Below are 72,089 nucleotides of genomic sequence, written 5' to 3'. Positions count from 1 at the left end.
GCTGTTGTCGTCGGGTGGTAGATCAAACGTCCGGCAGATAATGCATGTAACACATGAAACACCTGTCAAATATTCATTGCCAAGGTTAAAATGAGTTTGGTGGAAACTGGATTTATTACTGTAATAATGGAAAAAGGGCAGATGATCACTGGATGTTTTTTTCTTTTGCCATGTAAACTGTAGATGTCTTGTGGAGAGACACACTACACCCAATATTTGGTTGCATGCAGGTCTTCTTTTATCGGTCAGCTTGTTTCTTACAGTAAGCTTTGACATAATTAAATGGAACCAGTACCTTATGATAAACATTAGGCAAGGGAGCTAAATGTTTATCTACAGTGGGGAGGTGCTCATTAGTATCAACTTCCTCAGGTAAGAAGTGTGAATGACAACCAGTGAAACAATGGATTAGAAAATATCTGATGGAAGAATGTTTATTGTTATTGTGGAACATTTTGCTGGCCATTCAAGTACAACTCAATTAATTTTCCATCTGTACAAACAGCGTAAATAGGTGTCAGGATTTTGATTTATACCCTCTCTCTGCTTGAGAACAGTAGACTAATGAAAGTAGTATCTCCAGACCTGAAGACTTATAAAATGAGGGCTAAAAACATTAAATGAATTATGAACCACAACTGGACAAAATTGCAGAAGGAAACCCATGTAAACATACAACATCTTGTATTTGTCTTAATTTGTTTTAGAATGCCTTTGGGAGGAATAAAACAAGCTGTCTTTATAAAGGCTTCCACAGCCACAATTATTGTATCATATCCATGATCTGGGAGCAGATCCACAATAAAGTGATCAGTAAATGTATGTTAAGGTTTTGTTGAATTCTGCAAGAGAAATAACCATCCCATTGGCTTAGTCTTGTCACTTTTTGCCCGTGCACAGATATCATTTGTCTGAAAGCAAGTTTGTTCATCTGGTTGTAATTCCTCTCATCAGCAATGTTTCTTGATCAAATCTTCAATCTTTGTCTCCCCTGGATGCCCTGCTGAATTGGAATCAAATGTCATCTGCAGCACCTGTAATATTAATTTGTGCTTTGGTAAATATAGAAGATTGTTGTACCACAGTAACTCTGGCTCATATGTTTGAGATGTTAAAATAGATACCCATGATTGTATCTTTGTCTGTTCAACGATATGAGGCATCAGCTCTACCATTGTATTTATCATGATGATAAGTAATGATACAATTATAATCTGCAACCAAGAGTGAGCAAAGTGCTCACTATTGCTTGCAGATTATAATTGTAAAGTACCTGTCTTCTGGATAATTCTTTTGCCAAGGAAGAAACATAAAATTCCTGTGGTCAGTGTACACATAACTGTATGTCTCATAGCTAGAAGATCGCGTCTCCTTTCCCTGAAGGCAGCCTTTACAGCTAATAGTTCATCTTCTGTAAGCTGTAGTTACTTCAGTTGAATTCAGTATGAGAATAAGGCCACAGGACGAAGTTGTCCGGCAGTAAGATGCTGCTGTGACAAAATAGCATGTATCATGGCATAGAAGCATCAACCTCAACATAGAAGGCCTGTGTGGTATCTGGAAGTCTCAATATAAGGGCTGTTGCAAAACACTCTTTTTTTTTTTAAAGGCCTCTTTTGTTTCATCTGTTTATGATTTCCTCTCCGTAGATCAATCTTAGAGGAAACTGAAGCATGTTTAACCTATTTTCACAAAACTGGAGTCAGCGGCAAGGGGTTATCTGTTTTTATAATAATATGGTACCAGGCTCTGCAGTAAATGCACATGCACAACTCACTACCCTTCTTGGGTACCAAACAAATTGGAGAGACTTTGGCGGGTTGAGATGGCTTGATGAATACATTGGCTAAAGAACTATCAAGATATTGATGTAAATGGTTAGCTTCTTGGTCAGTTAGAGCATAGATCTTGCAATCATATTTACGATGGGGAAGCTGAGACTCTGCTTGATTCTAGTTAAAAAACATCCAGAAGGTCATGATACTCCATTAGAATTATTTGCTGAAGCATTAATGGCTTCCCTTGCAAGGAATTTTCAGTCTTAACAGGCAAGAGAAGACAATAACTCATTGCAACTCTTCCTCCAGGATCTCCCATTTCAGATGAATAACAGACGGATTTCAATACAAGTGAAGATAACTCCACAGTTGCTAAATCCAAAGAAATTACTGGGTTCTGTTTTGCCAACCAGGGTGTACCTAGAATTAATGGAAATTGCGGGAGATCTTTTATATTCAGTCACTTTCTTTTGTCATTGAAAGCACACACTTTACATGGGCAGGGTGCAATGTTTTAAGGGCCTTTGTTGTGTCCCTATTGGTGTGGCCCAGGCTTGCTAGTGTGTCTGGTCGCCTTGGGTCTTCTTCAATGTGTGGACTTTTCACTGTCCTTCTGTTGAGGGCGGTCTATGGTGATTCCTTGGTCGGTTCTCCTCCTCCGTTGATGGTTCGGGTGTTCCTGGTGTGGGATGGCTGCTTTTTTGTTTACCTTGGTTGTCTCCTGTGTGTAATGAGGGATGCAGCCCTGTTGTTTGGTTGGGGGTGTTGAAGGCTGTGTGCTCCTACATGTGTATTTTCTGTGGTTCTACCATTGCTTCACTTGGAATGCTGCTTTCGGTGTGGTGTCCTGGGTGTTCTTGGGAGTTTGGAAGGCTGCGTTTCTGGCTTTGACATGCTCCACAAGTAAGGAATAAGACGGTGACTGGAGGGACTTGGGGGTTATGCCCTATTACTAATAATCTTAATTACTCCAAGTCCCGTTGTCTTCATCCCATTCCTTAGGCCCCTCTCTCCCTCCCGGATAGCAACCTTCCTTTGGTGGCTTGGTAGCTCAGACGTAATTCTGGGTAGGGACTGGTTATTTTCTCCCAGTGGGAGGGGGTCCCAGCATTCCCCTGTACTTTTTTCTGTCAGAGAGAAGGTCATCACCACAAGTAAGGAATAGGACAAGGACAACGGGACCAGGACTAATGAGCATTACCTGTAAGTAATATCTGTTCCAAGCTGCTTTGAGTGGCTGCTTCAATTAGGAATAGTTGTATGAAGCTAAATTTAGAGAAAACAGAAATTCTGTTGTTCGGACGTTCATCATCGGTATGGTCCAGCACTTGGTGGCTGAATGCATTAGGAGAATCACCCTCTCCTGTGGATAGAGAGAGGAACCTAGAAGTTTAATTTGTTTGGGATCTCTCCTGTCTGCAAGTGGTGATGGTGACTAACGCGTGTTTTTCGCTATTGAGGTCTTTAAGAAAAATCCTTAAAATCTGGCCAATACACCTACAAGACCAGTATCCATTGACTAATCACAGCAAGTCTGGATTATGCTAAAGCCCTATATCTGGGTCTGCCTCACTACCTGGTTCAGAGGCTTACGTTGTATAAAATGCTACCGCCCACATCTGAAGAAGTTACACTGGCTTCCAGCACAAAAGTGGATCCACTTTAAATGCTTGATGTTGATTTTTAAAGTATTCTAGGGGAAATTCCCTCAGCATGTGATGGACAAACTCAGCCACCATCACCCCAACAGACTACTTAGGTCCTCCCATTTACGCCTATTACAAATTTTGAAGTTCCAAAGGTGCACACTCCTTTTCAGGCCCTTGAACTGTGGAATGAGCTTATCCCTCTCCTCATGTCACCCCTTCCAGACTGTGGTTTTAAAAACAATTGAAAACGTGTCTATTTCACATTATCCGATATTGCAGTCCTTTGCACCTGGATGCCCTGGTGGGCATGTTTAGTGTTATATACACTTTCATTCTTTCTTTCTTTCTTTCTTTCTTTCTTTCTTTCTTTCTTTCTTTCTTTCTTTCTTTCTTTCTTTCTTTCTTTCTTTCTTTCTTTCTTTCTTTCTTTCTTTCTCTCTTTTCTTCTTTCTTTCTTTCTTTCTTTTTTCCTTTCTTTTTTCCTATATCATGCAGGCTACATACACTAATACACACAGCATGCAGTTGGGATGCTAGTGCTTGAGAATGAAATATAAAATGACTTTGGAGTTTCAATGGTGGATCTCTAAATTACACCTCTGCTATCACTTTTGACTAAATGCCTATCCACCTGTGCTGTTATGGTTTCTAATTTGGTGTTAAAAGGTCTACCCCTCATGGTATGGATCACCTGATGGTAGTCTGTTTTGTACCATTTTTGTTTCTTATGTAATACATAATTAGACATATGTTGCTACTGGTTTATAGCAGTGGTTAATTTGTAAAAAGGTAATTACCTGGGCTCTCATTAGGAGGCAATTTTCAGCAGCCCATTTCTCTTGTTGGCTGTGCCTAAAACAGAACCAACTACCAACTGTGAAAAAGGGGAGAGGATGTGGCATAATGGCCACAGCTGCTGACTTTGGAGGCGGGGTACCAGGTTTGAGTCTTTGTGTTTGCTCAACATCCTATGATTCTGGGCAAATCACTGTATGTCCCCGTGCCCATTATAAATGAAGGTGAATGGGTCCTTAACTGGTGTTCATGAAAGTGCAGTTGTTGATGACTAAGTTCAGGTGCCAGGCACCGGACACCACCAGCTCAAATTAAGCACTGCTTCATAGCAGAAACGTTTTTACTTAAAGGGTGCAAAAATTGAGAAACGTAAATATGAAACCATAGCTAAAACGTGTCGCTTATAAATTATGGTATTTGAGTTAAAGTGATTATTTTTCTTAAGAAAGCCTAATCCATAAAAACCCCATTAAAAATAAAGCAAACAGATATTGCCCTTTTTTAGGTTGAGCTTTCGAGACGTCTTGTATATACTTTAACATATACTTGTATGTGTGTATGTACTTTGTAGGCTCTGGAGTCCAGCCCTAGGACTTGTCTGCTTCTGCTTAGGGACTTTATTTTCTGTTCAACTGCCTCTAACTGTCTTGATAGAAATCAACCAGTAGAGGTCAGTAAAATACCAGAATTGCTTTCTGCTTTTTCAACTGCCTTTATTTAATTGTCTTGATAAAAAAAAGACCAGTAGAGGTCAGTAAAACACTTTAACATATACTTGTATGTGTGTATATACTTTGTAGGCTCTGGAGTCCAGCCCTAGGACTTGTCTGCTTCTGCTTAGGGACTTTATTTTCTGTTCAACTCCCTCTAACTGTCTTGATAGAAAACAACCAGTAGAGGTCAGTAAAATACCAGAATTGCTTTCTGCTTTTTCAACTGCCTTTATTTAATTGTCTTGATAAAAAACGACCAGTAGAGGTCAGTAAGACACCAGAATTGCTTTCTGCTGAGGGACTTTATTTTTTTATGTTTCAGGCAACGGCCTCTACTTTCTTGATAGAAAATGACCAGCAGAGGTCAGTAAAATGTCATAATCACTTTAACATTCTCTAGATTCCAGTCCATAGAAATTGCCTTCCACGAGCACTCGTAGACAATAATATTTTTTTCAAATCTTGTATTTTCAGTGATATGATCACCGAAGGCCCTAATGTTATATTAAAAAAGAGATTTGGACTATAGCATTTTCAGCTGAAAGGCAATATTTCTCTCCATGTGTACCCATACCTGGCGTGTTACGCAGTTTGGTGCTAACTTTCCCTTCATGTTAAAGAATAGTAGATGTTTCAGCACCCAGGCTAATGTGCTGAATAGCTAAATACATATAAGGTCCCAAAGGCAAGACTGAATGCTTTGCAAATGCATGTTTTATTATGTCATGCAAAACAAAAACAGATAATTTTGACTATAACATTAGATTCATGTTTCAAGGTTAAAATGAATATTCACTTCATTTTTGGCAAAGCAAAAAGTAAAAATGTGTTTTAATCACTTTTTCTCTTTAAAGCAAATTTTGATCTGGTGCAAGAACTATTTGCTTTATTCCGTATTACACAAACAGCAACAATTGTGCAGAAGAACATGCAGAGTTTTGCACCTTTGATATGGCCAATGCATAATAACTTCATAGAGCTCGTGTTTTTCCTATATAGTATAAATGTGTTGATCTATAATGAAAACATGTCTTCTGAGTAAGATTGAAAACAAGTTCGAAAAACACCTCCATAGCTAAAATCCTCGCAAAATGTCTGTTATCTGCGGTGATCTTGGGAAATAACAAATGGTGACATTTGCGACTTTATGGACAAAGACATCAAAGATATTTCATGTTTTGGTGGCTAATAAATCTGTTCAATATTGTCATTCATTTTATGGGAAGTGCATGGCCGCAGCAGGGGCTGTGGGATGTTTATAACAACAATCACTTTGCCACCATGTGTCTGTGAAAGCTTGTACTTACTCAGAGCTGAAGGGCAGACTGGCAGCGCACACACCCGCCTCAATGTCAGAGGACGAGAAAGACATCTCGGTGAGTGATACCTTCGGCATAAATATTAACACGCTATTTAAGGTAATCATTCTCTTCGACCCGCTACCAGAGCACACATTATTTTTTACTGAAATACAGAATCCAATGCTAAATGAGAGTTATATTATCGAATGAACTCATCAAAATCCCCTTGGAGATAAGGTCATTTAATTAAACAAAGTTCAAAAACATCATCGGTTTCGCAATTACTGCAGAAGGCTAAATTTGACAGCCTGGAAATGTAAGTTTTTGCAAGGATCCTGCGGCTTTCATTAAGGACCTGTTAAAGAGGGAGCAAGGAATATTCAGGGCGTTCCTCGCTGCCTACCTCTAATGGCAGCATAGACATGTTACTGAAACGAAGGTGACATCACATACCCTTTAAATAACTATTGCATCACTGATACTGAGATAACACTATCTTTGACCCGGAAGTCTAGCTATTTCACAGTATTTAGACATTAAAATCCTGAGGGAACTGCATGATAGTGCTAGAGGGCTAAGCTCCCTGTCCCATTTTCTCTGCAACTGACCTTTCTAGGTGCCTGAGGGATAAAAGGGAGTTAACATCATCCACAAATTCAATTTACAGTGTAACCAATTAGGCCACACAATGAGGAACCGAAGTCAGTAAATGAGATTAAGTATGTGTTTATTACAAATGTAAACCAGACTGATGTATACAGGTCTCAAAAATATATTGTAAAAGTACAGAATTACTACTCGCAGGCCAAATGATCTAACAAAATTCAGTCTTAATAACATAAAAAACACAAGGAATTTGGTGATAGCAATGAAGAAAATCAAAAATAAAATATGATGATTGGTGTAGAATCTGTGGTTCTCTTGCCTATTATGCATGAGGAATTCTAAATCTCCTAAACTAAGCCTGGACTAAAAGAACAGATTGGCGTAACCCTAATCAGATCCTGTAAAGGTAGAAGGTGTCAGCATAGTGGAAATCTATAGATGTTCTCCAATATAAAGTGCATTGTATAGGATAAAGCCACACAACAGAGATATCTCAAATAGGTCAATACCCCTCTGAGTCCTAAAGGAAGCTGAAATGTGATCACCAATTAAACAGCACAAAAGAATATTCCAAAAACGCACATCTTGTGTCTCATTACTTTCCACCTTCACGTGGTAAGACTTGGCATCTATACATGGAACAACTTTATTTTGGTCTGCACATCAGAATGTCCTTGGATTCCTCCCATCTCCCAAATCCGCACCAACAGTATTCCTCCCTTTGTTCATTAAGGCTTCTCGTCCTTGCCAAAAGTGCTCCTCTCGAACCTCACTAGCTCTCACACACAATGTGCCTTTCTCTGTTCTTTAGATCATGCAACTGCACCTGCAGATGAGAGTAAAACATTGCAAACCGAGCAAACTTCTTGTTGAAGGTTAAACAATAAGATATCCAAATGCTTAGGGCCTTTGGTCAAGTTAATGTGGCAAACATTTCAGTACATGTTTAAATGCATGATTATGGAAATATATACAGTTACAATATAGATACATAGCACTATTCAGATGAATACATCATTATATGAGTTAACAACATTATTCAAATGACACAAATGCAGATTTAAGCAGTAACTGCAATTTGATGCTACAGAAAGGGAAATATTAGTATGCACATTTGTAGAAATGTTGAGATTATACAGTAAATGAACTTTCTGTTGCTGTTCAGTGCACCACATCACGTTAATGATATTAAGGCACACAAATATATGAGGCCATGTGCAAATATATATGTGGTCTGGTCAATCAAAAAAGATTGGAACCAAAATTATGCTGTGTAATAGTAAACACTTGATAATAACAGGCACAAATGACAAGCACTTAAAATGGGCGAGAGCTAAAGGTCTGCTTACTTTTAAAGAATCAGTCAAATGAATTGAGTTACAAGGACATCAAAACTCCCCACACCAGTCACAAGCAGCAGCTTCTGAATTATAAGTACTGATCCAGAGTTTCTGGGCCCAAGGATTTGCCTCCTTTACTGGATCATAAACTCTTACTTACTTTCTAACTTGGTCCTCCGATGAACCTTTGTAAGTCGCACTCAGGGCAGAGAGAGGTAACTTAATCAATTGATTGATCAATTCAAATTTAAAAATAATAGTGCAACCAATGTGGCTACAAAATGAGGACCAGGAATCGGTAGCCAGGGGTGTTCAATATAAGTTAGCAATTAAGTTCAATTAAATCTCTCTTAAGATCATACTATATTGGTATAAGATAGCAACAGGAAGGGAAAGCCTGTTGAAGAAATTCAGGTGAACAAGTATTAAATAAACAAGCAGCTCCGTTGCTGCAATGCAGAACAATAGCATGAGTATTTGGTGCTCAGAAAATAATCTCATTTGGCCCATTCTATGCATTAGCAATCTAAGTCTTCCATGCACAGACCAAGGCACAGAAATGCTCACAGTTCAGAAATCAAATAACACTATAGTATATTAATAAAGATAAGGCACAAGAGTATGGGTAACACTAGCAGTAGCATTTTGGAAACTCGGTCAAGAGTCTTCAATGAGTCGAAAATAAGGGTCAGTCTAAACCCCACTTAGGGAATGTAAGATAGGGGAATGTCTTTAAGAGTCCATTCAAGGAGCAATAGGGTTTAAAAAATGGTTCAGGTTTTAGTCCAAGGATGGTTCTGCATAGCATCTGCAGAAAGGGGTCAGGAAAGGTCGTTCAGCACAGAGTCTGCAAGAAAGTTCGGAGTCATGTACCCACATCAGATAGTGCATACAATAAGATATAATTGCTAGAGTTCGTTGGCAACACCCTTTTTGGTTGCATCATCAATAGAAGTCCATTGTATATGTTTCAATTTCTCTATTGATTCATATAGTACACACTGCAACATTAGAGAAAAATCTCACACTGGAAATGGGAACACAGTCTTGGTCACACATTCAGGCTAGAGCATAATAGTCCAGTATTGTTCCAGAAGTTTCTCATGTGCTCGTAGTCAAATTTCTTTCTTAGGCATGTATCTATTGCTGTTACAAGAAATGATTCAATTATCAACTAGTAATGTATGAAAACACCTGTAATAAAAGCAAGTCAGCAAAATGCAGGAGCCAAGTGAATTATGAAATGAAATACAGGCCTCTAAAGTAAAAATGTTAACTTAAGACATCAAATAAGTGATGCAGATGTAATATGCGTGTGCACATTTAAACATATATGAATACAATATTTCTTTAATACTTTAAGTTCATGTTGCATAAATCATACAGTAATCAATAAAATGTCCCAATAGTGACTGGGAACTATGTTGAAAGTACATACATGAAGCATTAATGGATAAATTAAATACCTTTTGTCGCTTGACTTATGCTAAGACAGTACACATATAAGGATCATTTAGAACTAATATCCCTAACAGTTACAAAAACAATATTGGCCACGTTCAAAAAATGAGCAATGCTTCAACTGTGAAGTAAAGAGTATGGTTTTTTGAAACAATTACACATTACTAAATTTCATCTTTGCAAAGTAGCATGCGTTATACCTGTGAATCCTTTCAATTGCAATGAATCATATACATTTTATTATTACATGTCAGTCACTTTATTAATCAACATCTAAAGATTATTTCAAAATCAATTTAATTAAGTGCATCTCTATTTAGTGAAGACAGTTCCTAAGATAAACATCAAATGCATTTCTTTTGACATAAGTAAATATTAGATATGAGAGCTGCTCCTTCTACAGTAAGCATTCTTCCCCAGCAGTGTTGAATGCAACGTGTGCATGAAACATGATACGTAGGGCATGTTCAGCGTTTATTCTGTGTGTCAGGTATCATTTGTATGTGGGTTTTAGTGATGTGTAAAAATTTGGCAACTTTTCGCTGCACCAGGAGTAAAGAAATAACAGCATTAGCAGAAAACGGACAAAATTGCATTCGTAGTAAAAGTCCTCCTGGCCTGGTTCTAGTTAAGTATGTAATCCTGAAACCTACACTGCTGTTCCATAATTGAAAAGAATAATCAGTCAATGTTTATTCCGAAAATACAATTTGCATCAAATGTACACAAACACGAAATACATAAAAACATAATTCATAATTATTCATGAAACAAATACTAACCCTGTATATAACCAGGGGTGGGTGGCAAATTCTACTCCGCCATCAGAGTTCGCATAGTTTTGCCCACTCCGTGCTATGTGAGTATAATGGAGTTCTGGCAATATTCCGCCAAGTGCCATGTGGCAGAGTTTTTTCTCAAGTGCAGCTGTGTAATGTTAAGTTGGCAAGCGAGAATTTGCATCCGCTAGCATGATTTTCAGGCACTAGAACGCCTCCTGGAGAAATGTTCTCAACACAGGCAGTCGCAAGAGGTCGTGACCATTAACATTGAGAAAGCTGTCTCTCGAGTCAAAAATCTACTCAAGCGGCAGAAAGACGCAGCACCCTCTGGTACACTGTGTGATGCCATTCACGCTGATTTTATAGCACACACCAAGCTCCCAGGCAATAAAAATCAGCAGGAGCAGCAAAACATGCTGAATTTCGCCCAGTCACGGAACTCTGCGGAATCTCTCTGAATTTGTATGCAATTCAATTCAATTTCAAAGCTTTATTCGATTATTAAAAACAATCACAAAAGCATACAGTGGTAAATACAGAATAGGATACTAAACAGGAAACAGACAATTCAATAAATAAAACAGCTCATCCCATAACAGGGTTAAAACACCAGGCTTTTCCTATGTGAAACCGCTTTTAGTTAAAAAGTAGCGGTAAAAAAACAGATGTCCAAGGTATCTAGTGCAAATAACAATTTCAGTGCTTGGGCAGTAGTAAACACAGAATATTTCTTAAAAACAGGTTTGAGGTAGTACTGACGAAGATGCAAGTAAAAAGGGCAAATAAGCATAAAGTGCAGTGTGCTTTGCTTAGTTAGGCCATCACAGGGGCAGGGGGATTGGCTATGAATTTTCATCTGTGGAAATGCCACTAGATTATGTACAATACCAAGTCTCAACCTGGTGAGAACAAACTGATGGGATTGCTTGGTAATAACTTTTAAGTACATAGGCATGCCCCTGTCTTCCAACAAATTAGAATGGTAGAATACATGAGTCGACATGAGGCTGCGTTCGGCCCTGCGCAAGTTAGATTTTGTTCCTAGAAAAACATTATTAAGTTCCTTTTTTGGTACAGTAACGGCGCTATGGGGGTCATCAAAAATATCAAGATTAAAAATTTCACTATAAGAAGATGAAACATAATTTAACCAGGGGATCTTGCGGACATTGTCCAGCCGAAGACAATCTGAGATCATCTGCCTGGTAAAGTCAGTCTCATCCTTCGCCCAGATTGACCTCCAAACCATGAGAGGTCTCATTCCCATTAGGTCTGTAAGATGATTCAGGCCCACCTCTCTATGGCTCAGTTCATTGGATGCCGAGGAAGGTAAACAAAGGAGTCTTTTGAGGAACTGATTCTCTGTAACTTGCAGATCCCTGTGATTACAGTAGCCCCATATACCCGATCCATATAGAGCGATGGATGCACATCTATGCCTATAGATATTTAACATGTCCGGAATGTGGCGAGTACCTAATTTAGATGCAAAGCGAAATACTCCCGAGGAGCTTTTACCCATCTTAGCATTCACATTTAAAATCTCGGGTGCCCAAGTCCCTCTGTTATTAAAAGTTAAACCAAGATAACAGAATCTGTCCACTACCTCTATTCTGTGATTGTTAAAATGAAATGGCTTGGAGAGTTTCATCCGTTTCCCGCAGGCCATAATGTAGGTCTTGGAATTGTTAATTTTCAGTTTTCTCCCCTTAATAAAATCGTAGAAATAGTTCATAAGGTTTTGGAGTCCGTTCGGGGTGCGCGAGAGTAGAACCGTATCGTCAGCATATAGCAGGACCGGCACAGGATGACCACCAACCTGCGGGGAATCTGCCTGTACCCTCGTCAGTTCGGACTCCATAGAGTTTGTAAAAAGGGAGAAAAGCAAAGGGGCCAGCACGCAGTCTTGCCTTATGCCTGAGTTAACCCTAATTTTCCCAGTACATTCCCCTGCCTGACCAAAGCGAATCTGGGCTGATAGTTTATTGTAGAGTCTGGCCAGGAAGTGTATAATTGCTGAAGGGGCTCCCATTTCCAGTAAAGTGGACCATAACAAAGTATGATCCACTAAATCAAAGGCGCTCGAGAGATCAGCGAAACAGAGAAATAAAGAACCCTGTTTCGCTTTGGTGTATTTCCCGATGATAAGGTCGAGATTAATACACTGCTCAGTTGTCCCAAGGCCTTTGCGGAAGCCGTATTGAGAATTGGCTAGAATTTTGTTGTCCTCCGCCCATTCCTCTAGACGCATCAGTAGGACCCTGCTCATAATTTTGAGGGAGGAATCCGAAGGGAGATAGGGCGGTAGTTCTTCGCCTCTCCTCTGTCGCCCTTCTTGTAGATAGGTAAGATTATGGATTCACTCCAGGTAGGTGGTGTACTATCCTTAACTGAGGCATTAAACACCTGTGTTAGTAGTGGGCTCCAAAGTGTCAGGTTGGATTTTTACAGGTCAACCGGGACCCCATCCGGTCCCGGTGCATTCCCCCCTTTACTCTGACTGATGGCAGTTTCCACTTCTTGGAGAGTAATATCCAGGGATAACTTTAGTGCGTACAGGGGGGGGAGGAGCTAGCACAATCCTCCCTAGCCGGATCAAAGATTTCAGTAAAATGTGCAACCCAGTTCGCTTCGCTAACCTGAGCTGACAATATGGGGAAGTCTTCCTTTACAAGAAAAGGGCTGTTAACCGTATTCCAGAAGAGCTTGCTATCGTGCAATATTGCTGCTTTAGTCAAATCATCCCAGGCTTGCTCCCTTAGCTCTTGTTTTCTGCGTGTTAAGTGCTTTTTATAAGTCAGTCTGAGGGATATAATGGCCTCTCTATCTCTTGGTTGTTTTGTGAGTGCCCGCTTGAGTTCTCGGAGGGATTTGGTACACATACTATCAAACCAGCCAACATTTTCCTTCTTAATTAGGCCTTTGGTGATGGTAAGAGATCTTTTTATGATATTACCTAATTCCACAAAATCGGCTATAATGCACTCAGAGGATGCCACTGGATCCAAACATTTAAGTATTGCCACAGACCCCGCTTCTACAATTTTATGCTGCAGCTTCTTAGAGTTATCCATACACCATTTGATACGAATACCATTCTGCCTACAGGGGGTTACATCTTCAACTATCAAGCGCTGGGTGTTAACTGGGACCCCCCAGACGGAAATCAACATGGTGATAGCATTATGATCGCTACATCCAAGATCGGCAACAATGGGAACCGTACAAAATGGGACAAAATGTGCAGAAACTAAAAGGTGATCGATAACAGAGGCCGTATTCAATCCTACAAAAGTAGGTACAGGATTACCCTCATCGTCTGCGGCCGGGGGGTGTATCAAAAGGTCCATGTTTAACATGAAGGAGTTGAGGGAGTCGCTATAAGGTGAATGTATAAAATGTGCCCGATTTTCCCCATTATCCCCATCAAACCCGCAAATTCTGGTGAATGAGTGGGGGCAGGTACGAATATTAAAATCCCCTCCCCAGATGATATCGAAGCATTTATGAATACCTTTACAAATGTTACTCACGGCTAGACCCAACTCATCCACCACAGAGGTATTAGAAACATCAAGCAAATTGTTATAATGATTTATCAACATAGTTACATGGCCCCTTTTATGTTCCAGGATTAAAATTTGCGAATGGAAACCCACAGTCTGGTGCAATATCACACGAACAGGGAGATTCACAGAAAGTAAAATTACTAACCCCCCTTTGGCCCTGCCCATATTAGACCTTTGTGCCGGGTTGTTATGTGACACAAATCCATCGAGGTTGATATCAGTAGCTACCCAGGTCTCTTGTAGACATAAGACATCAAACTCGGAAAGGATTTTGCTCCAGCCCAAGGACGACATTTGCCCGCTCCAGCCAGCAATATTCCAACTGGCAAATTTAAAGCCGGGGATACAGGAAGCTGATTCAATAGCCTCAGGTACGTTAGAGAGTTGGGGCATAATGGCAACTAGAGAAACTGTGGAAACGGGAAAATGGGGAGGGACGAGGGGGTTGGCTCCCAGAGGAGGTGTGTGCACCAGAGTCGAGATGGAGGCTGTTACGGGTACTAGACATTGACCCGTAACTGCTACTAAACTGTTATCGACGATGTCAGTTCCCTGGGAAAGTAAGTGTACCGGGGTAGCGGTAGGGGGCATTACAAGTGCTGGAGTGAAAGATTGGTTATTACCCAGTGTGACAACTAGACCGTTACCAGTAGTAGGGGGGTAGGGACTGAGACAAGGGTTGGAGGCAGTCAATCGACTCCGTCCAGCCCGTTAAGACAGTTGAATCGATTAAAATCGCAGAAGGGGGTCTCCGGGGGCAAAAAAAACGGTCTTGCTTCATAACCACGAGGTCTACCCCTCCGCTCAACCCTCGTCCAATTACCTCAGCCTTGGTCATGGTGCATATGAATAGGGGGGAAGAAGAAGGACACTGGCAGTGTCTGAATGGTGGAATCGAGTGATCTATTAAACCCAGCACATATGTGCAAAACTGTCCTAGGGTCTCGAAAACTCACTGTGATACAATCCCCAGTTATAGACTTTCTGGTTTTACCCAGCCAGGGTACCCCTCTAACCAAGATAATTTCATTATTAAAGTGGGCCGGGAGGGGTCTATTCCAATTCAGCCATTTAATGACTTTACTTTTAAGTGATTGAAAATTCTCGCCTTCTCCAGCCTCTAGGGGGGGGGGACACCGGCCATAACCACCATGAAGCGATTAGCTTCAGGAGGCAGGTCGGGTCTACGTGGTCTAGGAACAAACTTTTCAGGGGGTGGGGAAGCTATATGGCCATTAGATGTGGCCCCATTAGTAGCAGTCGTCAAATGAACTGGACCTACAGGTAGCAAGGGTGGAATGTTAGAATTGCTACTTTGTGTTAGGGCTGAATTGCCCATAGGAAGTTGCAAGTTGGGGACAGCAGTAATCACTACAGGGGGTCCTAGATTAGTAGGGGGGATTTGAGTGTTAGAGGGATTAGAGGGGGAGTTAAACTCGGGAAGTCTGGCTAGAATAGCAGCTGAGGTTTTCTCAATGTTAGACAGACGAAGTTCAATGCGTTTCAGTTTAGACTCTAGGGCAGAGGTCTTCAAACTTTTGTAGGTTGAGCCCCCCCAGCTGAATTTTTTTAGATGCTGGGCCCCCCCACCACCTGACAAAAATTTGTGGAATCTGGGACACTACATAATCGACTTACACGCGCATATCACGAGTCATATCCGTCAAATAATGTTCTACACAACAAGAATGTTTAGTAAACTACAGGTTTGTGAGTGGGTGTGGTGAAATGACAGAGGCTTATTATACAGTTCAAAACACAATTTTCCAAGATAAAATGTGTGCAAATTGTTTTTACTAGGATGCTTTTTTCCACACATGACATAGATTAATAATAACACCACCAACATAAATGTGACGGGTGTGCATGTTTTATACCACAGACGGTCAATCTGTGGATGGATATTTGCTACTGCCATCCTCAGGTTGTGCTCCACATCAAGTCCTAAACGGTACTCAGTCCACTGCAGGCTCATGGTTGCCCCATACCTGTAACCTCCAATATTCCAAGCCTATGCACCACAGTGTCATTAACTGTCTAGCAAAGCCTCTTGCTAGGGTCAAAACTGCTAGCGCCGGTTTTCTCCACTGCATTTTACTGGCACCTCTGCTGGCACAGTGTCTTGGGCCACGTCATGGTGAAGTTACAAGACAAAGGGAAGACACACCAGAAGCAGGTGTGTGAGAGGTCAAACGTGCAGCACTGAGGTATGTTGGTATGGCCCAAAGCAAGGTGGCATCCTTTTCATTTAATGCTCAAAAGGCTTGGCAGTTCTGAGCAGTTCTGAGCTGCAGTGCCTGCATGCCCTCTGTTAGTAAGGACTGCAGTCACGCAGTCTGTCTCCGGCTAATAGTATATGGGTAAATCAAACGGTGAGGGGGGAAGAGGGTACGGGTGAGGGTGGTGAACGAATGGACCAGGCAGCCAACACAGCAATAATAACTGAACTAATGCCTGCCTTGAGGCTGGTCGCCTTGCAACTACCTTGTGCCCTGAGAAAGAGCCCCTTCCGGTGCTCCTGCCTTGCTATGGATGCCAGCAGCACTGAATTGAGAGAACCCGGAAAGCAGCACTGGAGCCATTCTTGCACATTCAGCGTTTCCCACTCACTGGTAAGGTTGCTAAATACTGCCATACTGGCCATTTGTTCGTGACAATTTAAGGCTTAAGCATGACAAAATTATCAAAAAAGATTGTCTTCATAAAGTCTATACATTTTACAATGGACTTTGCCTTTATTTACTTTTATTAAGAGACAGTTATCTTTAACTTCACAGCTTTCAGAACACTGCAAAGTATGCACCGATGAGGGGAAAAATCTCGGCTTTTTGTATGAACCCGGCGCGAGCCAAGAAAATACAATACAGATCTTGCCACTTAACACCAAGTACAATAATGTGGCCCATCCATAGCTGCTTCCTGTTGTGTATTTCATGTGAATTGTAACTCTGTGAAACGTGACTTGTTAATCCTAAACACTTTGCATACTGAGATTACTAGTTTTCTCTTTTCCTAGCAGAATGAATGCACATACAATTTCCACAGTACAAAATGCACCTAGTCATGAAAAGCAGATGTTTTTTGATCAATAGGAAGTGCTCTGCAGCAGTTTAAAGATCTTTTTCGAGTTTCTCACAGCTCAAAAGGTTATAATTCGTAATATTTATCCATTCCCATGGACTTCATTGCTTTGTTTTGCTCGCGAGGAATTGTCACTTACAGTGGTTGAAATGTCATTCATAACTGCAATGAAATAAAAAAAAAATGTCACACATAGCAATCTAAAACCTTGGCAGCTATGTCTTGAGCAGCACATGAAGAAAGGAAAGCCTGTGAGGTGGCGCAGACATGAGGCTTGATTGATCACAAATTTTGAACCGGGAAGGGCTTGAACTGAAATGCTTCAGCTGCGGTGGGAGGCAAGGAGTCTCCTCTGAAACCAAAGGCGAAGGAACAGAACTGTCTTCCTTTGCTTTCGGTTTAACAGAGGAGACATCCTGCCTCCCACCACAGCTCTAACAATTAACCCCCTCCTGGGACGGTGATTAACAGAGAAAAGCATGGGCTGGTCGGCCCGATGATTTCCCCTCCCTCCCCTCTACCGGAGTTCTCTAGTAAAAGACAAATGTAAGATTTTCGGGTGGAGTGCGCGCCCCCCCTGGGATGGTGTCGCGCCCCCCTGGGGGGGCGCGCCCCACAGTTTGAAGAACTCTGCTCTAGGGGGAAGAAAAAAGATTTTAAAAGGGCTCCCAAGGATTCTAAAGAAAAATCCGTACTAGGTATGGAGTGGGATGATCCAAGTGTGGGGTTAAGGGTTTCATGTCGGTGTTTGGCAGATTTTGATTTGCCTCCCGATTTTGAAATATATGGCATTTTACGTTTGGTTGCGGCCCCCTCATTAACCCCATTTGATATAGAATCGCAAATAACAACAGGATCTGGGGGAATGGGCATATTAGTGTCAAGAACCAAATCAATTTTAGGAAGAATTTCATTAACCAATATGTCCAGATCAGGTGACGCCGTGTTGGTCTCCACAGATGTTAGAGATGAGGTCGTCGTGGCATTATTACTAGTCTCTTTATGCCGGTCCGGGGTTTTGGCACTAGCCAGAGTACCAAGGGAGGATCTTTTGTTGGTTGATAGTTCCTTTGATAAACGCTTCTCAAGAGCGTTTATTTCGGTATCAATAAGTGTATTGGCTCTTACCAAAAATTTCTCCATACCTCCGGTAATAGCTGCTCCCACTAAAGATGACTTGCTCCTTGTTTCCCGGCAGGACATCTCCCCACACTAAGGATGTACAGCAAGAGCAGAAGCAAGGGAGGGGGCCCGGCCCGGTCACGATCTGTCACGAACGGGCACAAACGGGCCCGCCCTTTGCCCGGGCTTACCCCCGGGCTCAGTCCCGCGTGCGTCCCGCGATGCGCGAGGGACAGTCAGACTTATACTCAATAGGGGGCGTGTCACTGAGAGGGGGCGCGGCAGGGCTGGGAAGACGAACCAGCTGTAGGTCGTCTGCGGAATGCTGGTTTCTCGCAGTCCCGGTCTCCGCTCCTCTCTCCTCTGCAGGCACAGCACAGCAACAGCAACTAGGTCCCAAAGTACAGAGACCTCCAAACACTCCTCAGGCAGGGTAAGGTCCTCGCAGTCCCGAAGCAATCTCAAGCGGCACCCCGTATGCAACTCAGCAGAATTCCTTGAAGTAAAACTGTACGAGCTCAGCCCACCACTGCATATAAGTCTGAAATTCACCTCCGCTTTGAAATTAGTTACACTTACTGTTTGATTAAATTTAACCCAAACACCCCATCCTGGAGTAATCTTGAGGAATCAATCATATCTGTGCTTGTTTATATTACTTCAAACGTATATCAACAGTTTCTTTTTCTGAGGTCAACATGCCATAATGAGTGATGCAGTATTCAAATTTAATATGCTCTGGGTTTGCAAAGAGCTTATTTTCTAGTTCAGCTTCATATTCCAACAGTGGCTTAAATCAAAGTCTCATCAATGCTGAGTATGAAGGGCAGTAAAGGAGAACATGCATTTCATCTTCTGCATTAAAAGTGGCACAATGGCACAATTTAGAAGTGCCCTCTTGACATTTAGTTGTAATAGAAGCAAGAGAAAATGTGCATACATGGAAGCCATTACAATTATATATTTCCCATGACATAGTTAAGAAGTTGCTAAGGAACTGCAGAGGTTGAGGTAAAAGAGTTCTACCTTTTAAATTCCCTATTGATTGTTTGGCACATGCCCAATTCAACTTTAGTTTGTTTTACAAGGGGCAGCCAGTGAGCAGTATCGGCTGTATCCCGTTGCAGAAACACGTGTAAGGAGGTTTGATATACGGTGGCTGAGAGTTAGCCCATATCCTAACACATAGAAAAGTAGGGTTATTGGCTAGCTCCTGATACACTTATCACCACTAAATCCATCCCTAGAGTATTAATTGGAATTGTTTGGGGCACAATACATATCTTTCAAAAACATGTTACACCATTAATAAAATCATTAGGTCTAAGAGGCACCACAGTTCCCCATCATACAGAAACCATGCAGTAATCTTGTCAACATTAAGCCTGGGTGTAATTCGCTGAGTTTTGCTACGTGGTACTCCACAGAGTTACAAAAAAACTCTGTGAAGTTCCGCAAGTGGCGGAGTGTAGTGCAAACTGCTGTAGAAATTCTACCCGCGCGGTAGCTCGCGCTTGCCAACTTACTGTTCACGAGCAGGGAAAATACTCCGCTGCACTACGTGAAGCAGAGTTCTCTGCACTCCGCGAGCTCCATGGAGCACAGAGTGCAAAAAACTCAGCAAACTCCGAGAATGGAGCGTAGTTCAACACCCAGGCCTAGTCAACATGGGACACAGCAATCCTAGTTTATAACAATAAGCACAAAGGATAACGCCACCCTTATTAATTATGGTCACATTCTTCTCAATCTGACAATGCAATACCCCATCTATCAGACCCCATTTAGGGGGACACAGGTAACATAGGGACTACTGGATCTCACCTGGGACGTTGATGTTATTTGTCACTGATGTCCCTTGGGGAAAGTCCAACTTTTTCAGCACTTTACTCCCAGGGTAGTGAGGGATAGGCGTCTTCGGCAGGTAGTGTAAAGGCAGTCCAGATCAGATTTCATCAATCAACCAGCAGAGCCAATAAAATGACTACCCACCAAAGTATTTAACCTAGCAAAAAAGAAAAGTATGTTAATCACACAGTCATAATAAATACTAAACACTTCAAGACTCATGTAAGAGTCAGTGTCTCTAGATTCTGCACCTACCCCACTCCTTCTTTGTCACTCTATCAGGCTCCATCTCTTAGTTCTGCTTTACCCTTTGCTTTAGGAGTAATCCAGAGAAGAATGAATCAGGCTCATGTGTTGCTAAATCACCTCCATGTGCAATCAGTCTAGAGATTTAGCTCTTCATGGAATGGAAGAGTTTTTTCAAGGTCTTTCAAGGACCACCTTATTCTCTGACAGTGCTCTTGCACACTTGCAATAGCTGCAGTACACCGCCATTCTCCGGTGGGGCTGTGTGAAGGCTTCATTTTGTAATGTCCCTCCACACTCTTTCTTTCATGGTCATGGCGGCCTGCATGCAGTGGCTGCACCGTGACTGGTGCAGCTGTCAACTGATGATCAGCAGTCCCCATCTAGACTGTAGGAAAGTGCAGTCCTAATGAATTAATGTGTTCTGAAATCTATTGTTTTGTGAAGCTCTGTATTAACTGTGAAAAGACCTAAATCTGTCTAATTATTTTTCAGGTGGTATATATGTTCCTGGTGGTTATGGATTGTCAGTGCTACTATGCACTAATCAGCAACTTAATGCCTTGACAGAGCTGTTGTGCTGAATCTGGAATTTCTCCATCAGCAGTTAAGGGTCAGTAGATAAGGACTTTAGCTGAAAGTTTGCTCTTTATTGTTGACGAAAGTTGCAGTAATGTACTGTGTGTGGTTGGGGTTTAAATTCCACCTAGTTCTCAAGGTCTGACAAGATTTGTTCAAATATTATTTGTTATGCATCTGATGTGATGGAAACTAATCGGAGTAAATAACAAGGTACCATATTCTCAAGGCTTGTGAGAAACTAGCCCCACGCCACCTTACTTTAGTCACACTGCACTAAGAAAATCCAAGCACAGCCAAAGCAAGCAAAACACTTACTATGCGCCTATGCATTTTTTCTTGTTTTTCCTCAAAAAGGAAGCTCTTCTTTCTTGCTTCTTTAGAGTTAGTCCAAATGAGGAACACATTGTGCAGTTTTCCCAAGCCAATGTATTGTAGTAGCCAGACAGATATCATGGTTATTGGGAACAACTGGCCTATATGAATAACAAGTTCTACAAGTATATGGGAAGTCCCCCTTATAAAGACCAATGTTGTTGAGACAGAAGGACCTGAATATATAAATGAAGAACATAATGAAGAAGATGTCTTTGTCTGAATGAGAAGCCCGTCACTTATAGCATGTGTTCAGGACCAGTGGCAACCTCTACTTGGTACACGGGAAAGGGAAATTTCTTGATCATCCCAAAGTATCCAGAAGCATTCCTTCAGGACAATCACTTGAGGTAGGATCGTCACAAAAGACAAAGTACCATCTCATCTATGTTCAGCAAGCATGCACCATTTAGGTGTGGCACTAGAAAAGGGGGGAGAGAGCACAAGGAGCTGCATAGAGTTCCGTGGCTCGTGCTCCTGAATGTAAAGTCATCACTACAGAGAGTTACGGTTCCTAAGAAGAAAGTAAGACAAGAGTGAAGGGGGGATAGTCGTTCCTATACGAAGGTCAGAAGGAACTTTATTTGATGCCCTCACACTCCCGAGGGATTTCATGCTTCATCATGGGGCGGTGTTCCTCATTAGGCCGGCACTGCATGCCCTACAGGTCCCCCGAAGGGTCACTTTATCTGAGATATTTTTAGGAATCTCGCCGTATGGTGTGTGCAGGTCTGCATGCAAGGGTACATGAAGTGGAGATGTTAAAAGGTGACTAGAGGGGATAAGGCAAATTAATTTAATGGGAACAACCCTCTGTCATCAATGAAAAACCAAAAGGTTGTTTGCTGCTCGAGGGTGTTGATGGCTCTCAGTGGCTAGACAAGTGCAAAGTCCTTTGTAGATGGGGATAGGTTCAACATGTGTCACACTGTGCTATGGTTTCAGGAGGATATCCATCGCACTTCTTCAAGAAAGACAACAAGACCAGTCAAAGTCAGTATCAGTGAACACAAAAGTAATATCTGCTGCAGCACTACACAATGTGCAATCATTTCATTGAAAAAAATCACACTACAGACCAATTTACATGGACCATCATGGAGACTGACGCCACCTGGGGCACCACCGCTCTATTTTGGAAAGAACAGCGCTGGGTATTTCCATCTACGCTCCAACATCAATGGGCTTAATGATGAGGTACCTTGGATAGAGCTGCAGAGCTAATCCATTCTGTACACACTATAGGGTACCCTATTTTGTCACCCACAGTTGTGACTAGCTCGGAAGAGCCTGCTACAAGCATCCACCTTACCACACACACCCTCCTTTGAGCCATCATCTTTCAATGATCCGTAATAACAACACCTTCCACACTCTTAGTTCAACCTATGCTCTTGGCCTCTAACTCAGTTATTATACATCTCAGGAGGCCTGCAGCACAAGCTGCCATAGTGAAATTGATGTTTGAAACATCCCTGCACCATGTGGCAGACACCTAATGGTGTCTGCCACATGGTGCAGGGATGTTTAGGGGGCACCATAAGTCCCCCAGGCCCCATAACGGAGGACATGGGGTGAAGGGGGCCCTACTAGAGGCCCCCAATGTCTCTTTCCAACAGCCTTTTTGTCTCGGAAAGGCCAATATGGAATGGTTGTCAGAGGATTATGTTGTCATTCTGATGCACTGCTGGACTCCTTCAGTCCTTCTGAAGCACCTTGGATGGTCCCTCTGCCTGATGCCTCTGCCCGCCACATTTTAATGCAGCGGGTGGACTGCAGGGGCAGATGTCTGTGGCTTCGACACCGATATGCCGTTGGTGTCAGACCCACTGACATCATAATCAGCCCCATTATTTGAAATTACACGTAATTATGCAAAATGCATATCTTTTATTTAAAGGTTCTGATGCATTTGTGGTACATGTTCATTCTGAATGGCATGTTTGATGTATATTTTATCAAAAATGTCTCTGAACTGTCCAATGCAGTGCAATAGTGTAATTTCAAACATTTCCCTAACAAGCATAATATGAAGTTCCTTAAATTATGGGAATTAAGCCGTGTATTTACATTTTTCCCCAGGCCTACATGATACATGACTTAGCATAAAATTGCTAGGTTAAATAGTAATCATTCAACAAAAACAATACCCACAAGGATAATAATATTGTAGAAGTAGACGCTAGGTATTACAAATATTAGGGATCTGCAGTTTAAAATGCTTGGGGTTTTTAAAATGTTCATCCTATTCTGTATTATACCTGTTGAGATTGCTATACATGTTTCCACTATTCTGATACCTCAGGATTGTGTGGTAATTGTACATCATCAATAACCTATTATTATAAACCCCAGCAGTTGTGTATGTCTGTTTTTATGGGCCAGGGTGAGATCTGCGCGTCTACAAAGCTGGTTTTCATAATCCTCCTCAGAGATATGAGAGGTATCCCACCCTCCTGCTGCAAATAACTAAGTGCTTAACTGATACGAAGGATTGCCCCTCATTGTGTATACCATAATTTTGTCTTTGGGGCTGATTTAATTGGCCGGGTGGCCTGTTGTTTCGCCATGGAGACAGAGAAACTACACTGTTATAGAGGTTCCTCTTGATGCATTTTTCTGTTTCAACAGGACAGAGCCCTCTACCAAACAGGTTCCTGTTTATATTTTCTTTTTTAAGTTCAAAATATTTTATTGACATTTTTCATCATAAGAAACAATAAGCAAGACATACAGAAAAATATGAATTTTGCAAATCAATATATGAAGAAATAGTTGTGCAAAGAAAACTTAAAAAGGGAAGGGAAGGAAAGGGAATCATATAATATTACATACTTAATAGATAATAAATCGAGCTACTATACAATAACAATATATATAATAATATAACATCAAGGAAAGAAGCAATGACTCTTATTAATTTGATAAATAGATATCAATAGGAGTCCAAAATAAATGATAAGAGATAGAATTCTGAGAAACCCCAGACAAAGATAACTGTGCACCTCTTCTTGTAAAAATAACCCAGGACCACCAAGCATGAACAGATAACTTTGAAACATCTTTCCAACAAAAGGTAATTGATTTTAACGCAGCTGAAATTAAGAAGTTAAAAAGTTTACATTCAATTGCATTTAAATCTTGGACAAGGTTACAGATTTGCATATTAAAATTTTATATGATACGTCTTCCTGAATATTAAGAATCTTTTTAATAATGTCCCATACTTCAGTCCAGAATTTAGTTATTAAAGGACAAGTAAAAAGCATATGTTGTAATGAACCAGGGTGCAAATTACAATGCCAACATGTATCAGATTGAAGAGGTTTAGCTTGAAATAACCGTGATGATGTCCACAAGCAATTAAATAAAATATAAGAATTAGTTTGAAAAAGTGAAACAGGTAAGGTAACCATCCAGATATATTAAAAATCCATATATTTTCCCACATATCAATGGATAATGAAAGCGACAATTCATTGTTCCAAAACGCTGCGATCATATTTATGTTAGATCCTAGATTGTTAGACAATTTTTTATATACAGTAGAAACACCATGAGGATTAGATGATACAGTTTGAATATAAGTAGATAAATCAGCATGAATATTAGAGGGAATAGCTTGTGAAAATGAATCCAAAATAGAATTACTTAAATATTCATATTTTATAAGATCAGAATCAGCTAAACCAAACGAAGCTTGTAACATTTGAAATTAAATAAAAGTATTACTAGAATAAATATACTTAAGATAAAAATACCAGCTTTAATCCATGAAGACCAAAAACTAACATGTCTATTTAATTTAATAACATTGCTATACCATAGTGATAAGTCAACAGTATTGCACATGGGGTGTTCAAAAATAGAATCAATATCATTAAAAACTAGTTTGGTGGATTTGATGATAGGAGATTTATAAAGAAATTATGATTTATTCGACATTGTTAACAATGTGGGAAGTGGAAAGGGATTCACAATGGATTTTTCAATAAGGAACCAGGTAGGAGGATTATGTACACAGGAATGATTAAACCAAATAGCACTTTGTTTTAGAATAAACGCTTTATGATATAGAAGAACATCCGGAACAACAAAACCAGCATTATCTTTAGACATTTTAAATTTTTTATAACTAATACGTTTTGCTTTATTATTCCAAAGAAATTTGGAAAGAAGTTTATAAATATCTTTATAAAATTTTAATGGAAATTGAATGGGGATCATGACGAGAGTGTAAAATATTTTAGGAGCAATATTCATTTTAATGCATTCCATTCATCCCCAGCATGAAAGACCATTTAGACGTTTTATCTTTGATATAGTTTAAAACAAAATCACTGTTTAAATTAAATGTTGATTTTATAGAAGAAGAAAATAAAGTACCCAAATATTTTAACTTATTCTTTTTCCAAATAATTTCACGCATGGGAATCATATCAGGAGTACAAAAAACATTTAAAGGAAAAAAATCAGTTTTATTAGTATTCAATTTATACCCAGATACCAAAGAATATTTTGTGAGTATGTCTAGTAAGGGAGGTAACGAGGATATAGGATCATTGATAAACAAAAGCACATCATCAGCATATGCCAATGTTTTAACAATGACATCCTTAACCGTTATTCCTTTAATAGTATCACATTGTCTAACAGAAGCAAGAAAGGGTTCAATACCTAGTAAAAACAAAAGTGAAAAAAGGGGACATCCTTGACGTGTACCCCTGTAAAGGGAAAATTGAGTGGAAACTTGGCCGTTAATAAATAGTCTAGCAGTAGGAGCAGAATATAAGTCTGAAATCATACGGATATATTTATCACCAAAATTGAAAGATGTTAAAGTACGAAATAAAAATTGCCAATGTAGTTTGTCAAAGGCTTTTTCAGCATCCAAAGCCATGACTCCTGAAGGGCTAATTAATGTCTTTGCTTGTTCAATGACATGTAACAAAGCTCTTGTATTATTAGCTGAGTATCTATTTGTCATAAACCCTGATTGATCAGAATGTATGATAGAATCTAATATTGGGGATAAACGTGTGGCCATTATTTTAGCATATAATTTACAATCTTGATTTATTAAGGAAATAGGAGGATAATTAGAAACAAGAGTGGGGTCTTTGTCTGGTTTAGGAAGAATAATAATTAAGGCTTCCAAAAAAGAACCAGACATACTTCCTGAAGAAGTAAATGATGTAAATAGTTGAAGTAAAAAGGGTGAAAGTTGGGATTGGAATTCTTTATAAAACTCTGCCGGTAAACTATCAGGACCCGGAGATTTATTTTGTTTGAGGGATTTTATAGCAGATAGAATTTCGTCCGAAGTAATGGGTAAGTGTAATCCAAGTTTATCTGATTGAGAAATTTTAGGCAAATCACAGGAGGATAGGAAGGAGTCTACCAAAGAATCATCATTAAATTCATGTTTATTATATAATTTAGAGTAAAAGTCTAGAAATTCATTAACAATATCCTTGTGGGAAATGGCAATTTTACCAGTAGATTTATGAATGGAGGTGATTTGGGTTTTGTCTTTTTTAATACCAAGGTAATTCGCTAAAAGTTTACCAGATTTATTTGCATTGAAACTAAATTTAGCTTTAGCTTTAGAAAGTTGGATACCAGCTCTTTTACTAAGAATATTATTAAACTCATAGCGTAACTTTTGCAACTTATCCCTATATTTCAGATCATTAGAAGTGATAAAGAGCTGTTCATATTTTGCTATTTGTTTTTCCAAACATTTAATATTTGCATTAAAGGTTTTATGTTCATGGGCCATAATAGAAGTAGTAGCTCCTCTATTATATGCTTAAAAGCATCCCAACGATTAATCAAAGAAGTAGATCCTTCAGGATTCAATTGAAAATAATCAGTAATGGGATTTAAAAGTTTTGGTTTATTATGTTCGTTGAGAGCAATGCCAGAATTCATTCTCCATCTAGATTTTTTAGGAGATGCTGTCTGGAGATTTAAAATACAAGAGATCATAGCATGATCAGAAACATCAATATTTCCAATCATAGGGGTTTTAATATAAGTAATAAGTTGTCGCGTTACTAAAATATAATCAATTCTAGAGTGAGAATGTGTGGATTAGAAAAGAAAGTAAAATTTGTATCCGTAGGGAAATGGAGGCGCCATATATCGACTAACTTAGTAGTTTGAAGAAATGTTTTAAAAGCATAATAAACCTTGGAGGGATGAAATTTTGTTTGAGACCATCTATCCAATAAAGGATCAGAGATAACGTTAAAATCACCAGCTACAATCAAGGGAACATTTCCAAGTTTGAGGACCTCTGTGGTAAGATTAGACCAAAAATTAGGGTCGTCCGCAGTGGGCCCATAAACATTTATTAAGAAAATAATAGTATATAAACTTTAACTTTAACAATTAAGTACCTACTTTCTGTATCAGTACATTTACTCAATATTTGGCAATGAGACTTTTTTGCAATTAATATCGCTACACCATTTTATTAGCAAATAGCAGGAGAAGAAACTATACTGTCAACCTACTTCTTTCTCATATAATCTAATATTTTATCATCAACATGAGTTTCCTGTAAAAAACAAAAATCAGCTTTGGAACTGCCAAAATAATCTAAAATCTTAGTACATTTAACTGGATGGCGCAAACCCTTAACATTTAACGAAATTACTTTAATAGTACCCATAATGAAAGAAGAAAGAAGAAAAAGAGAAGAAGAGGATGATAAAGGAAAGGACATATGGGAAGGTGTGAGTAGCTCTAGAAAGTATAAAAGGTAAAGGAGAGGGTAAGACATAGAAAAAAAGACAAACAACAAACATAAATATGAACAGTGAAATGCACACACGCTCTACAAGCATGACCGAAACCGTTGGAGCCCTAAAGTAGAATGAATAATCAGAAGTATGTCAGCTGACTACATATTATAAAAAGTTCAAGTAGTAGGATCATGAGTGTCCATTGAATGTTGAAGTTGTTGATCAAGAAAATGGCGTAGATGTTCAGGCCGTTAAAAAGATTTTGAGAAGGAATCCTTCCAAATGCGCATCATTGAAGGATCAAAAAGACCATACTTATATCTAAGACTTCTTAGTTGAGGGCAAAGAGCAGTAAATTCCTTGCATATTGCAACAGTTTCCTTAGCAAAATCTTGATGAAGAAATATTTTGTTGCCATTAACCATCAGTGAGGGGATTTCTCTTGCTGCCTTCCTGATCATAACCAAATGATGATGACGAAACACCTTAAGTATCTTTTGCCTAGGCTTAATATGCTGCGGGTTACGATGAGAAGGAATTCTATGAGCTTTATCAACTTCAAATTTCTCAGGGAATTTGAGAGTTAAAAGACCAGGAAGCAAATTCTCCTAGTATAATAGACAGTTATTTCCCTCAATCTCTTCTGGCAGATTAAATATGCGAAGGTTATATTTCCTATTGCGATTTTCCATATCCAAAAGATGTGAGCACATAGGAGATATTTTTGCCACAAGTGGGGTAAAAGTGTCCACTTTGGCTTTATTATCTTGAATTTTATTTGAATTATCCACAATTTTCATGGATAAACATGCCTTTTCTTTTCGCACATTTTTTATTTCTGTTGCAATAGTGTCTGTATTAGCCCGAAATGCCTGAATTTCTTCCAGAATGAAGGATAGTGAAGGTTCAGATGATTCTACCAATTTCGATTTTAATGGAGGTGGTGAAATCTGTTGTTTCCTTTTATTGGGAGTTTTATTCTCCATATTTGCTTAAAAATAATTAAATTTAAATAAATCTGAAGAAATTTGGAGATAGGATAATAAAAGAAGTGAAGTAAATCTTCAAATGACTGGTGCAGCAGCTAAACTGTACTGTGGGTGTGGCTAGGCCCAAGCCAGGCCCTTTCCTCATGTATACTCCGCACCCCTGACAGAGGTTCCAGGCAGTACCTTGATGTAGTGACAGGAGCAGGAACCAGGGGGCTGAAAAAAACACTTTCTGAGCAGAAAAGGGGGTGAAAAAACCTCAAAATGCAGGTAATCGCTTCAAGCAACACAGGGACCCCACTTTAATGCAGTTGCGAAAATCGCGACGGAGCTCTTCAGGCGGCGGCCATCTTGATTTGCGAGCTGTTTGTATTTTCAAAACATAAAAACTCCCAAAACATGATTTTCTTTTTTAAAATAACAAATTCAAAGATAAATTTGCCATAGGAGTCCTTTGCCATGTGAGGGGAGCATTTAGCAGCTTTCACTACTCCTTGCCACCAGGGTTTTCTTGGCGGAGATGAGCATTGAAAACTGACTTGTAAATCTGCCTATTTAAATTAGGTGGGCCGAATATCAGGTCAGCCTTTTCCATAGGTCCGTCATAGGGGATACATCATGGCGGAGACAGAGTTTATTTCTGGGTGGAACTTAGGACTCCTCTGTTATTAGTCCTAAGGTCCACCCACAATTCAAGTTTGTGTCGGGACTGCTTTGTTAGTGGCAAGGATACTCTGTTGCTGTTGCCGATTTAATTCTGCCAATGTAGCTGCTTTCATTCTTGATAGTAAGGGTACTCTGTCACTCTCACGACAGAGTATTCTTACCACCAAAAATAAAATCGGGCCCTTTGCAAGAAAAGACTGGGGAATCAGAGGATACTGAGTTAGTGGAGGTAGAATATTGAGAATTTTTTACACAGCCTTACTAGCATTGGACAGCAAGGACATTCCCATTAAATGGGTGCGGATTAGTACTAGTGGTCAGAATAGGCCAGTTATAAACTAATGAAGTATTTTATTCCTGAAATGAACTAAAAACCTCATATTAAGCAGGACTATTCACATAGAAAGTTAAGATTGATTCTCCATCCCAATATACATTTTGTATATTGAAGTGACTTGGACATATATTGAACACTTAAACCTGCGTGAAGGAAAGATCCCACATGTATTACAAAGAGTACAGTTAGGACCACCTCCAATGGCAAGGAAAACAGGGTCAGTGCTAGCTACATACACTCCACAGCCAGAATTAGACAATTTCTCCAGAGAGATGCTCACTGAAGGTATAAATATATAGATACATTTAGGCAGTATTTACTACATCATCATGGTACTAGAAGAGTAGGAGTTGTGCGAACACCTACACAAATACAAGCTGCGGCTACTAATCCGCAGATGATAGGTGCTATAATGGGGCATTACACAACAAAATAAAATGAAATAGTATTTTGATTAACAAGAAATGTTACCAATTAGAGACTGTGTTTACTCATTCAACTCCACAGAATATTATAAGAAGTATTGAATATTTGCTTTCTGGTAGGTATGGTACCATATGTCCAACAGAGTAAATCATGGTGGAGTGTTTTTGCTACCTTTTGCATGACTAAGAATAGCATGCCTTCAATTGTGATATTGCCAGAATTTTTAAATTAAATAGGAAAATCATTGAGCTTCAGCTGCTGTAGATTTAGGGATGAAGGTTATAAGTAATATAGACACAGATAGTTCTTGGTAATATTTGAAGTGATGAAACATTATTGACTATTCATCAAAGATACACTGCTACTCTACAAATCAAAAAGAGGCGGAGTGGCCAAAACAAATAATCAAGTCTCCAAGGGAAGATGTACCTTAAGGTGAGACTGAAGAGACCCCAGTTAAAAAAAACTAGAGGAGAGAATGAAAGTATTTTAAATGAAATCAAACCAGAGGCATAAGAATCTAGAGGGGAGAGTCCAAATTTTCGGGCTGGAATTAAAAAATATCAACATTTTATTGTAAAGATGAAGAGGAGGGAGGATATAAACAGAGAGAAATGAGAGTTCCAGAGATGTACCAATCCTCTGATAAGTGCTATTCTTTACAGGATTGTGGCATTCAAAAAACAAGCAAGGTTTACCTGATCTTCCCCAGCACCTGACAGGGAACAACCTATTAGCAGGGAGTGTCAGACATCCTGCAGCCAAAACACGTAAAACTTTCTTTTCTGAAGAAAAAGGTAGCTGCAACACAGAAACAAGATGCATCACAAAAAGAGAGTTCTTCTGAGGAACAGAGCATAGGTGGTGGCGGTACTAGTCAGGTTAGAGGAAATAACTAAAGCCCACCAGAAGCTCAAACCCCACCTGATCATAAAATTAGAAATGCCTGACATGCATCTAACTGGACCATATTTTATCTAGTTCAAATACAAATTGAAGGCGGTATTAATCTAACAACTTCTCTGACTTTTTGGACTCACTTAACTGGTGCCTATATTATAATACTAGTGGAAGAAGATTGGCTGCCACATATTATAATTGAGTCTCTTTTAGTGGAGGAAGCTCTAACAGGAGCATTTTCTTCGCTAGTACCCCAGCCTCTTAGGGACCAGTATGCCACAAAATATGCCCTACAACTTGCTCCTGCATTATGTAAAAGCCCGGTAGGTTAGGATAACAGTGCAACACCATGCATGAGTACTTTCAGAGATGAACCACAGGTTTATAAATGTATCAAATAAATTGAGAAACTGAATAAGAAATTAAATGAACTAAGGGTTAATTACACTATCAGGGATTAGGGATCAGGAGTTCCATGCTCATTAGGTATGGGCGAATTTTGCGAATCTCGCGTTCGCGAATTTTGCGGATTTGTGAACTCGCAATCCGCAAAATCCGCGAATTCCCGCGAATGTGCGGATTTTTTTTTTTTAATGTTCGCACGGGTTTCTGCAAGTTCGCGAGGGTTTTGTACAATTTCGCAAATTGCAAAATTGTACAAAACGTGTGCGAACTTGTAGAAACCCGTGCGAACACAATGTGCCCAGTAGGGTATGTGCCTCTTGTGTGAATAAAAGGTCAGAGAAAGATCAGTTCAGCAGATGAAGAGAAAGAAGCTCGGGTATTGCGCTCGTGAAAGTCAAGGATGCAAAGCCTATCCAGCATCACAGCTGATTTTCCACAGTAGATTTGGGAAGAAGGCACACTTGTCCAGCCTCGACGACGCTCACGATTGTTTTTGGGCTAATGAATGAGTCACTGAATTTGAGCATCAACTAGTTCGAGCGACCATGTGTGTGTTACTATGCAATCGCCCCGAAGGGCGCAGGGGTCCCTTGAGTGAACTGCAGACCTGGCCTGTGCCCAGCCATGCAACTATTTTACAATGGCGCCAGCAAGCTGCCAGCGCCGTTGTAAAATAGTTACAAAGTTAGCTTGCACAGGAAGCACTGAGATAAAATAAAGCAGCACCTGCTTCATTTTATCTAGTGGTTCCTGTGCAAGCTAACTTTGTAACTATTTTACAACGGCGCTGGCAGCTTGCTGGCGCCATTGTAAAATAGTTGCATGAGTGGGGGTTCAACTTTTGAACCTGTTACGTTTGCAGATTTTTTTTTGCAGATTTTGCGGGAAATCCGCAAAATTCGCGGATTGCGGATTTCCCAAAAATCCGCAAAATCCGCGAGCGTAACGGATTTCCCACTCACACCTAATGCTCATGAACAATGATCACTCCTGCTTACCCAGTTTCAAAGCATGATAAATCTTGATGAATTGCATTTGGCCATATCATTTTAAATTTACATTGGAAAACATACACAAAGTAAAGGATTAAGGATGCAGTTCATACACAAAAAATAGAAAAGCACTTTATAGAAATTGAGGTGTGTACACAAAGACTAGGACCAAAATCAAAATATGTAACTTCCTTTACCATAGTAGGAATTCAGTTCGGCTTTATACAACCTTCAGGGGTATCAGAAAAGTGCTGGGCTGTTCTCAGCAAGAATAACTGAAATATTAAAATGTGATTTAAGTTCAGATAAATAGTTTTTGATAATATAAAAATCACATTGGATGATTTGGAAGAACATTTGCATCACTACACAACATACTTACATGCTTCTAAATTCAGGCAAAAATTTAAATTTCAGGAAAACAAAAATATGCTTTTTCAATGTAATTTTGCAAGGACATGAATTATACAGTGACCCAAAAGAACTTGCAACATCCTAAAAAAAATTGTGAAACTGGGGTGGGCTCAACATTTACATTGGACACAGAATTTCCAAAGACAGGATGAAACCCAAAATGGACAGTGTCCAAGCAGTGAAAAGAGTCCCTGAACCAAGTAACAAGGATGAGTTCATGTTTGTCCTTGGGCTCACAAAATTTGTGCTGGAATTTTCCAGCATCACCCACCTGTTAAGGTCCTGACTAAAACAAATTGGAATTTTTTTAACCCACTCACATACATCTACACACTCACTTCCCTAGAACCCTCACACCCAAGGCACCGTAAGGCAGGAACAGAAGATCTCCGCTAAAGAGCTCCTTTATGGGTGCCCGTCGGGTATTGCACCGCCAAAGAGCGAGCCCATATGATGAAGCATGACACCTAGCCTGCTGGGTGTTTGAGGACTCTAGTTCCAAAAAGGAGGATTCCCCTCCTTTGTGCCTTCACTCACTTTGGTTCATCTAACTGAGAGAGCGCCATGTAACTTTGAAATTTGTAGGGGTGCACCATAAGTCCGAGTAGTCAGCACCCACATATTTAGAGGGTCTACTAATGTAGCTCAGACTTATAATGTTAGGCTGAAAATCAGCACGATATGTAGTGATGTGGTTATTGATTAAAGACTAATGTAGTGTTCCAACCGAAATATCGTGTAACCTAATGTCTAATCATGTGTGAAATGTCGTATTACTAATGAAATGCTTTTGAAATTTATACGTTCTTAGTAAGGAGTGAATTAATATAGGCTTCTAATATGAAAGGTAGTGCTTACTTTGAAAGCAGGATTAATGCTCCATAGTGGTGAAATGTAATGTCATGTTATATTAGAAATGTCTTTAAACGTGCAAAGGCCTGGGACATGTTAAAGCCAGTAGAGGCCAACTGTATTTTCTTTTGTTAGCTTCAGTCGAGAAGGAAAGATTTTCTCTCTTCGGGGAAGAAGCTGTCTTCAGCAAAATGTTCAATTGTAACTTTGAATGCTTGTAGAGATGTTCCCATGTATTTCAGCTTGCAGGTGCAAGGCAACAAGGCTCGTTAGGTAGAAGGGTCCATTGTTTAGGAATTAGGATAGTAGGTGCGAATGGAGAAAAGCTGCCAAAGAATTTGGGAGTGCAACATTTAGCGAGGAAGGTGCCTGGGACCCAAGGACACACCAACAGACGCTGGATGGAAAGGTGTCATACTGGACAAATCCGAAGATCCTCACCTGCCAGAGGAGTGTACCTATGGGCGTGTCAACTGTTTTTGGGATTTTGTATTAGGGACAGCTCCTGAGGGTGGAGAGCAGATCTTAGTCAGGGAACGGACAGAGCAGGATGTAGAAAGCTGTAGAGAGAGAGTCTTGGGAAACGTAAGGCAGAGTGAGGTGTAAGAACAAGCTTGACAGTTAGATTATTTGCCTGGAAAAAGTGAGTGTACTTCTTTGGAAGTCTTCACCGCTGACACCTTTGCTCTTGTTTGATGGGAATGTTATGTAGGGATGTCACCTTAGAATAGTGTAGGGACAGATTAATCACTTTCTTTTTCTTTTTGTAAATGCAGTCCAAATTACAAGCTGGGACAGTTCTTGGCTGCCTAATGTTACTCGAATTGACTTTGCTGTTTATTCTGAGTCGTCTGAGAATCTTGCGGAGAATTATGTTTGTATTAGTGCCAGTTCATTTTCTGAACCTCTTGCTGAGATGTTTGTATGTCCAATTATTTTCGGCTTTGTAAAAATCTTTTGAAACTGCAGTCCGTAGTCAGTGGTCCTTTGAGTTTAATCTGAATTTGATGGTGAAGTTGTTCAAAGCTGTTGTAAATCTTCCCTTTATTCTTCTAAAACAGGGAAAAAGGTCCAGTCGACCTGGTTTGGGATTCTAGAGATGAGTAGGAAAATATAGATGAAAATCCCTGCTTCCCTGTGCCCCTTTTTACACTGGGGAACTGCTTACTCTCTTTCTGGTTTACTAAAATAATGGGAACTTACTAATCCAAGACGGCAGCAGTCTCTGAGACAAGTGAGAGTTAATTACTTATTGGGAATCTTAGCTCATTGCCAATGCATCTTGTGCAAACATGCAGCTTCATTTCTAACTGTGCGAACACTCTCTGATGAGCACCAGCCTTTAATTCCCTGAAATACCCCATATCTTGAGAGGAGAAATTTGGAATACTGCCTCCACGTGCATGCGCCACAAAAAGCGGTAAGCATAAACCCACAGCTCCACTTTCTGACACTACGAGCAGAGATCATCAAGAAGAGGAAGTGAGCCACATTCAAGATTTTTTTTGCCTTATCGATTTCTGTCAGACTGGTCACACTTTCATTTTAAAGTCGGTATTCTTGTATGTCCTTGTCTGGATGCTGGATGCTAAATTAAAAAAAGTTTTCCCGACGTGAGATGCCCCGGTGCTTTATAACCCATCTTGAATCAGACTCTCACTAGACTGTTAAACGCAAGTCCACAGCTCTTCTGATTCAAAAGGTAGGCAGATGTGATCTCGGGAGGTGGCAATCAAGCTTCGATTACGCCTCATTCAATATAAAGTTTTACGTAGAACACATTTTGACAGAGCCCGACTTCACAAAATGGGAAAAGCAGATAGTCCGAAATGCCTTAGATGTCATGGGATGGATGGGACTTTCATGAATACCATATGGGAGTGTAGGGAAATCCAGGACTACTGGGGGAAGATTGTGAATGAACTTAATAGTATACTTGAGGTCCAGATAGAAATGGAGCCGAAGTTCCTTCTTTTGGGTATTTCCAAAGAGGTAGATATCCCACGACGGAAATTACTACTGGCTAACCTGGGACTAGTAGTGGCCAAGCGTGACATAGCGAGGTATTGGGGTGTGCAACAAACTCCCACACTAAAGGAATGGAGGACATGTTTAGACCTATACATGGTTGCAGAACAGGTGACATACAAAGCTAGGGGCTGCCAGCGGAAATGTAAGAAAATATGGACACCATGGATGAAATATAATGGCTTAGAGTTGGAGGGAGAGGCAGATAATGGTTTATTGTCTGGGAGGCATAGGGAAGACCCTGAATGAGGTAACCTATGACCCATTTGGCGTTGTACAGGAAATGTGTGCGTGTGATGTCATGATCTATATACAATGAAATCTTTCTTGTCCCTCAATGTATAGCCCTGTAGTGGATATGTATTATAAGCACTGGCGTACTGAAATTGCTCTACAACTGATCATGTGAAGTACTCATATTATGTTCTGTATGTTATTTTATTGTAAAAATAAAATAAAAATATTTCCACAAACAAAAGGTAGGTGGATGCGAGAGCATCTCCGCTCAGTTTTCACTAATGGCAGAGCAAGTCCGCTTGCATTTTACAAACTTCTGATTAAGCCCATGCATAATAACTTCCTTAAAGATTTAATTACCATGGTTCAGACTAGGAGAGCCTTGTAATTAAAGAAACAAGAGGTACTTTTTCTTGAAAGTAGGCGATACTTCACAATCGCATCGATATGCCTTATCCCTTATCTAAAACATATATATTTTTATACAGCTCCTCCTCCTGGTTAGATGTGTTGCCACTCCAGTCCTTGAAATGGAATGAATTTTGTCATTCAAATCAGGTGTGGCTATAGTTCATTGCACACTATACTAAAGCCTCTGTAAATCCTTCTCACACACGTAGTGATGTATTTCCACACTCCTTAATTAATTTTTAGCTCACAACCATTTCCGGTGTGTTATTTATTTATCCACAAGATTCCGGTGCCTCAGATTAATCATTGAAGGCACACTGAGAATACACCGGCCGGATTCAATCCGCTTGAAGGTGGTGAATACCATTACTGCTGTGCCACCCAATATTACCTTTCATTAGATTATTCCAGTTGGAACACGCCTAACTCTTTTACGAATTAATTTCATTGTAGGCTGTCTCCTTCGCTGTTACCGTATCCTGATGAAGACCCGCCATGACACTTTATCAAATTGCGCTTACGTCAGGATCAAAACGTCAAAGTCCATTTTCGGTTCATGACCATTCGGTCTTCTGGTCGTAAATTTACCAAGCACTTGTGCTTTGTACCGGAGACACTTGATCCAGATCAGTATTGGCTGCACCTCAATTGCACCCCCTGTGTATATTTTGTATATAACTGTGCTTTTGTCTCACCATTGTATAAATGACACTTATTCACCCATGTCATTTGGTCACTTTTATTCACTCTACTAAATGTCACCCTTCTATATTGAAATGCTGACAGCCACATAAAAATATTTGACTTACAGAGAAAGGTAAATACTTACAGCTCGAAAAATTGTTTGTCTCATGTGTTCCAATATAATTTGTAAAGTAATTGATGTTACTTGCTCAACTTGTTCTATATGATTATCTCTTGACCTTATAAGCAATTGATCTTACCCGACAGAACCATTTGTAGTCTTTTGTTTACATACTCAGGTTCTGAGGGACACTGTGTTACCCCATTGTTACTACACGAGAGCTAAATATCAACATCTCTTGGTGATACCCTGATTTAATTGGGCAGTTCTGGAGGTTGATACTTTCCCTATATTTCTATAGTAGTTTTCCCCACGTTAAAAGAGTCTGCATGCATTTCTTTCAGTTATCCACCTTGGTCTCTTCTTTTTGTCCCCTTTTACACTCCTAACACCCAACAGCCATTCTAAAAAATGAATAAAAGAATGAATAAATAAGCAAACAAATAAAAATAAATAAATGAATATATGTGGTGAAATCAATTGCTTATCCAATAGGAATAAAACTAAATCAGAGTCCACAATGACAATATCAGCCAGGTGTATTCTTTCTAATCACTACCACTCCACTGTCAAGTGAACAGCTTCAACTCCCTCTTGCACACTGAATGTCTTGGCATTGTAAACTTTCTTAAAGTCATGACCTACGAAAATAACCTCATGTATTATCCACCCCGATATCCTTCCATGCCTACGTCTTCATACACCTCCACAAAATTATCAACACCCTCAATGAACGTTCCTGAACACTCCAGAAGAAGGAAAACAATTTCATGCAGAAAAGACTTACAATGTACCCATGCTACCTAGCCAATTAATTCCTGTCATGATCTCTTTCATCAGTAAAATCTTTGAGAAAACAATCTCCAAGTATATGATCAAATCTGCAAGAACACCCTAATATGGGACAACCTCTCTTGCTTTAGACCTAGCTGCACTGCAGATTCACTACCCATGGATATCTTGCTTCATTTTTAAATGATTGTGCATCATCAATCAAACCTTATGCCGTTGCTGGGATTTCATTGCTCACCAGCTACATTTAATTTGTACAAATCCCCTTAAATTCAGACATTCCAGGCTTCTCTATCACAAAATGTGAAGTCGTATGATCAAGTGGCTCTTCTAAGATACACTTATAAGCAACCCACAGTCCCATGCATATAATAAACTAAAATGGTGCATCCTTTTTTGTACTGAGCTGAGGTTTCTCTGGCACAAACCCCACCACAAGCTGGAACAGTTACTCTTTCAAGGCCTTTAACAAAATTTACCCCTCAATGTCCCCATTTGTTTGAGCTCTAGAATTTAGTTTTCTGACTAAAACCAATTATTGGCAGTCAAAATGAAAGGGGAACGGTGTAAGTACTAATGCTTTCTAAAGACAACATTGGCCTTCTGGTCCATTGTTCTGCCAGATAGTGGTTGTGGCTGTCAAAGGTGCCTATTTTGTGGTATTGAGAAAAAAACCAACCCATGATGTGGATGCCTTTGCTAAGCACTTCAACTAAACTTAAGCAGACAAATATTATTTCCAAAATGACAAAAGCACTATAGGGGATGAAAGACTAAGCTCACGTAATACAGCATTCTTACACCCTAAATATTTGTATTGGTAGCACATTCTTATCAAATGCTAGCAAATTGAAGCTTTCATCAATTTTCAAAAATGTCTTTACAGTTGAAGGTGCATTTGTTAAATGTGTGTTTCTCACTCCTGCAGCTCATATATACAGAAAATACTGCAAAATATTTTCCGAAAATTCATAAGTTGTATTAGTATTTCAATCATTAAATATATACACTATTGAGAGTTACTAACGTCATTATTACCTTTAATTGCCACCAAAATCGATTGACTCTTTTTCTTTATGAGAAAAAGTATATTATCGCCTTTACCTACACCACAAATGGCACCCAACATAAATCTATGAGGGGCAGATAACCTGAAACGTTTAATGATACTAAACTCTGTGTAAGTAAATTGCATTTAAATGTATCTTTTATAAACATAAGGAAAATCTGGCATTGATCAAGCCCTACTTTGTCAAAACACACAGACATATGAAACAAGATTTGAATCAAAACCATCCATGGAAACTTTTTGACCATCTTAATGATAACTTCCTTCCTTTGGAGGTAAATGGAAACATATAGGTCCTTATTACAATGTCGGTCGGAAAGCCTCCGACTGCTGGTTGGAGGTTTTCCGATTGACATTTTAGGTTTAAAGTCTGACCGCTATATTGTGATGAAGGCAGTCGGAGCTTAACCCTCCGGGGAATCCGATGCGGTTCTGATGGGCTCAAGAAACCCATTGACCAGTCGGAAAGCCCTTGGAATCGCTTAAGGACAATGTTTCAGCCGTCGGGATTATGATGTCAGTTTCCAACAGCCAATCCATGTCAGCCTTTCCCCTGGCCTTCCGCATTTGATCCTGGGGGCACCTATGGTGCACCCGTAAACATCCCTGCACATTGTGTCAGGCACCATGGGGTTCCTGACACAATGTGCAGGTATGTTTAAAAACCTCAAATTTTCAATTTGAGCTTGTGCTTCAGGTGGATTCAGCCTGCTGCACAAGCTCCCATTGAATAATGGAAGTTTGCAACTGCGCCATTATGCGATCACATCTTAACTGTGCAGTCGGTACCACCAACCCATAGTCAGGCGGTTCCTTCCACGAAACGGTGTTGGTTGGAGGAAACTCAAGACAAACATCATAATTAGGCCCATATATTCTCCAGTTTTTACAATTCCATGTAGGGTATTGTTTACCTAGCACAACAAATATTACTGACTAATATAATTTAGACATCATTAAATTTAGAATGGTTAGATTCTTGTCTTCAATTACTAGAATCTATGCATTTTCTCAACAAACAAAACTTGAAAAGAAAAGTGTTAGGAACATGTTTACATTTCTAATATCGGGGTAGGTTTGTGTACCTACAATTACAAGGCAACCAGGAAAATATTCAGTTGTTATTTTTATTGCAGCTAGACCTTCCTTCAAAGTACAAGATCAATACAGTATGGACACTATTATGGGATATTTTTGTTAACTGGTAGACAAATAGTATGTATCATTGTTTATTTCCTTGGACCTCTCTGCTTTGTTTCATGAAATAGACTGAATAGAAATCACAGATCGGCTACTGTACTGAATATAATGAAGGTCCATAGTTTGGTTTTGGCCCTTGATTTTAGAGTGGTGATGCTGAATCAATCCTAAGGGTGGGTCCTTCAACGATAACTCTATATACACTTTTTAATAAGCCTCTCACCCTCAGGTCTTTATCAAACAATACAAAACCAAACACATTTATAAAAATCAAGGGCCTGATGTATGAACATGATAAATGGTGATTTGTAATTTGCAGAAAAACCTTAATTGAAAATTACAAATCAGAAAATATGAACTGCATACCTTTACTTTCTTTAAATTATGATTATTTATTATTCACAGTTCTTTAATCCCAAATTGCAAATTGGTAAGAGTCTCAAATGGGGACTGCCATGCCGGAAGCCCGTGATGACCTCACCTATTCCAGTAAGTTACATTGCTTTCAGTTCACTGCTATTACAGGAGGAATTTGAGCCAACATGTTCAGTCAGGAGCCACAAGACGGGGCTGGAAGGAAGAAGAAATGCAAATCTAGTGACCAGGAGTTGGGAATTCTTTTGGGGTGGTGTGTTACAGAACATAAGGAGTGTTTGCTAAGTTCTCCATGAATGTACCTGAGGTTAACATAAACACATTTCAAGAAGGCTAAACTAAGGAATAAATCCTGTGGGTCTGACAAAAAGTCGTCCTGGGAAATAAATTAGGAAAAGGGAATGTGGTCTGAGTCCCCACACCATAGAAAAGCTGGCAACAAGGAAACAGGAAGCTGCAGCTACAGCAGTGATCCAAAGCCACTGCCACCCCTATGGAAGAATTAATGGAGAGCACCTTCCAGCCTCAACCCTGTAAGGAGTTTCCACCATAGACCACAGACACATCAACCACTGTATCTGATACTCCAGGCATGTTGTTGTAGTATGGTATGTCAATATATATATATATATATATATATATATATATATATATATATATATATATATATATATATATATATATATATATATATATATATATATATATATATATATATATATATATATATATATATATATATATATATATATATATATATATAGATAGATAGATAGATATATATATATATATATATATATATATATATATATATATATAGATATATAGATATATATATATATATATATATACACCAAGAAAAGCTCAATTTTACCGGGGGCCTCCGGCGCTGCAGGGCAGGCTCTCACACAGGAACGGAGAATCCTGTTAATTATCAACACGAGAGAAAACAGAGCCCACAGCTGCGGTGTTCCTTTTAAACTGACGCTTTTATTGGTCAAAAGGGAGTGGCAGCGTGAACAACCCAATGCCTTACGCGTTTCGACGCATAGCGCCTTGATCACAGGTGAGTTAGTTCTAGTAGTTGTAGTCCAAGAGGTCACATGGTCCTTTCATTCGACCACCATACCCAGAATGCATCAGTATTAGAATAAATGTCCTGGCAATCTCGTTTCAATAAACTTGGTAATGTTGCTGAAATAGCTGCCATACATGTGTTCACGATGCTTCAGGAAGATAAAATCAAAAGCACAGTGCACTTAGCTGCCGCTCCTTGAAGTATTTGTTCAAGAGGAAAACACCGAGTCTGCCGGAAAGAGGGCAACCCCTCCTTCGTCTCCCCTTCTCACTACCAACACCACATAATCCAGGAAGTCCAATGATTGGTGTGGTATCAAGCGCGCCATGCCCCCTCCATAATTTCACCAAGAAAAGCTCAATTTTACCGGGGGCCTCCGGCGCTGCAGGGCAGGCTCTCACACAGGAACGGAGAATCCTGTTAATTATCAACACGAGAGAAAACAGAGCCCACAGCTGCGGTGTTCCTTTTAAACTGACGCTTTTATTGGTCAAAAGGGAGTGGCAGCGTGAACAACCCAATGCCTTACGCGTTTCGACGCATAGCGCCTTGATCACAGGTGAGTTAGTTCTAGTAGTTGTAGTCCAAGAGGTCACATGGTCCTTTCATTCGACCACCATACCCAGAATGCATCAGTATTAGAATAAATGTCCTGGCAATCTCGTTTCAATAAACTTGGTAATGTTGCTGAAATAGCTGCCATACATGTGTTCACGATGCTTCAGGAAGATAAAATCAAAAGCACAGTGCACTTAGCTGCCGCTCCTTGAAGTATTTGTTCAAGAGGAAAACACCGAGTCTGCCGGAAAGAGGGCAACCCCTCCTTCGTCTCCCCTTCTCACTACCAACACCACATAATCCAGGAAGTCCAATGATTGGTGTGGTATCAAGCGCGCCATGCCCCCTCCATAATTTCACCAAGAAAAGCTCCATTTTACCGGGGGCCTCCGGCGCTGCAGGGCAGGCTCTCACACAGGAACGGAGAATCCTGTTAATTATCAACACGAGAGAAAACAGAGCCCACAGCTGCGGTGTTCCTTTTAAACTGACGCTTTTATTGGTCAAAAGGGAGTGGCAGCGTGAACAACCCAATGCCTTACGCGTTTCGACGCATAGCGCCTTGATCACAGGTGAGTTAGTTCTAGTAGTTGTAGTCCAAGAGGTCACATGGTCCTTTCATTCGACCACCATACCCAGAATGCATCAGTATTAGAATAAATGTCCTGGCAATCTCGTTTCAATAAACTTGGTAATGTTGCTGAAATAGCTGCCATACATGTGTTCACGATGCTTCAGGAAGATAAAATCAAAAGCACAGTGCACTTAGCTGCCGCTCCTTGAAGTATTTGTTCAAGAGGAAAACACCGAGTCTGCCGGAAAGAGGGCAACCCCTCCTTCGTCTCCCCTTCTCACTACCAACACCACATAATCCAGGAAGTCCAATGATTGGTGTGGTATCAAGCGCGCCATGCCCCCTCCATAATTTCACCAAGAAAAGCTCCATTTTACCGGGGGCCTCCGGCGCTGCAGGGCAGGCTCTCACACAGGAACGGAGAATCCTGTTAATTATCAACACGAGAGAAAACAGAGCCCACAGCTGCGGTGTTCCTTTTAAACTGACGCTTTTATTGGTCAAAAGGGAGTGGCAGCGTGAACAACCCAATCTCGTTTATTGAAACGAGATTGCCAGGACATTTATTCTAATACTGATGCATTCTGGGTATGGTGGTCGAATGAAAGGACCATGTGACCTCTTGGACTACAACTACTAGAACTAACTCACCTGTGATCAAGGCGCTATGCGTCGAAACGCGTAAGGCATTGGGTTGTTCACGCTGCCACTCCCTTTTGACCAATAAAAGCGTCAGTTTAAAAGGAACACCGCAGCTGTGGGCTCTGTTTTCTCTCGTGTTGATAATTAACAGGATTCTCCGTTCCTGTGTGAGAGCCTGCCCTGCAGCGCCGGAGGCCCCCGGTAAAATGGAGCTTTTCTTGGTGAAATTATGGAGGGGGCATGGCGCGCTTGATACCACACCAATCATTGGACTTCCTGGATTATGTGGTGTTGGTAGTGAGAAGGGGAGACGAAGGAGGGGTTGCCCTCTTTCCGGCAGACTCGGTGTTTTCCTCTTGAACAAATACTTCAAGGAGCGGCAGCTAAGTGCACTGTGCTTTTGATTTTATCTTCCTGAAGCATCGTGAACACATGTATGGCAGCTATTTCAGCAACATTACCAAGTTTATTGAAACGAGATTGCCAGGACATTTATTCTAATACTGATGCATTCTGGGTATGGTGGTCGAATGAAAGGACCATGTGACCTCTTGGACTACAACTACTAGAACTAACTCACCTGTGATCAAGGCGCTATGCGTCGAAACGCGTAAGGCATTGGGTTGTTCACGCTGCCACTCCCTTTTGACCAATAAAAGCGTCAGTTTAAAAGGAACACCGCAGCTGTGGGCTCTGTTTTCTCTCGTGTTGATAATTAACAGGATTCTCCGTTCCTGTGTGAGAGCCTGCCCTGCAGCGCCGGAGGCCCCCGGTAAAATGGAGCTTTTCTTGGTGAAATTATGGAGGGGGCATGGCGCGCTTGATACCACACCAATCATTGGACTTCCTGGATTATGTGGTGTTGGTAGTGAGAAGGGGAGACGAAGGAGGGGTTGCCCTCTTTCCGGCAGACTCGGTGTTTTCCTCTTGAACAAATACTTCAAGGAGCGGCAGCTAAGTGCACTGTGCTTTTGATTTTATCTTCCTGAAGCATCGTGAACACATGTATGGCAGCTATTTCAGCAACATTACCAAGTTTATTGAAACGAGATTGCCAGGACATTTATTCTAATACTGATGCATTCTGGGTATGGTGGTCGAATGAAAGGACCATGTGACCTCTTGGACTACAACTACTAGAACTAACTCACCTGTGATCAAGGCGCTATGCGTCGAAACGCGTAAGGCATTGGGTTGTTCACGCTGCCACTCCCTTTTGACCAATAAAAGCGTCAGTTTAAAAGGAACACCGCAGCTGTGGGCTCTGTTTTCTCTCATATATATATATATATACATTTATATATATATTACCTACTGGCTATCGCCAGTAGGTATATATAGTTAGGATTATTTCTCTATGGAACTTTTGAAAATTCTATGTCTAATAACTTTGGCGTTTGTGGACGGAATTGGCTGAAATTTTCAGGAAAATGGCACATTTTGTTTGTGAGCAGCCCCTGAAAATTTGGGGGGGTTTCGTAAAGGGGGGGGCGAGAAAAAAGGGGGGTCCCAAAACGCGTTTTTCCCATGTTAATTTCCATAGGGCGTTTGGCCTCACTTTTAGCTCGAACGGCTGAATGGATTTGCACGAAACTTGGCAAAATTGTAGGGACTGTTAGCCCGATGTGCCTTTGCTAGGTCTCAATATATGTGCTCCAGTGGATTTTGAGAAATTAACGTTCAAAACAAGATATATATCTGTAACAGCGCTCCGGGCTGCGCTCCGGTCCGCTTACTTTTCGCGAAACGGAACTTTGAGATGCGAAGCTGATTGGCTTTCCGGTGTCTGTCAACATTCTAAACAGTCCTGAGCGGCCGCCATCTTATCTCTCGGTAGGATCGAGAGAGAAGAAGAGGTGAAAAACGAAGGGGGAATTTAATGAAAGGGGGCAAGGTATACCCCTCTTGACCCCCTAGGAATGATGTTGGGGTTATTAAAGGGTCCCGTGGGGAAAATAAAAAAAAATTGATTTTTCACGGTAGAAGCGCTTCCCGGGCCGCGAATTGGGCCGCAAACTGGTAGCGAAACGGGAATTCGCCATTTTGTGTTTTGTTTTAATTAAATTACTAGGTATAAGGGGGTGCGGGAGACGTATCCTGATCCCTTATGTTTTCTGAGGGTGACTGAGGAGGCTCACATATGTTGATACATGTCTTCCAGCGGCTGTGCGTGATTTTTTTTTTTTTGCTGCGTGACGTCTGTTAACGTTCGATTAGATGGAAATCAGGAAGTGTTGACCGCCAATTTGTCAGTGCGATAAAATATTTTGTTATAAATTAATCCTTATTGATAAACATTGTCTGCGCCATCTTGCCTTTTTTCCAATGCCACAATTTTGTCGTGCACGGCAGCCATTTTAGATGCCTTGACCAGACCCACTCTCTGCACGCCGTCGATTCTCAGCACGGCTCCCCACCCTCGCAAGCATCTCCCCCACGCACTGGTCACCCCCGCTCTCTCTCTCATGCATGGGCCATAAACTTCCCCCCATCTGCGCTGCTCTTCCCTGAGAATCACACCCTGTGCCCGCTTGACACCTCCCTTTCACCCTATTCACTACCGCACCCTCTGACACTCCTCTTCCTCTGTGTCCGATTGTCCAGGCCGGTCCCAGGCTATCACCTAGCCCTGCGGATGTAGTTTATGGCCCCAGCTGTAGAGAATCCAGACATGCCAACCCTCCCGATTCAGGCGTGAGACTACTGATTTCAGTGCTAGTCTCCCGCCTCCCGATTCCTGCAAGCAAAAACCCGGGGGCATATTACCAACAACTAGCGATAATTTTTGTCTCTAACTTGTTTAGAGACAAAAATTATCGCCGCACATCGGCGATTTTTATCGCAGATAAACCTTGCTATTAGCAAGGTTTATCGCAAATGCGATAAAAAACGGCCGCAATGCATGAATATCGCTGAAAAGTCAGCGATATTCATGCATTATCGAGCAAATGCTCTTAGCCATGTTATCCACCTCCCATTGGATAACATGGCTAAGAACTGCTCAGGGCAGGTGTTAGCTTTTGGAGATATTCGCGCTTAGCGCGAATATCTCCAAAAGTTGGTAATAGGAGATAGCGATGTTAGGGACTGTTTCCAGTCGCTAACATCTTGGCACGCCCACTTTGCATGTCATTAGTGATAAATATCACTGACATGCAAAGCGGGGCCCAAGATGGTCGCTATCTCCTTTTAGCTGTCACTAACTGGTGTTAGCGACAGCTTGGTAATAGGGAGATAATTTTATCTCCGCTTTCTTGGCTTTTAAAGCCAAAAAAGCGGAGATAAACCCCCTTGATAATATGCCCCACGATTCCTCGGGGGTTTCAGCTGACAGGGCTTGGTATTGTGTTACGTGCTAATTCTTCCAGGAAACGTCAGAGGGCCGATGAAGGGGCTCTAGAAGGGGTGATAAACCATTTAAGCCTCATTAACAAGCGCATGGTCTTTTAAAGATCTGTGAAGTACTCGGGGCGGCGGTGTGTGTGTGCCCTCTTTCAGGAGCGGGCGGGGGGGGGGCACTGCCAGCAACTTGCCAGGCCAGGCAGTGTTCAACACTTGCATCACCCTTTCTCTGACTGCTATTGCGCTCCATGCTTCGGAAAGGTAAGAAAAAGAACGTGCATTTGAGTTTGAAATGTCCGATCCTGTAGCAGTACACTTGCAAAGCCCACACATGACAATAACCCGATTCAAGGCCCCATTCACCCGATTTTTTAAAAATATATAGCACTCCAACAAAGTAGGATTATAAAACTTTATTAATTTATAAATATATCGAACGCAACAAAAACTGTAAATACATTTAAACATTTTTTGGCAAAAAGAAGCAACAATGGTCAGTAGCTGTCTTTTGTGCGAATAGTTCCAAGGCAGCACAACGTGCTGAGTTCTGGACGGCACCCAGGTGATGTCACCTGGGTGCCGCACTGGTTTTTGGTTTCCTACAATGCAGCTCAGAAAAACAGCGTGGGGCGTCCCGGGTGGTGCGGGGGGAGGCCTCGTCAGTAGCGGTCTGTTGTGCGAATAGTCCCAAGGCAGCAGAACGCGCTGAGATGTGGATGGCACCCAGGTGATGTCCAGTAAACTGCCGCACTGGTTTTGGTATCCTTCAATGCTGCTCCGAAAAACGGCATGGGGCGCCCCGGGGGGGGCGTGGGGGAGGCGGCGTGAACGGGCCTCCCCAGGTGGCAGCCATCCAGCTGAGTTGCGCCCGCTCTTGCGGCTACAGCGTCTCGCTCACCATGTAGTTGAGTTGTGCCCACTCTTGCAGTGCAGCGATAGGCGGCTGCCACAGGACTCTTAAAATGGCGGACGGCTCTTCGGATTTGGGCCTGGTCCACTAAAATGGCGCTGGGACACCTTGGAACTCGGACGCTTGCCTGCTAGGGCTTGGGCTCCATTCTCCAAAGCGTCCCCTCAGCCGTGAAGATTCTACAAAAGTCGTGGGGGCCCTCGACTCCTGCAGGCTTCCAGTGGGGAGCGGCTGCCATGATTGCTCGCGGAATGACCACGACGGAGCCACAAGATGGTGGTGCTCTCATGCTGACGCCAGCTTCAGTCTGAATCATCCAGAAACAAGGTGGGGCTTTCATCGTTTGGGAAAAAAAAATGTTCTAAACCAATGAAAAGTGTTATTTTTAGGTCATATAACCAAGCCTTCCATCATTAGGAAACCAAAAGTAAAATGAACCAATGAAAAGTTTTATAAACAAGTCACATGACCTGTTATGGGACCACCATCATCCAATTCAGCATCAATGTACAAAACAATCTTTTTAGAGGAAACAACTGTACATACATTCTCAGGTTCAGAAAACTCAACATTTTCAATCGCATTGACTTTTACAGAATTTCTGTTACATACCCTGGTGAAGTGACCAGTGCGTTTACAATTAAGACAAGTTTTACTGAGAGCTGGACAACTTTTGGAATTGGCAAGATGTGAAGAGGAACCACACCTGAAACATGCAAAACTTTTCTTAGGCTCTCTGGAGTCTTTGTTTTTAAATTGGAAAGGTTTTGGTTTGATGTTTAAAGCATTGACAGCTTCAGCCACTGCTTCACCTTTATTTTTGTTTAGAACCCTTTGAGAAGAGACAGATCTCTCAATTCCTCTCGCAAGCTCAAGAGTTTCTTTGAGGGATGGATCCCTACAACAAAGCAATCTCTCTTGGACCTTTTTGTTATAGCAATTAACAACTATTTGATCTCTGAGGTAAGAGTCAATGTTACCATCAAATTCGCAAGAAGCAATCAAAACTCTAAGTTCTGTTAAGAAAGTGTCAATTGACTCATACTCAAACTGATGTCTGGTATAGAATTTGTGACGTTCTACCACAACACTGGTTTCATCAATGAAATATTTGGCTAATCTAGAAACAGCTTCTTGAAAACAATCCCACTCAGTTTCATGAGGTTGAGGAGAAACAGGTAAATGATCAAAAATACGTTGACCTTCAGCTCCAAGACTGTTATAAAGTAAAGCTAACTTCCTGTCTGGTTCATATTTCTGACCATCTAAAGCAATAATATAACTGCCAAAACCTTTGAACCATTGTTTCCATTTAGTTTTAGGTACACCTGGATCAGGAAGAAAGTAAGGAGGAGTGACAATATTTTGAGACATATTGGTACAATGTGAATAAAGAACAGCAAAAATAAGTGTAATAAAATATAAAATAAAATAATAACAATAAAAAATAGTCTCTCACAATTAACTTTCTGGAATAACTTTAAAGTACTCTGTCAGATGTGCACATCATCGAGTAGAGAACAAAGAGATGTGCCGTGGAAAATGCAGCAGAGTTTAAATAAACGGAACCAAACCTGAAAAGAAATTAGGTTGCTTGAATGAAATCCGACACAGCGCAGTGAAGATACAGGTAAAAGTGACAAATTCGCTGAAAAATAACGAAGAAAAACGTTGTAAAACTTGAGACGATGAGAAATCAATGTTTTGGAATTGAGCGCAAGAAACTGATTGCGCATGCAAATTAGGTTGACTTGCGTGAACTACCAAAATGGAGGCACGTAGGGGAAGTCAACGTCAGAAGCGTCACTGCGTCATGAATTGAACGGATGACGAAGGAAGCTGACTGGGAGGAGGAGACGAAGATGGCACAGAGAAGACTCAGAAGTGTGCGTTCGATGGAATGCTCAAGCATTGACTGGCTCGAGCAAGAGGAACGTGGAGACTCTGAGGCGCTCGAGGAGAAAATCGCTCGAGAAATTGAAGTGCGCAATAAGGATTTGGTAGCGCTGGCAGCGCGTTGACAGGGTAAGAAGTGTCAAAAATAAAAGTATCATACGACCTTTTGAATAGAAGAGCGCTTCCGTGGGGAATTGTTCAGGCGCCGAGTAAATAGTTGAAAGAGGCCTCCCAGTGCTTCAATGAATGCTGGGGATGTGAAGGAGAAATCCCAAACGTCGCCAAATGTTAAATCCTGTCTTCAATGAAAGGCGGAGAGAAGACTGGTAAAGAATGAAGGTTCTTTAATGTTGATTCCTTCACAGCATACATGGAGCACGTCAGCTAGAAACAGCAGTCAGGCAGTAACTGACACTAGAGAGAACATCAAGGATAGAACACCAAAGGGGCATTCTAAACAATAGAGACAAGAAGGGAATATAGATAAACTTAAGACTCTAAAACTCTAAACCATAGATACCACAATAGGGCTACAAAAAGCGTAGAAAATCCGTTGGCACGTGAGGCGGCGTCAGTAGCGGACCGATGTGCGAATAGGCCGAAGGCAGCACAACGCGCCGAGATCCGGATGGCACCGAGTTGGTGTCCAGCAAGTTGCTGCACTGGTGTGGCCATCCTACAATGCTGCGCCGAAAGACGGCGTGTCCAGCTGAGTTGCGGTCACTCTTGCGGTACAGTGACTCGAACGCGCCGAGATCCGGATGGCACCGAGGTGGTGTCCAGCAAATTGCCGCACTGGTGTGGCCATCCTACAATGCTGCGCCGAAAGACGGCGTGTCCAGCTGAGTTCCGGTCACTCTTGCGGTACAGTGACTCGAACGTGCCGAGATCCGGATGGCACCGAGGTGGTGTCCAGCAAGTTGCCGCACTGGTGTGGCCATCCAACAATGCTGCGCCGAAAGTCGGCGTGGGGTGCCCCGTTGGCTTATGAGGTGATGTCAGTAGTGGACCGATGTGTGAATAGGTCGGAACCAGCACAAGGCGCCAAGATCCGGATGGCAAGTCCTGGATGTTGAGTGCCATAGTTGAGAGTTCTGAGCAGTGTTTGTAACACTGTCTGAAGCTTATTTGCACCTGCTGCAGCTTCATTACTGCCCTGGTGTGGCCAAAGATCGCCCATGACATAGGCGGCCGGCTCCCGAGGTCCGGCGGAACTTTTTTCCTTTTCTTTTCTGCATCTTGTCCCATAATCCGTTTGACCTGAAGACACGACCAGGTCCCTGAATGTGTGCAGGGGGACGTTATTGATTGAATCAAAATGGCGGCTTCAGACAAAGCTGACTCAAGCGTTGCTGTTGATGCTATACAGACAAAAATTGGTTTTCAGTTTGTACATTCTTCAGGATTTTTTTTCTCCATCCAAGGCTGATTGAGAGTTTGTAGAACAATGGCTTCAGATTTTCAACATACTACTCTTCAACATTCTTCCTAAATGTAACAATGTGAGACTCACTAGGAGAACGGCTGTTTATCTTTCCTTTCAAAATGCTGCCAACAATATTTTCTGAATGGAAGACACCATCTTGTAGCATAAAGGGCCGAAAGGGGTTCTGGTCTGGCCGATGGTTGGTGGAGACATTTTGACTATATCTTGCACCTGCCCGGCCTCGCCCAAAATGGCGCCGGTATAAATGGGACTCGTAACTCCTTGTTGTGTACTGGTTGAACAACCTTGATATCACGAGATATGAATGCAGTTTTGATACTCATGGCGGGTGGGGACGAGAATTGATTGAATATTTCTACATCCCTATTGATATTAAGTTCTGATGTGTTATTGATTACTGTACTATTGAAAGTTCGAATTAACGTCACCCATGGTACTTGCCCGCAAATGTATATCTAGATAATTTTTTGGTAAGTGGCCCTGTCGTATTTTAATTACAAAATGTACGTCCACCGATTCCGCAACTGTTAGACACCTTAGTTCTTGCAACCTAATGGCCCGCTCGTTACGTTCCTCTACAGCGTAAATGTCTCCTCATCATATACGATTTCAGTTTGCTCCGTGGCCGGCCCACGTGGTTATAGGCCCGTATTTGTATACTGACATTTTGACAATAAAGGTTTTTAAAACAAAACATGGTAGTAGTATTTACATTGGTAAAGTTTTTACTTTTAGTCACTGTTTTCGAATCAGTAAAAGGCAAGTGAAATAAAGCAGTCCAATTACATGACGGATAAAAGGTATAATACGTAGGAACGCAGTAAAGATAAATGGTCAAGGGCAGTTGTGTTTTCCACTCCTGCAACATAAAGTGATCGATAAGAATCTGATAATCAGGCGTATCGGCGACTAAGACAGCAGGCCGAGCCTCTTTTACTCAACGGCTCCGTCATGGGACGAAGAAACGCCCTTTTTCTCGAAAAAGGAATATATTTTACTTGCAGGACAGTTGTAAATTTTCCGGGAAAGTACATTAGCCTGGAACATTATAATATATATGTTTAAAAAAAAATAATGTTCGAAACCAATAAAAAGCGTAATTTTTAGGTCATATGACCAAGCTTTTCATCATTAAAATAACAAAAGTAAAATGAACCAATGAAAAGTTTTATTAACAAGTCACATGACCTGTTATGCTTACGTTACGCGCTGCGCGCCGCGCCCCGGATCACTTCCGGGTGATCTAACGCGGCGTGTCATATAACGCATTACGCGACAACGTAGGTCAAGAATATGGTCAAAATGTCTCCACCAACCAGCGTTCGGAACACAACCCCTTTCAGCAGTCCAAAAAGTTCTGTTAAATGACAATAGAGGGGACAGGCAACAAGAACCATCAGTCAAAGAGGGGAGGGCAAGTTCTTCTCTACCGGGTCATGTTGGGGCGCTACCGGAACTGATCGAATTGGTAGTCTACAGTGTTTCTGGATGTTTCAGACTGAAGCTGGCGTCAGCATGAGAGCACCACCATCTCGTAGCTCCGTCGTGGCCATTCCACGAGCAATCATGGCAGCCGCTCCCCACCAGAAGCCTGCGGGAGTCGGGGGCCCCCAAGACTTTTGTAGAATCTTCACGGCTGAGGGGACGCTTTCGAGAATGGGACCCAAGCCCTATCAGGGAAGCGTCCGAGTTCCAAGGTGTCCCAGGGCCATTTTAGTGGACCACGCCCAAATTTGAAGAGCCGGCCGCCATTTTGAGAGTCCTGTGGCAGCCGCTTATCGTTGCATCGCAAGAGCGGGAGCAACTCAACTACATGGTGAGCGAGACGCTGTAGTCGCAAGAGCGGGCGGTAAACAGCTGAATGGCGGAAGAGGCACAGTGTAGCAAAAGCGGGCGGAATGGCAACTAAAACGGTAAAGGGGCGCCCCACTACAGCGTGTCTTCAGGTCAAACGGATTGTGGGACAAGGTCCAGAATAGAAGAGTCATCAAAAGGCAAAAAGTTCCGCCGAACCCCGGGAGCCGGCCGCCTATGTCGGGGGCGATCTCAGGCTACACCAGTGCTATAAGACTTGGGGAGGGGGTCGGAGCCAAGCGTCTTCTCCGAGTCCGTGCCATCACATCGCCCCTCGGGGGCCTCCGTCAAGCGGTTTAGGGAGGTACCATATCACATTGTTTTCAAATGCAGTCAGGTCCACAAACGGCCCCCACTTACTTTGAGAATAGTGAAGCTGCAGTACGTGCAAATAAGCTTCAGACAGTGTTACAAGCGCTGCTCAGAACTCTGAACTATGGCACCCAACATCCAGAACTTATGCCATTTGAGAATGGCAGTGACATTGAAGCAACTCAGAGTCCAAAATCATGAACGTACTTTCACGTATGAAAATCTTACTTGGGGAGGGGGCAGGAGCCAAGCGCCCCCTCCCAGTCCGCGCCACCACACCGTATGTTTTTAAATCTGAAGCCATCGTTCTACAAACTCAACCAACCTTGGATGAAAAAAACTAGAAGAATGTACAAACTGAAAACCAGTTTTGGTCTGCATAGCATCAGCAACAACGCTTGCTATCAGAGTGCATGAGTTTCATGCTCGATCGATTGAGCTAGCCGGATCGGGCAACAAAAAGTATAAAATAGTTATGTAAATAGTTATTTAATAAAATGTTTTACCCTGTTACTTTGCTGGTGTGTTGTATATATTTTTAATATTTGCATAGGGTTTGTCGTTATTTTGGGCGGGGTGGGTGACGGAGCCGAGCTGTCTTGCAGCCCTCATGGTGTGGAGCTCAGTTCATCTCACTATTTTCGTATTTCTCATGAAGGGTTGTTCCTAATGTTTCTATTTTAGCGAGGTCAAAAAGAGATCCAATTAGTGGCCTACTGATTTTGCTCGATTACTTTTATTTTTTTACACGATTTTTCACTATCTGCAAAGACTAAACAGAGTATTGCGACTTTGTGCTTGTTTGTAAATAGAGAATGAACCAAAGAGAATCAATTGTAAAACAGTAAATGCTTGGATAACAATCAATCAAATGGAGAGACAAGCAGGCACGACGGATTACAACGGGGGTAAAGGCCTGCGTTAACTACCCTTCACTATCTGCAAAGAGAGAGTACTACTAAGAGAAAAGAGGGGAGGGGGGGGCAGCGTTCAAAGCACATCAGCGTGCATAAACACGAAAAAGTTTTTACCTATCACGTACTTGACATTTGACAGCTTTTGATATTTGCTATTAAAAAACCATTGAAATTCACAGAAAAAACCATAGGTTATAGACCATATATAGTTAGGAATTTGCATTTACAAAACCTTATTTTACTCACACAAAACCATTGAAATTCCATATATAGTTAGTTGCACTAACTATATATCGCGCACCCGCAATCCACTGCTGATGATGTCACATATTACATCATTCATGACATGGTTAGTGACATCACTGATGACATCACTGATGACATCTCAAATGACATCACTGATGACAACATCCAGTGACTGTATGTTTCTGTAAAGTTAAAATATGTCTTACATATTGAAGAATGAGTGGATGTATAAGTGTCTGGAAGAAGGATTTAGTAGGTGCATGACTGACTGTATGAGAGAATGATTAAATGTGTCTTAATGAGTGCATGGGTTAGTGACTAAACTATCTTAATTTGTGCATCATTATATCTGTTGTTCTACAAACTGCTGCATGTGTTGATCAGTAGGTATATGAGTAACTGTATGGGTTATTGATTGGTTGTCCAAGTATTTGTATGGGACACTGAGTGTGTGTGTATGGGTGGCTGGGAGGTGTGTGACTCTGTACATAGATGTGTGAGTAGTTGATTCGTTATATGTATGGGTTCAAAACTGCATGTGGAAACAGCTGTATGGGCGGTTGACTGTGCATGAGTGTATTGGTGAGTGAATGGATATCTCAGTGCTACATGTCAAAGTAAGTACATATGTAAAACACAGTACATGTGAGAGTTGACATATATAAATAACTGTGCATAAGAGCCAGTGAATGTGTGAGTGGCTGTATGGATCATTGTGAACATGTATCAGGGATTGTATAAGAGAGTAAATATGTGTTAGTATATGTTTGAATAAGTAAGGTGTGTATAACTGTATAGTTGAGAAAATGGAGGTGTGATTGATTTTTTGCATAACTGACTAGGTGTGTGAGTAACTCCATGGATGAGTGACAGTCTGCGACTGTCTGTTTACACTGATTGTATTTAAGGTTATATTAGAGTCTGAAGAGGTTCATGGTATTATCACATGAATGATATCATCAGTGATGTGATCAGTAATGTCAAATGAGATGTTATCAGTGATTTTATCAGTGATGTCATTTGAGATGTCATCAGTGATGTCATCAGTGATGTCATTTGAGATGTCATCAGTGATGTCATCAGTGATGTCACTAACCATGTCATGAATGATGTAATATGTGACATCATCAGCAGTGGATTGCGGGTGCGCGATATATAGTTAGTGCAACTAACTATATAGGGAATTTCAATGGTTTTGTGTGAGTAAAATAAGGTTTTGTAAATGCAAATTCCTAACTATATATGGTCTATAACCTATGGTTTTTTCTGTGAATATATATATATATATATATATATATATATATATCATTAAGAAAGTGTAATAGCAATGTATTTCCTATAATATAAACAGGGTTATAGAGGTGTTCCCAGTTTTATTATAATATTGGCCATACTGTAAAAAATACATTTTTTTAATTTGCCATTTAATTCATATCAGGCTTTCACATCGACCAATGGAATGCTTTATAGGAAACATAGTCCATGTGTACATACGCAAGCTTTTAATTAAACATTCATGGTTTACCAATACTTAATTTGAATTGAAAATAATTTCAAATAAGGGTGTTACTAATATAGAAGCAATATATACTTTAAGTGACCCTTATTTATAAAATGCTGTCTTCGCTACATCCAGGATTAAAATAAAATTAACATCATATATGTTTACCTCTGACAGCTCATCCTATTCAGAGAATCCCAACAGTGACAGAGGATGTTGATGAATCCTCCTTTCACCAAGAAGTAGAAGAAACTGCTATACCAATCAATGCACATCAGCTGTTCCATCCAGGAGCCAAAGCACAATCCCTGCAGTAACATACCCACCAACAATTATCACTCAATATGCATTTCCATAAATCCTTCTGCCCCACCCTTTCCATAAGAGAATAAAGATCATAAGAACTATATGAAAGTTCAGATTTAATTAAGCCAGGCAAAGTTCTCCTTCTCCAGTTCGATCCCATCTATTGAAAAAAGTTCAAAGGAAAAATTCAAAGAAGCAAGCCCAAAGCTAACTCTGAATTAAGTAAAAGGGTGACGGAGTTACATAAAACAACCGCAGAAGGAAACGCAACCATTGGACCTGTCTTTCAAGAACTGACAAAGGCTTTAAAGGATATGTGCACACAAATGTCTGATTGATCGGCAGCACAGATGCGTAAACAGCAGCAAATGAACAGTGACCTCCAAACATTCTGATGAGAGCTTAGTTACAGTCACCTGTTTCAAAGAACTGCAAACATGCAGGCGTAGCTGATCAAGTGCAATGTTGCAGTAGCAAGGAGCCTAGGTCAAATTACAAATACTTTAGAATAAATGCAAATGGCTAATGCAGAAATTTATAGCTGCAAGGGTGCTAGGGGAAACTGAGGAGGGCTTAAGTGTGAGCAGAATTTCTCTTGGAGAGCCAGCAACTTCAATGAAAAATCTAAGTTTGAGTGGAGAAGGGCAGGGAAGTGCTAGACAACATCCCATCGAAAAACCAACTATTAGCCTGCAGAGGGACAAAGAAAACAAAACATATGTTTGGTTATTTTGTGAGGTTTAATCAACAGGAATTTGTATAAAGTAAAAAAAAAGTTTTTCTAATCCAAAATGATGTTCCTATTTCCAATTTTCCTTTTCATCAATACAATATATGAATAAACAGAATTGTTTGTACATTTTTAAATGCTATAAGTATTATGCCTCAAACGTAGCTGTCACATAGTCCCTTCATTAATGTCTCTCTGCGGCTCTTATGGCATTTTGTCATGGAGAAGGGTTTTCTGCATTATCATCATCAGACTCATCACTTACAGGCAACATTGAATGGCTAGTTTATGGAACATGGCACAGGTTGCTATGGCTATGGTATTACAAAACGTTTCTTGATTGTACTTAGGGCACCCCCTGCTCGTGTGCCTACAGCATGACATTCTTTTCAATAGTCCAGATGATTGCTTTATAATGCATTGTTTTTTGTGAGAAGCATTGTATCTCTTTTGTCTTGGTGTATGTGAGTTAATGTATGGTGCCATGGTAAGTCACATACTCTGCCATCTGACATGTTAGTGCTCAGTTTTAGTCATGCTATTAAAACTCATAGTTGAACACAAAGATACAAAAACATTATAAATTAATTATCTAGTAGCACTCCATCTTCAAACTCTCTTCATGCTATCTTCCTAGTTAGTCATATAGTGCACCCATTGTAAATATATGAGTCCTGTTTGCTCCCTGGATATTGAGCAACTAGGTCTGTGATTAAGCATGTGGCTTTGCACAAAAAGAAGTGCTTACTATTTTTATTTCTATATGTATGTTTCAGAGGGTGGGGATTGCATAACATGAGCCCCCATCAACACATCCGTTAACTTGGTGAAAAAGATCAATAGCACAGGATTGAAATTTTGTAACTTGCGACTCACCAGGGGTACTTGGGAAGGCAATATATTTAAATGGATTTTCCCACCCATCCATAAACTTCATGTAAACCTTTGATAACACACTCTGAGATATCCCCCCTCCACATACTACTGTTTCTTGGTAGCTTTCAGAAGCTAAAAGATGTTAGAAATATTATTTTGCTCAACCTATACTTAGCATTAACTCCTCATCTGTTTGCTCACACTGAGTCACCCTCTGTCTGAAAATCCTCTTTCTAATCATCCACCTCCTCTGTTGGGCTCCAAGAATCCACATCCTCCTTTTTGTGAAAGTTTGCAATGTATTTTGGTCCTCCTTTCAAACTTTGCTCTGGTTACTATTTGCTTTCAATTGATGGTATTTTGCATGTACAGTTTGCTGTGTTTTAAGTGTACACAATTTGCGAACGAATAATCATGAACCGCTATCTGTATTCAGAAATAACAATTCTCAGCCTGATTCATGAAGTGAAATTGCGCCCGCAATCGCTGCGAAAACGCAAATGCGGGCGCAATTTCCGTAATCGGCATTCAACAACAAAAAAGCGAATTCGCTAACACATATTTGCGAAGTCGCTAATATAATCGCAGAATCCCTGCTGCTGAGCATTAGCGATTCGGAAATTGCGACACGCCACGGAATCTGCGAAAACAATAGTGAATACGCAATAGAAAATCGCTATCGGCATTCAAGAACAATCGCAATGTGCGAAAAACCCAAAAATCGCTATTTGCACGGCGCTAAATAAGGACAACTCAAAGCAGGTGGTAACCATGAAAGGCATAGAAATTTTTTTTCAAAAAACCGTTGACCTATCACCAACAGGGCCAGGCCTGACCAATCACACATAAGGACATTCAGCAGCAGCATTAGGCTTTCCACAATGCCAGGGATGTACATGGTGGTGAGGCGGCGAAGGCTACAGCGAGCAGCACGGAGGAGACGCATGAGGCAGGCAAGGATTTACCGGCTGCGGGTCACCTTGCTGGGCCAAACCAGAGAACAGATTTATGCTAAATACAGGCTGAATGGGGAAATGATCACCTGGCTGATACAAGAACTCGACCCCATCATGCAGCACCCAACAAGGCGAAACAATTCTGTGCCCACACATGTGCAGGTATTGTGCAGCCTGCACCTCCTGGCCTCCGGCAGTTTCCAGGGCATAGTAGCCGCTGCTGGGGGGATATCCCAGCCCACCATGTCACGCTGCCTCCACACTTTTGTTGACGCCATGCTCAGCCAGCTCCACCGGTACATCACATTTCCCACGAGCCAACAGGAATTGGACCTCACTAAAGTACAATTTTATAATGTTGCACATTTTCCCCATGTCCTCGGATGCATAGACTGTACCCACGTCGCCATCTGCCCACCAGCTGGCACGGAGTATATGTACCGCAACAGAAAGTGCTACCACTCCCTCAACATACAGATGGTCTGCAATGCCAAGAGCATCATCACTGACATTGTGGCCCAGTACCCAGGGAGTACCCATGACTCCTTCATCTTCAGGCACAGCGGACTCCACACACGACTGATCAGGGGAGAGTTTGGGGAAGGACACCTACTTGGTAAGTACACTTTGTCGACAATGTCACATTGCTATGAAGTAACTGCGCTGCACAGGCAATCAACATCTGCTCCTCTCATTCAGGTGACAGTGGCTACGCCCTACGGGAATACCTCCTGACCCCTTACCTCAACCCTGCCACACCTCAGCAACGGCGCTACAATGTTGCGCACATCCGGACAAGGAACTGTATTGAAAGGACATTTGGCCTGCTCAAGAGCAGGTTCCGTATACTGCACAAGACAGGTGGGGCCATGTATTACAGTCCTGCAGCGTGCTGCCGCATTGTGGCTGTCTGTGCTATGCTTCATAACATTGCTACCAAGCGGCGGATACCAGTTGACATCTCAGGCAGTGAATCTGAGGGGGACGACCGGCCACCAGCAAATGCGCACCATGCACGCGGGGAGAACCCAGCTGAAGGCCACAGACGTCGCAACCACATCACAGATAACTATTTCTAGCCCACCCCCTTCCCCCACCCCACATATCACAATTGCATGCTAAATATAATGATAACACAAGGCAAATGTATGCTTCAAAATAAATGTATTTCTTTGATTCACAACAGAAAAGGGACATGGAAAGAACTATTTACAAAAAAAATACAGTATTCCAGCATACTGCATGTTATTTTGCTTGGCAGGCTTATCCTCAGCCTGTGCCTGTGTCCCTGACACAATGTCAATGCTGCTTCCTGCGCACATTTCCCAGCCGCCTTTGAGGCTCCTCATCCTCATCCTGGCCAGATGGACCAGGCGTAGCCCTGGTGCTGCGCCTAGGTGGGGGGGCCTGCGTGGCAGAGTTGCTGCTCACGCTGGAGGCAGCCTCACTCCCATCGTCTCCCCCAACGACGGCCGGTACCACAGGTTGGAGCAGTGGGACCACGGCGGTGGTCAGGTGCTCCAGCACTCGGGTGATCTCCTCGCAGCACTGGACGAGCTGGTGCTGCTGGGTCATTGAGCGTCGGGAGAGCTGGGTGGTGGCATTTGCTGCCACATAATTGGAGCGACTATAGGTTGCCATCTGGCTCACCAGATGGTGGTGGCGCCTGCGTGCAGCACTGCGCTGCTTCCCCAGCGCAGCAGTGTTGGCCTCCATAGCCACCGCCATGCGCTCAATGGCCGCCGTCATGCGGTCCACCCGCTGGCCCACTCCTGCCACATTGCGGCCGATCTTCTGCAGCTGGAGCTGGATGGCTCCTTGCTGCTGCGACTGCCTCTGGTGGAGACGGAGCATTCGCCGCTCCACGGACATGCAGGCATGGAGATGCCCTTTGCCCCTCCTGCTCTTTTGCCGCTGTGCTGCGGATGTGGCTGGGCCAGATCTTGGAGTGCGAGCTGCAGGTGTTGTGGCAGCTGGCGTCGCAGGTGCGGCAGGCACTGGAGGCACATTGGTGGGGGGCCTGACCTTGGCTGGCGGTGGTCCTGCGGATTTTGCTGCAGGTAAGGTGGTGGGCCTGGCTGCTGGTGTTGCCGCAGCGGCAGGGGATGGTGGCAGGGTGGCGGGTAGGGATACCTCCTCCTGGGCCTCCTCGACGATCACCAGCCTCTCACTGTCACTGCTATCGTCTGCACCTGTGAGGGTAAGTGGATACTCATTAGGTGCATGTGACTGTCAGACGTGCAGATGTTACATGCATGCTGGGTGACATTCCCTGGATGGCTGTGGATATGTGCGCTTAGGAACCTTTCAGGCCGCATAGTGGTACAACTACATTGTGGACATACTACGTCTCCCACAATGCCTCAGGGCATTTCCTGATGCACAACATAGGCATGATTAAGGGCCAATGAGTGAGCCTATTTGGGCAGGGACGGTCATAAGGGACAGGGTCGCAGTCGCATGCCACTTACCTTGGGTGTTGTGGGTTGGGCGGGAGGAGTCCAGGGAGGTCACACCAACACACGCCTCCCTCTCCAGGGTGTCCTCAACCTGGTCCTCCAGGGGGGTGTTGGGTGGGACAGTCGGTCCACCACCTCCGGTGCCTGATGACTCTCCGAGACGCGCCGCCACCCTCTCCTTGGCACGCCCTCGGAGGTCGTACCAGCGCTTCTTGATCTCTTCCACCGACCTTGCCGCAACACCAACTGCGTTCACGCTGGAGGCAATCCCCACCCAGATCCTCCTCTTCTCCTGTTTGGGGACCCTCCTTGAGTTTGCACCAAACAGCTGGGCGTGGTGGGCCACCACCCCTTCAATGAGGTTCTCCAACTCCGACTCGGAGAATTTCAGCTTGCGCTTTCGGCTAGCGCTGTTGCTGGGGCCGGGCAGTGGTTCTTCAGCCATGGCGGGTGCAATTTCTGCCGGGTCGGGAGTCGCTATCGGCGGTTTGGCGGCTGCTTTCCGTTGTGTCGAGTCGGATGATTGCGTCACTGTGGTGTTTGGAGGTGGGATTTGGCAGCTTCCTGGTTGTGATGTCATCACGGTGCTCGGAATGCGTAATCCCGTATTTCCGGATCCCGCGATAATGCGACACGCAATCCCGATCGCACGGGATTGCGAGTCGCAAACCCGTGCGATCGGGATTGCGTGTCGCAATCCCGATCGCTGGTGGGCGGAAATTGCGATTTTTCTGCGTTTTTTGTAGGTCGCTAACGGGATTTGCGCCCGCGTGCGAGTCGCTATTTTTTCCCCGAAAAATACATGAATGCCGTTTTGCGTTTTCTCAATAGCGAGTCGCTATTATTCGCTATTAGGGACACGCAAAACGGCCCGTACATGAATCAGGCTGCTAGTATGTAAAAATTGCACACTAAGAAGTGTTTTCATTACTTCAATTTTTAGGAATACACAATGTACGATACTTTAAACATGAAAAAGGCCTTTTTCAGCAGTCACAAACCAGTTTGTGGCTCACAATTTATTGATATCCCAGGCCCTGAATGTGTGTTTAATGCAGTAGAAATTGCAAAGTGGTGGGTGAAAGGTATTAAACAAAAGCTGATAAATTGTAATAAACACATCCATTTGACAGATAAAGGCACAACAGCCAAGGAAGTTGCAGAGAAATGTTATGGTAAATCTTTTTGGGTGGAACATTTGTTCCCAGTCATCCTTACCCGCAGTTGTCTCAAAAGGGATTATCTTTGTTTGCATATTTTTCTTTTTCTCTATTGACCTCAGTGTTGCTACTCCATGAAGTCAGTTGTGTTTCATTTCACTCTAGATTAAATTACCTTGCTTTGTATCCATCTATTATTTGTATAAAGTATTGTCTAGTTTAGGGACATTTTTGCAAATTATCATTGTTTTTCATAAGAACAGCGTCGCTGGATTTGTGATCAGTAGTTTCTGAACTTCTCTATGATGAACGCTCTTCTGCTAATTCTTGCAGGCAAGTGCATTTACACCAAGAGTCACTTCGTGTAGCGTACCTTGGCAGAGTAATATACACGGCAGATGCCTTTCTGTCTGATTAATTGATGCTGGCATCTTTTCTCTTTCCCTCTGGCCCCACATATAGTATCTAGCTGCAAGTAAAAAGGTATTTGCTTTCGCAAGCATGAAGTAAAAGGTTTTTTTCCTTAGGTCCAAGTACTTTCATGCATGGCCTATTAGCAGAGCACTCAGAGATTTCTGGTAATGGGATTTACCCAAGTATGTTCGTTTTCTCCATGTAGTTTATTCCTTCTATTCCTTTGTAACTTTTGTTTCTCAGCTTTTTAATTAATGCGTTGGTTAGCAATTTAATCACTGCTTTCTTTACCCTGCTCATTGCTTCTAAGAATATACCCTTCCTCTATCTCTTAGCTTCTCAGTCTATGCTTTGCTTAGTTTTTTAATCACTGCTTTGGTTGATTTGTTAGTTGTTGCCAGGACTATAGCCTTCTAGAACCAACCCCATTGTTCCCTTCTCATTGCTTTTAAATAATTGAACCCTGAGGCGCTAGTAACTCATTCTGCCCAACATGTTACCAGAATTTATTTTAGCTGGCATTTTTAAATTAAATTAGAAGCAATTTTCTTTTAAAATTATTAAATTGCCTTTCTGGCTCTAATACCCACTGATATATTAATACAATCTAAACAGAGAAAGGATGATGCAAATGTTTGAGGGTGACTCTCCATCAGCGGCAGTCCATGCAGGTAAGTGAGGTGGAGCGGGGAGAAGTTGACAGATGATGGAATGGGGGAAAAATAATAATAAATCCTATTCCATCGTCTGTTGACATCCTGCCCACCGTGCTTACCTGCATGGACTGCTGCTGCTCTCCATAGTTTAAGAACTATGGACCAGGCTTTCAATCACATGCAGACTATGCACAAATGCAATTTTACATTGATGAGGAAGGATTTCCAGTTGATCTGTGTGATTCTTGTTGTGACTTCTCTATTGAGGATTGGTTAGCCATATCCTGTGGGCTAACAATTATCATTTCTGTTGTATGTCTTGTAAAAGTTTCTCTCAACGGATAAGTCATTATGAAAGATACGTGCACACAGAGTGAAGAAGAACTCAATTAAAATGTTGATCCCACCAAGCATTTCTGCTTGTTTTTAAGATTTGCAGTTTCCAGCGAAAAATTGAATTTTAAAAGGTCAATCACAGACTGGCACTCATTACAACCAAGTGTGTATATCTGTGCAATAATTTAATTCCAATATGAACCTCTTATGGCTGCACCCTGTGTGCAGTTACTGACTACATGTGAGTTTAAGATGTAAGAATGAGTGTTACTCTGCTGTATTGGAGTTATGATGCCCAATCACTGTGTAGTTTCTTTTCTTCCAACCTGTTTTTTTCAATGCAAATTCCTACCTGGAAAAATTCACAGGAGCTCTGTATTACCAGACTTCAAAAGTGTATCCAGTCTAAGTATTTCTTCACAACTTACATTTCTATTTTGAGTACTTTAGTATTTGTACTGAACAATTAGACAAATAATTATACGTCATCAGAGGAGTTAGCAACAGGTGACGTCCTCCAAATGATCTTCACCTGAGGGTCCTCCAACAATGTGATTGATCAAGTTTTTCTTTAAATATTCTGAAACATACAAGTGACAATAGAACTGAGATACTCTACAAGTGAAACCTCTATTTTTGGAAAACACTGACAGTTGAGAGATATCCCAGTAGGTAAGCTTTCAGTGAATTTCCTAATCTTTTTCCTTTGTTTAAACCCTCCCATGTTTTTTTTGCATTGGGACAAAATGGGGGATAACAATGGTTCAATATCTAAATGAAGTGGAAAAAGAATGTTGCGGCACCATCAATTAGTTATCTGATGACAATTTTCTTTGGTCCATGTCCCCCACAATATATTTTTCAATCTATTGCAACCCTAATCCTAGCAAAAAAAGTTTCTTCCTTGGGAAAATGTGTGACCCAATCTTAACTACACACACAAACTCACATTAGAATTGTGTTAAATTAGGATAATATAAGGTTTCTTTACTAGGCAAAGTGCTTGTGCAACCAAAGTGCTGGAAATATTCGTCTGCAAGTGAATCCCAGTGAGGCCTTCTCCCTTTTGTTAACTTTTTAGTTAGATAAGGAGTGGCCATGCTTCCTCAGGCCATAAACACATGTGAGTTTGGTGATATGTATTCCTTTTACTCAAAGATACAATCATAAATGTATGCAATGTACAATATGCTGATTATTTGTTATGCTGGAAGTGGCATCAGGATAAGAGAATGTATTAAAAAATATTCCACATCTGTCTCCTTGTCAGTAATATTTTAAATAAATGGCATTTTGCTTAGGGAATGCTTTGAGCGGGAGTTAAATCTTCGTCATCTGAGTAACCTTGCATAACATAATCAAACAGCCAATCACAATCTTTTTGCTATTACTTAAATCAATGCATTTCTTCGTAAAGTACTTGCTGTGTACATAACATATATTTTCTTTTTGGAGTTTGCAATGCATTTTCCGCATTTATTTACAGTTTCAAATCAAAGGACATAATTAAATTAGAGACTTAGCAGTTGCCTCTGTTCCAATGGGAGAATATCTTATAAAATGTCCATAAAAAGTGCCAAAAATAGATGGCTTGTCCTATTGAAGTTTTTAAATGTCTTGCAAATCATCTTGATTGCATGTCATTAATAAATTCATTTGCAAAATACTTGGTGAAAAGGAAGAGGAATATTTATTGTAGTCTCAGGCCAGTGAAGTAGCGCAGATTAGTTATTTCCAAAAATATCATTTGATTTATGCAATCTGCTTGACAATCAGGATATCACACTGTGAAGCTTGAGCCCAAATCAATTTGTATTATCCTGCTGGTTCTGTACTTAAATATATACATTGAAAAGCTGTTGGCTTCTTGATGAAATAAAGATATGTTTGCATTTCTTCAGTCAATGGCATAAAAACAGCATGTTAACAGGACTTCCATGGACAACCTGAAATTGTGAGAGCATGTGACATAATAGAAACCATAGTGACTCATTCCTAGATGAGATCCTTATGAGGTGTAAATATGCACTTCTTAAATGATGATACTGCAGGTTGCATTATTTAGTGCTTGACCAAATTGCACCAAACTCTGGTTTGCACAACTTGGGCTGTGGTATAATGTTTTGACATGTTCAGATGTGCATAAACTAGTAGGTAGTTATAGCTAGGACCTAGTTTCTCTAGGAAAAGAGTTGTTTGTTTTGCCAAACACTTTAGCGCAGTTTGACAAATCTTCATGAAATTTTGAAAATTAGCACAATGCTAATTTCAGGTGTTGTGTGGAAAGTTTTAGGGTGATCTGTTAAGCGGGGACTGAGAAAGAAAGAGGGTCCCAAAATGCATTTTCCCCATGCAATTTCCTGTAGGGATTCGGAACACGACTACAGCCCTGATGACTGAATGGAATTGCAACTTATTTCGTAGAAAGATGGCTCTAGACCCAGAAAGCGTGCTTTCTGTAATTTGATGTAAATCCATTCAGTAGTTTTAAAGCTATTAATTGAACATCAGATTTGCATTCCTAGTGATGCGGATTTTCTGTGGATCCACCAATGGAAAATCTGCAGCTCCACATGCCAAAGCAGGGTCCTGATTTGCCCACTCACATGCCCGAACAGATACTCTCATGCCCACTTGCATACCAATATAGACACTCTCACAGCCACTCAAATACCCATACAGATACTCACACACCCTCACTAACACTCATGCAGCTACTCTCACACCCACTCACATACCCATATAGACACTCTAACACCCACTCACATGCCCATATGGACACTCTCTTAACCACTCTGACACCCATGGAATCTCACACCAACTCGCATACCCATTCAGACATTCTGACACCCACTCTGACATCCAAGCAGGCAGTTTCACCCCTACTCGCACATACAGGCACTCCCACAAACACTCACTCACCAAGATAGACACTCTCACATCCAGTCACAGATGTACTGACAGAGTTAGTCAGGATCCACTCAGACGCTAACACACTATCTCACAGACCCACACAGGCCTTAACAATTTCAGTCACAGATCCACACACACAGTCATACATCCACTCAGAAACATACTACAAATGAATGCTAAAAGGGCTGTTTTATATTGAAAGTGTTTTTTTTGGTTTGCAGATCTACAATGGACCTGCGGAGTCAAAAATGTTTGAATGGACATGGATTTACAAAGTGTTTGTGAAATAGGGTGGCTCTCATAAGGAGCCATTGTGATAATTGTGTGTATGTGATCACTACAAATAAAACAAGATGCAGTATTTCAAGTTGTTCAGGAACACCCTTTTGCCTTTCTCTCTGAAATGAACTCCAACAGGTGTATAAATCCCATCCACGTCAAAGCGTAGGTTTTTTTTTTTTAGGTAGAGCCCATGTTAAGGTTTTTGAGGAATGTAGAAACAGTTTTATTAGCCTGTTTCCTGGCTTTGTCTATTTATGGACAGAATTCAGTTGACCATATCCATTTGTGCCTCTGGCATATGTTGGAGAACACCCAGGTAGTGTGAGGGAAAGTGCCATTACATTTTCAAAGGTATCCATTATTAGGATTTCCAGTCCTATCCCAGTAAGTGTAGCCAGATCATTGCCACCAACATGCACAATCATGTGGTCTGGATGTTGACATTCCATAATGCTTTCAACCAATGGAAGCAATTAATGACACTTTAACCCTCTCTGTCCAACCCAAGTAATATCCACATTAGGCAAACACAGGTCCTTTCTAGCACACTCTCTAGCCTAAAATACAATACTATGACCCACAATCACACTTTAACCATTTTCTTTTTTTTCTTTAGACAATTACAGAAGTTTTATTATTACTATGGTAACTGTTTGAAGCTCTGCTTAGAGAAGACAAGAACATTTAATTAACACAGCATAAGGCGAAACATATTTGACTACTTTTTATCACACTTTGATTCTCACCTTTTGAAGACCGCTTTTATTAATGAGACCATCTCTATTTTTTTACCTTTGCCATTGACGATTTTAATTGATGTTTTAAATTTTTTTTTTTATTAAACAACTCCAAATATTGCACACAAGGTAATAGAAATATACATATATATCAGTATCAACTATTTAACCGCATGCGCGCTAGCGGAATTCCGCTCCTGCGCTGAGATTTTTTAAAACGCATGTTACGTGACGAGCTGGGCTCGTCATCAGCGTGCGAGGAGGCTACGCCATAACGAGCCCAGCTCGTCATCAGCGTGGAAGGGGTTAAAAAGCCTTCATATTTCATAACATTAATTATAATAGGCGATTCCTTACTTTTGTTAACACATAGCAGGATGACTAGAATGTAAACATTTCTTACATTCCCTACTCCAGGCAGCAATTGGAGACCAAATCTTAACCGCATCGATGCGGTGCATATTTCCGCTGTGCGCTAATGCTAAACGGAAACCTATACGTTCATGACGAGCATACGAGAGGTGTAACTCATGACGAGCTGAGCTCGTCATGAGCGTCGAAGGGGTTAATACCACTTATTCTAGAATTTCTCCCTCTAGCCGCATAGATGGATTTTTCTTGATTATAGATCCCAAAAAGCGAGTTAGTCACATTTGAAAACTTGGGAAATCTGCGTCCTTCCAGCTGGCCGCCAGTATTATTCTGTAAACTGCTGTACCTAGGAATAGACATGTTTCCTCTTCCGTGCTAAGCCCATGAGTATTATCATAACCAAGAACAAAAAGGGTGAGCGATTCCGCCACTTGATGGCCAAACACTTCCTCCCAGAATTCTGATAAAAACTGTTTTAATGGTGTTAATTTAACACATTCATAAAACATGTGTATAAGGGTGGCAGGACCTACTCCACATCTTGGACACTCATTGTTTATTCTTTTACCCCATGCATGAAACTTAGAGGGAGTGAAATATAAATCATAAATAGTTTTGTATAACTGTGATTTTAAATTTGAAGATAGGAGTAATCGCGATGTTAACAGCAGACACATCTCAATATCTACATTGGGTTTTAAAAGTTTACCCGCCCATGATGTCTCTATATGTTCCAAATCATCTTTAAGTCTTTCCAAAAGCAAATCATAGATTGTTCCAATTCTTGTCGAGCTTTTACCAATATTATCAAAGAAAGGAATATTCTCAAGTATAATTCTAGGAATTTTAAAATGAAGAATAATTTTAACTTGAATGAGCTTAAAATAATCAATATTAGGGATAGCAAAGTTTGTCTGGAGGTTCAGAAATCTAGTATCTGAATCACCACCCAAGAAGTCCCAAACTATGGTAATCCCCATACTTTCCCATTTTTTAGCAATATCATCATTAGCTTGTATTGGCAATAAGGAGGAGTGCCACAATGGAGTATATTGTTGAATTTTGGAATTGTCATGTGTCTAGAAGCCTTCTTCCATATTTTCCAAGCACTGGTAATGATTTTAAACTTAACTTTTTTATAATAACTTGTTTCTAATTGTCTCAGCAAAAGACCTTGTGCTTTTTTTCCTAATTGCTAATTCATAAATAGATGGTATTTCACAGTTCTGTGTGCTCTCAGTGGGTGATGTAGTATTAAATAACGGTGCCATTTGATGGAGAAGAGCAGCCCAGCGGTATCACATCATACTAGGAATTGCTTAGCCACCCCTATATTGAGGTAAAGATAGGTATTTCATAGCCCTCCTGATTTTTCCGTATTGCCAAACAAACGTAGGCATTTGTGATTCAATGGATTTGATGATATTATCCTCTACAATTAGAGTGATAGCTCGAAACATGTATAGTAGCCTGGGCAGTACATTCATTTTTACGAAATTTCCCCTACCAATGATTGACAGATGTAGGCTTTTAACCCTAGTAAGATCCTTTTTTATGACCCTCATTAGGGGTTCGTAGTTTAGCTTATTAATATCTTCAACCTTTGGAGATACACATATTCCAAGATATGTGGCTTTATCTGCTTTTCTAGGATCTACATACTCAATATTATCGGTGCATAGAACCACAGTTTTGTCTCGGTTAAGCGAGTATCCAGAATAGTGGCCAAACGACTGGGTAATGATTTCTATTTCTGCAATTGCCTCAGCGGGGTTTGGTGTTACTACTGCCACATCATCGGCGTAAGCAAGTATCTTAGTTTCATATGCACCAACAATGATTTGTTTTATTTCGTGGGATCGTATTAATTTTAAAATCAGAGGGTTAATGTACATGGCAAACAATATCGGAGAGCAGGGACATCCCTGCCTTGTACCTCTTGATATATTAATTGAGCTGGATTCAATACTCATTACTTGCAGCTTGGCCCTTGGGTCTTGATACATTGCTCTGATTGGTTTGGCAAAGCCAGGTCCAAAATTATTGCCCCAAAATTTTTGCCCCCTATAAAAAATCCCATGACACTCGATCAAAAGCTTTCTCAGCGTCAAGGTGGATCATCGACATCCGGCCCCCAGTCCCGCTCATAATATCAAAAAGGGAGATGACTCTACAAGTATGATCCATTGTGCCCTTGCCGGGAATGAGCCAATGTTGCCAGGGGGAGACCATATGTTCGATTAACCTCCCGAGCCGATTAGCCAAGATCTTTACGTAGAGCTTTGAATGAGAGTTCATCAGTGAGATTGGGCGGTATGATGATGGAAGCTCAGTAGGTTTGCCCTTTTTATGGAAAATAATTATGTTAGTTTACTTCCATGATTCTGGTGGGATACCGCTCCACTGTATCCCAACAAACAGATCTAACAAAAAAGGTAATATTTGCCCGCCTAGTAGTCTATATAATTCTAGAGGAATTTTATCGGGACCTGCCGCCTTCCCTGAGGCCAGACCGGATAAGGCCAATTGCAACTCGGTAACCGTGATTTCTTTTTCCAGATCTTCTCTAGTTATAGTGTCAATGGCCCTACTCAGCCCGGTGTCAGTTAGAAATTCCCTTAGATATTCTCTGATTTCATTCGAGTCAGTTATTCCATCGCTTTGATAGAGCTTTTGATAATACTGCCAAAATACTTCAACAATATCCCCAGGTTTTGTATAGTCCTGACCTTCTAACTTAATAGCAGTGATCGTATTATACGAAATCTTCTGACGAGTACGCAGAGCCAGCTGCTTGCCTACCCTCTCCCCATTTTCATAGATATTATTTTGGTGTGACTGAAAGGTTTCTGCTGCTTTCTGGGTAAGTCCATTTTTAGGCTCTGTTTTAAGAACCAACATTCGATGCATGGTTTGTCCCCCGTCTTCGCCCTGACCTATTGATGCGGTATGTTCTTCTTCTGTTCTAGCAAGCTCTTGCATCAACAGGTAGTTAGCTTTGTCTTGTTGTTTTTTGCGTCTAACCACATAGCTAATTGTCTCCCCCCTGAGGGCGGCTTTAAAACAGTCCCACACAACCCCCCTAGATGCACTAAATTGATTACTATCAAAGAATCCCTGTGTCCAAGCAGTTATATAGTTTATAAAGTCTCTGTTAACCAAGAGTTTTCCATCAAATGTCCAGTTTGAAAGCAGCTTTTTGAAATTAGCTATATTGATTGTAAGGATCAATTAATTGTGATCAGAGATGGTCTTCGGGCATTTAATAATTTCTGCTTGAGTAGAGTGATCTCTTGTTATTAATATATAGTCGATTCTTACATATTTATTATGGGGGTGTGAAAAATATGTGTACCCGGGATCAGATTGATTTTTAACATCCTAAATATCTATAAGATCATGACTATCACTTAGTTGGCTAATAGCTCTAAATACCTTCGGCTTGCGGCCTATATATATATCCTGCCTCTGCCTTCTACATGTGGACCCCAGGGAGATATTAAAGTCACCACAGAATATGAGCGTTCTTGGGCAGGAGGCAAGCTCTAATTCTAAATCTTCAAATATTTGTGGGTCATCCTGATTTGACCCATAAACTGAGCAGATAGTGATACCCAGTTCAAGATCTATAATGGCCTACCTTCAACGAGTGTCCACTGCCTTGTGTGCGATTTGTCCAAAGGAACTTTTAGCTAAAATGGCTACCCGACGAGTATTCAA

Source organism: Lissotriton vulgaris, chromosome 12 (genome assembly GCF_964263255.1).
Source record: "Lissotriton vulgaris chromosome 12, aLisVul1.2, whole genome shotgun sequence".
In the NCBI taxonomy this organism is placed as follows: domain Eukaryota; kingdom Metazoa; phylum Chordata; class Amphibia; order Caudata; family Salamandridae; genus Lissotriton; species Lissotriton vulgaris.
Note: the sequence above shows the minus strand (reverse complement) of the source record.